The 65,009-nt window shown below is 42.6% G+C and overlaps 1 protein-coding gene across 1 annotated transcript; it reads right to left on the bottom strand.

Annotated features, from left to right (window-relative positions):
* Positions 1-25,610: 25,610 nt before the first annotated feature.
* Positions 25,611-57,731, bottom strand: LOC149279333 (protein-associating with the carboxyl-terminal domain of ezrin-like). The gene is made up of 10 exons (XM_089501301.1): positions 57,567-57,731; positions 54,768-54,953; positions 53,233-53,346; positions 50,186-50,288; positions 41,582-41,687; positions 41,280-41,357; positions 41,035-41,174; positions 40,161-40,348; positions 39,279-39,450; positions 25,611-26,296 (listed from the first exon to the last, which is right to left on the bottom strand). The coding sequence occupies exons 1-10, from the start codon at positions 57,729-57,731 to the stop codon at positions 25,611-25,613; spliced, it is 1,938 nt and encodes a 645-aa protein (XP_089357427.1).
* Between the last annotated feature and the right edge of the window lie 7,278 nt (positions 57,732-65,009).

Below are 65,009 nucleotides of genomic sequence, written 5' to 3'. Positions count from 1 at the left end.
TGACAGGAAACAGAGACTCCAACAAAGGAATCCCAGGACCCCAGCCTAATCGCGGCAGCAAAAGTCTGGTGGAGGGGTCCAGAAAGAACTGAGACCAGTAGAACCAGGTCCGACTATGGCGCTCACCCTGTCCATCAGAACGGGCCACCAGCTCCTCCAAAGCGCGCACCCTTTCCACCCGTAGAATCCATTCCCTAAATGAGGGTGGGGTGACAGAAGCCCAATGGAAGGGAATCAAGGCTTTAGCCTCGCCCAGCAAGTGACGGAGCACTGACTTCTTATACACCGCAACAGGCGTGGTGGTATGATGGAGCAAATAACTGGCAGGATGAAAAGGGGGCGGAGAATCAGTGAAACGCGGGAGGACAGCCTCGATAGCCCTCCAGAAAGGAACAATAAGGGGGCACTCCCACCAGATATGAAGGATCGACCCCACTGACAAGCCACACCTCCAACACAACTCCAAGTGGTCAGGGAACATGCCATGCAGGCGAGAGGGCGTACGGTACCAGCGCGTAAGTAACTTATAGGAGAGCTCCTGAGACCTGGTACTAAGGGAGCAACCATGCGTTAAGGAGAAAATCTTCCCCCACTGCGCCGCTGAGAGGGACACCGCGAGATCCGATTCCCATTTCCCCACATAGGCCGGCAAATCCCCATCCCCCACGCTCGAGAGCAGCCGATAAAGCAGGGAGATCCCACGAGGAGGAAGAGCATCCCTCAAGTGCAGTGATTCAAAAGGCGTGGGGTCCCTAATAAGGTTGGGTTTCTGAGGGATAGACATAACATAAGCCCTGAGTTGCAAATATTGCAGAGTCTGCAGCGCAGTCGGGGCAGCGCCCCCAACAATGGCAGACAGGGAACGGAGTCGCGTCCCTTCCATATAGGACCCCAATGTTGGCGCATCGCCCGGAGCCGATACCAGAAACGAGCCTCCCAACACACCCGGGGGAAAATCAGGATTATATTGCAACGGCGTCTGTGGCGACGGATAGGTAAGTAACCGGGATTTACGGGAAACAGAATGGAGAACCGCCAACAGATGGCAAGCAAAGTAATAATTGCGAACACAGGGAAGGCCCAGACCTCCCGCGGCCTTAGGCTTCTGCAACAAGGCCAGAGCCAACCTCGGAGCCCGCCCCGCCCTGATAAAGGAGAGAAACAGCGCCCGCAAGGAGGAAAAGAAAGCACGCGGCAAAGCAATCGGTAAGGCTTGGAGCAAATACAGCACCCTGGGGAGGATGTTCATCTTAAGAGCGTTCACCCTACCCACCCAGGAAACAAACAGAGAACCCCAAGACCGAAGATCCTTCCGGATCGCATCAAGCAGAGGGGGAAAGTTAAATTTATATAAGAGGGAGACAACCAGACCCCTAAGTGCCGCAATTTACCCACACACCACCGGAAAGGGAAGGAGGAAGCCAACGCCTCCACTTCAGTCACAGGAAGGGAGATATTCAAAATTTCAGATTTGGACAAGTTGACTTTCAAATTAGAAAGACAGCCGTACTTCTTGAACTCATCCATCAGCACAGGTAAGGACACACGCGGGTTCACAAGGGTGAATAACATATCATCCGCAAAAGCCGCCGCCTTATGGTGCACGCCCCCACCCACCACACCGGTAACGTCCGGATTAACTCAAACAGCCTCCAAAAGAGGCTCCAGAGAGAGGACAAAGAGCATAGGGGACAACGGGCAACCCTGCCTAGTGCCATTAGATATAGGGAACTGGTCCGAGAGGGCCCCATTAATACGTAGCCTAGCCGACGGGCAAGTATAGAGCGCGGAAACCCAGCCCAGCATATGCGGGCCAAGGCCCACCGCCCCCAACACCTCAAGCATAAAAGTCCAATCAAGCCGATCGAAGGCCTTCTCGGCATCCGTAGATAATAAAATAGCCTTGGCGTCCGACCGCTTAATCAAGTTGATCAAGTTCACCGCCCTCAAGGTCCCGTCCCTACACTCCCTGCCAGGCACAAACCCCGACTGGTCAGGATGTATCAGACCAGGGAGGAAGCGCCCAAGACGCATAGCGAGAACCTTGGAGAATAGCTTCAGATCCACATTGAGAAGGGAAATAGGCCTATAACTCCCACAAAGCTCCGGGTCCCGACCGTCTTTCGGGATCACAGAGATCGTAGCGGCCAGAGTGTGGGGATGGAAGCCCGCACCGTCCAGAATGGAGTTAAACACAGCTACCAACCGGGGGCCAAGAGCATCAAAAAAAACCTTATAATAACTCAAAGACAAACCATCCGGGCCCGGGCACTTCCCCGGCTTAGAGGACTTGAGCGCGTAAGCCAATTCCTCACTGGAGAGCGGGGCCTCCAGGAGCTCAGAGTCGGCAGGGGACAAATGGCGCGGCAAATAACGCGATAGATACTGGCGAATAGCCAGTCTATGGCTCTCAAGCGCCTCAGGGGCGTCGTGCGTAGGGGAACGATTATACAGGGAGGAATAGAAAGCAACAAATTCCTTCGCTATAGCTGCCGGGAGATAGCGCAGGCGACCACCCGGGGAGCGAATTCTGGGTATATAGGACAGTTGCCTCCTCCGACGCAAGGCGCGAGCCAAGTACTTCCCAGGCTTATCTCCATGCTCGTAAAAGATGGCCTTAAGCCTATCATAATGCCTCTGGGATTGACTATGAAGGATATCGGCGAGTTCCGCCCGAAGCACAAGCAAACGGTTAAAGTCGCTATCACGCAAAGAATCCTTATGAACTGTCTCCAAGGCAGCTATCTGCACAGTAAGATCACTAAGCTTCTGAGCATAGGCCCTCTTCCTCTCAGCACCCATCTGGACAAACCGGCCACGCACCACACATTTATGAGCCTCCCAAACCGTAGGAAGGGGCACATCCGGGGTGACATTGGTCAGAAAATAGTCGCGGAGAGCCGTGGCTATCGAGTCCCGCACCCCCTCATCAGACAGCAAGGACTCATTCAACCGCCACGAAGTCTGAGTAGGACGGGTCAATGGGGATGCAAGGGTCAGCGTCAGAGGGGCATGGTCCGACCATGTAATGGAACCATAGCTGGCCGCCTTCAAAAGGGACAAATGGTAGTGCGAGAGAAAAAGACAATCAATACGGGAGTAACGTTTATGAGGGACGGAGTAAAAACTATAGTCTTTGTCCGTCGGGTGAAGGGCCCTCCAACAGTCAACCAACTGGTCAGCAGTGAGTAAAGCATGAATTCTCCGCAAAACCCCAGGGGGGGTCTGGGACGCACCCGTGGAGGAGTCCAGGTTAGGGTGGAGAGCCACATTGAGGTCGCCGCCAAAAAGCAATAAACCTTCCTGAAAGGTACGGAGCACCCGCAACGTCTTAGAGAGCCACGTATGTTGTTTCACATTAGGGACGTAAACATTAGCGAAGGTATAGGCCTGACCGGCCACCCACCCCTTGACGAAGATAAATCTACCGCCCGGTTCAGCCAGGTGCTCAACATCAGTGAGCGGAAAGTGTCTTGAAAACAAAATCGCCACCCCCTTCGACTTTGACTGAGGGTTATTACTGAGGAAGGACACAGGATAATCCCGTGACATCAAACTAGGGTGGGCCGAGCCCCGAAAATGAGTCTCCTGCACAAAGGCCACCGAGATACGGTGACGCTTCAAATCACGAAGCAGGGCCGACCGCTTCTCCGGCACATTAAGGCCCTTAACATTAAGGGACAGGACAGCGAGATCAGCTGGCCGATAAGCCATGACGGTGTCCACAAAATACAAGGGGGGAAGGGGAGAAACACTAGGAGAGGGAGACAAGGAAGAGGGGAGGGAGCAGGTATAAACCGACCCACAAACGAACAAACAAACAAACAAGAGGAAGGGAAACGAAGGGAGAACAAAACCCTCCCTCCCAAAAAAGTACCAAGAGCGTCAGCTGGAAAAGAAAACACTGTAGGTCCAAAAACAGCAGAACCACAGTGGACTACCAGCACGGCACGACGCCTACGGTCAGAGGCGAAGGAACGGCCGAAAAAGAAGAAGCCGGACAAAATCAAACAAAATAAAAACAGCAAAAGGAACAACAAACATGAGACCACTCCTCGGTCCCCGGCCTGTAAAGTAGCGCGACACAGCAACAGCCCTGCCAGGATAAAGAAACGAGACCAAGTGGAACCACGAAGCAGACAGAAGGGGACCACGCAGCACGCCGCCCTTCACCAGGACTGCAAAACAGAGGACCTCGATAGTGTAGCGCAAAGAAAATAAAAACGAGAAACAAACCCCCCCCCAAAAGTGCCGAACCCCCCCCAACAAAGAACCACTCTCGCGCAGAAAAGGAAGTGTTGCCCGCAAGGAGAAAGGAGCGAGCAGCCGCGGCCCGCAGCACCCCCCCCCACAGGAAACCGAGCAGATGGCAAGTGACAGTAGTGGTACATGAGCGCAACAAAAAAGAAAAAGGAAAACAAACCCCCCGCCAGCCAACCCCCTCCCAAAAGAGCCGAACCCCCCAACCAATACCCAGAAATGCAAGCGGGAGTGTCGTCTAGAAGTAAAAAATAAGAAGTTAGCAAGCGCAGTACGCTTCACTCCCGCTGAGACGGCATATCAAAGGCTAGAGGTAGTATCAAATTATCAGCGCAAAGGAAAACATAAAGGCAAAACATAACCCCCCCGACCCAACCCCCACCCAAAAGAGCCGAACCCCATCTCCTGTCGCAAGAAACCACACCCAGAGCCAGCATAGGAACACTCAAGGCATAAGCCCAGGGCCCCAATCATTGACAGACGTGAGAGCCTGACGGCAGCGGATGCAGCACCGAAAATAAACACTCTAAACCCCCCCACCCACCCCCACGACCCGCACAAAAAGTTAAAGAAAACAAACATAACCCCACAAAACATAAATAAAAATAAAAATAAACTTGCGCGGCGATACGATCATAAACTCTGCACAATGACAGAGGTGTCCAGGATCAGGATAGCGTCCCCGAAAGCGGCAGGAGGGCCCAGGAAGACCCAGCCAGAGCCACCACACAGGTCCCGAGATGGTAAGTCAGGGGCCCAAGGCCAACACGGACGTCCAACAGCGGAGAAACAGCAGGGACGCACCACCCGAAGTTCATTCCTCCGGGTCCGTAGCCTCCGGAAGCCGCGAAGGCAATCTGCCGCGACGGGCCGCGTGGCCCGGCGACCGCTGCCGACGACGAGAAGCTCCTCCAGGGCGAGCCGCACGATCCACCGGTATGGCGGGCAGGTTCCAATCCGGAATCTGAAGAGCAGGTAGGCGGAGGTCCCTTAAGAAAGCAGGCAGCTCCCGGTGACAGCGAAGCGAGAGAACAGATCCCCCCGATCTCACATTAAGGCTAAAGGGGTAGCCCCAGTAATACGGGATTCCACGGCCTGCAGGGTGATATCGGACAGATCCTGGAAGAGGGTGATCGCAGTCCCTTCGAAAGTCCAGGAGCCCACTTCTCTCGCACGTCGCATAAGCTGCTCCTTCAGCTGGTAGTCGGTCACGCAACAAATAACATCTCTCGGGGGCGCCGACGAGGGACCCCGAGGTCTCAGAGCCCTGTGGGCTCGATCCAGGGAGAGCACAGTCTCAGGAGGCCGCCCCAAGAGGCTGTTGAACAGGCAAATCACCAGGCCCCGAACATCCTCAGGGGAGTCAGAAGTGACCTCTGGAAGGCCCCGGATCCTAATGTTGTGCCGTCGGCCTCTGTTATCGAGGTCCTCCAGACGCCTCCTGTAGTCGGCCAGGTAATAGTCGTGGCGAGCGGAGGATAGCACCAGGGCAGATGTCCTCTGGGCCTGCTGAGCCGATTCAGACTCCCGGAGCGTGAGGCGACGGTCCACAGCATCCAAGTCCGCCCGAAGGCCCGCCACGGCCTCGGTCACGGTCTGTTTAAGCTCCGAAAGCAGCGTGCTGAAGTCCTCCCGCCACGGAGCAGAGGAAAAGAGCTGGCGAACCTCCGCGGAACAGGTAGGTAAACCCGGCACTCCGGAATCAGCTCCCTCTCGCCTGTCTCCAGAATCGCGGGAACTCGCGGGCGATGCTACCTCGTGGTCTTCAGGCGCCTGTGAGGCCAGCGCCGCTGGGGTACGGAAGTACTCCCTAAGGGAAGCCACTGATGACCCGGCACCCTCCCCAGGCACCGACGGGGCAGAGGACTGCCGTCTATTACGCACCATGGTGGCTATTGTTGGCTAATAAAAGCTAATATCACCGGGGGACCGACAGAGCTCAGGTCTCAAGCAGCCATCTTCTCCAACGGTCGGCCACGCCCCACCTTTGTTATTTTTTTTACGGAGCTAAGCACTACAACTGTCATTGAGCACTTTAGTTCTGCATCATCCTGCTTGGCCAGTACCTTTAATTTTCTTTGTATGCATTTTTATAACAAGCAATATAACCTACTTTTATGAGATTAACTAAAATCATCATTCCAAGTAGGACATGCGGTATATCATTTTTCCCCCTACTTGCCATAACTTGGGCTTTCCTGATTTGTACAAGCCTGCTGCTTTATACAGAGCATAGCACAGAGTTGGAATTGCACAAACCAGAGTTCTACCTACATACCAACTGTTTTGATCTTTTAGATGCAGTGCATGATATGAACAGCTGTGGCCAATGTAGATAAATCTAAAGCCAGTAAGGTATTGGCATGCATAAAGAGGAGTATTAAATCACAAGATGAAAATATAATTTTACCTCTTTATAAAGCAATGGCGAGACCTCACCCTGAATATGCAGTGCAATTTTGGGGAAAGTGCAGAGGCGCGCTACAAAGTCTAGAAAAACTGAACTTGTTTTCACTTGAAAAGAGATGTCTAAATAGCTCTCTAGTGATCTGTTCACCAGGATGTCTCTATAAAAGACACAGGGTCATCAGTTGAGACTCGAGGAAAGGAGATTTTAACATCAGCATAGGAAAGGGTTCTTCAAGTAAGAGCAATAAGAATATGGATTTCTCTGCCTAAGGATGATGTATAATCTAACTCCGTGGATATTTTTTAAGAAAGGTCTGGATGCTTTTCTGGTTAAGCATAATATAAAGGGCTACAACTGTTAAAAGGGCATTCCTATTAGCAAGTTGATTCAGGCAGTAATCTACACTAAGCAAACCATGTATAATATTTTGTTATCTAGACCACCACGAAATCAGAGACAGAGGATACCAGGGTACAACGTGTTAAAGAAGAAAAAGTTGTCCTAGATGCATTCTTTTCAAATGCTACATCAAAACCTATGGAAGAGCTGTCTCTTGAGGTAAGTTAAGTGGTTCTATCATTCGTTGCCTTCTAGTTTGTTATGCACTCAGGAGATGTTGCTGAACACATTTTGGGGTGTTTGAAATTGAAATATACTAGGAGCTGTAAATTCATGTGTGAAATTTGTGAAAATTACTATTGCAAACTTTGACAAAGGCTGGTGGTAAAATGTGTGCATAGCTCACGTTGTGTTTGTTTTTACACAATCTGTTTATGTACCTGACTTACCCGTGGCGTGGGATTGACCGGTATTCCGGCCAAGACTCCCTCTCCTACTTACGCTGTTCTTTTCCTCCAGGTACTTTTGTTGTTGTTGTTTCAAATGACTTTTTGCCTACAGCCACTGTTTGTCGAATGCGGTTGTTATGTGGCACAGATCTCCTTGCCTTATATGGATATTGTACATCTATGTCCGTGCTGACAGTTTATTGGCTTGCATTCTGTGGGAGGCAACCCCTCCTGACTGTGTATCATGTGTATCCTGATTATACGATACTACTGTTGAGATTTTGTGCTCTGTCATATCAAAAAAATGTGTGCATAGAGTTAAAATACCCTGGGTTGTCTAGTTTTCAAAATATGTGGTTTCATTGGGTAAATTGAATTGGCCAGGTTGAAATACACTCACTGGCCACTTTATTAGAGACACCTTGCTAGTACCAGGGTGGACCCCCTTTTGCCTTCAGAACTGTTAATTCATTGTGACATACTTTCTACAAGGTGCGGGAAACATTCCTCAGAGATTTTGGTCCATATGGACATGATGGCATCACTGCAGATTTGTCAGCTGCATATCCATGATGCAAATCTCCTTTGCAAAGGTGCACTATTGGATTGAGATCTGGTGACTGTGGAGGCCATTGGAGTACAGTGAACTCATTGTCATGTTCAAGAAACCAGATGAGTTTTGTGACATGGTGCATTATCCTGCTGGAAGTAGCCATCAGAAGATGGGTACACTGTGGTCATAAAGGGATGGACATGGTCAGCAACAATACTCAGGCTGTCACGTTTAAACAATGCTCAATTGGCCCCCCAAAGTGTGCCAAGAAAATGTCCCCCACACCATTACACCACCACCACCAGCCTGAACCCGATACATGTTGTTTACGCCAAAGTCTGACCCTGCCATGTTGTTTACATGTTGTTTACATCTTTCATGTTGTTTACGCCAAAGCCTGACCCTGCTATCTGAATGTCATAGCTGGAATCAAGGCAATGTTCTTCCCGTCTTCCATTGTCCAATTGTGGTGAGCCTGTGCCAATTGTAGCCTCAGTTTCCTGTTCTTAGCTGACAGGAGTGGCACCCGGTGCGGTCTTCTGCTGCTGTAGCCCATTTGCTTCAATGTTCAACATGTGTGTTCAGAGATAGTATTCTGCATACCTGTGTTGTACCAAGTGGTTATTTGAGTTACTGTTGCCTTTCTGTCAACTCGAACCAGTCTGCCCATTCTCCTCTGACATCAACGAGGCATTTTCATCCACACAACCGCCACTCACTGGATATTTTCTCTTTTTAGGACCCTTCTCTGTAAACCCTAGAGATGGTTGTACGTGAGTTTCTGAAATACTCAGCCCGTCTGGCACCAACAAACACACTTAGTCACTTGAATCGCCTTTCCTTCCCATTTACCTAATAGAGCCAGTGAGTGTATGCCCCAAATAGCACATGGGCACCAGTTCACCAAATGTCAAAAGTTCAACATTGAAAAATGCACACCTCCCATATGTGGCCCTTTGGCCCCCAAAACAAGCAGGCAAACGCATGGGTGGTATCACTTGGAAAGAGTTAAAATACCCTGGGGTGTCTAGTCTTAAGAAATATATGTTTCAATAGGGGTAAATTAAACTGACCCGATTCAAAGGCATCCCAAACATAATACTTGGGGGCAGAATGACCAGTTTTGAAAAAAAATGTTTTGAAATAGCAATATGCTACTTGTACTTATTACCCTATAACTTACCAAAAAAAAAGCGCAAAACAATATTGGATCTTTCAAGAACTCAGGAACCCAGAAATGTATATAATGTCTTTTTAGGATATTCTGATTGGTCAATTGTAGCTATTGGAAGTTATTTGGCACCTGTATTTAAGGACCTACCTGTAGAGCCAGGGCCTTTTTGCCCTTGGTGCCATAGAAAAATTGTAGCAACTCAGCCAACACCTCCAAAAAAGATTTTCCCAAGTTCGAATCCTTCTTAGCAGCAATTGCTGAACAACTACATGAACCATGATCAACTGTACAAACAATGTTATGCAAATATAAAAATTATGGGACCACACAGATACTTTATTGTCCAGGATGGAGGCACAAATTGATTCACAGGGCTGAATCTGCTTTGGTTCAAGACGTTCAACTGAACCGAAAGACGACAACAGAGCTTGTGCAGGGATTGGAGACATCCGGTACAAAACTATCTCCATCCACTGTTAAGCGAGTCCTACATCGCCATGGCTTTGAAAGTCTGTCATGTTAGAATGAAGCTTGCGGGGGATCACCAGGTCGAAAACCTTTTGGAGGAGTGTTCTCTGGTCAGTTGAAATACAATTTTAACTGTTTGGCCATAATGATCAGCACTGATTATGGAGGGAAAATATGGGTTCACCTGAAGAACGCCACCCCCCCCCCCCTGTAAACATGGAAGGGCATCATTATATGGGGGCATCATGAGGAAAAGAGGATTATCTAGAAATGTGGTTGCAACTGGATCTTCCAGCTGGACAATGATCCTAAACATACCTCCAAAGTTGTAACCCAATGACTTATAGACAGCAAAGCGAAAGTTTTTGAGTGTCCATCACCAAGCCCTGGCCTGAATCCCATAGTAATTGTGTAGATTGAGCTGCAAAAGCGTGTCCGAGCAAAGAGGCACACAAGCCTGACTTGAGTTACACCAAGTGAGAAGCTTGTAGAAGACTACCTCAAGTGTTTGATTCAAGTTAAGGAATGAAAGTCAATGTCTCCAAATACTAACAGAGTGTGTAAACTTCTGAGCCATAGGAATTATGATCTAGTGGGTTGAAGCTGAAATAATTCTGTCTGTAATTGATTGCTTTAAAATCACCTCTGATGTGAACAAAGCAACGATGCCTTCATTGACTTGCCAGTTCAGTTGTAATAATCTTGAGTTTGAGACTTTTTAGACTAGGCGTATGTAAGCTTTCGGCCTCATCTCTGCACATTCTGGAATCAATTTACAATCCAACACGGTTTGGCTAATTCCTACTGCTATTTGTGTTTTATGATTGAACATTTTTGTTTTTTTTGTGTTAAACAGCCTTCAGCAAAAAAATCTCGCCGTTCAGAATCCGATGTGCACGAATTGGAGGTTCATATCCAAGCTGCACATAATGCATTAACAAATGTACAGTTCCTGCTGCAAAGAACACCATCTCCAGATTGGCTTCCAGAGAAACTCCAAAACATTTTAACTCTACTAACCTCAGTGCAAGAGACTTGCAAGCCACGCTGAGTCAATGTCAGTAAACTGATTGATTTATTTTTTCGTCATCGTACTCCTTTACTTTTACTTGACATAATGAAAATAAATGTAAAAAGCAAAATGTGTTGCTCAAAAGTTCTCATACCTCTAAGTCTACTATGTTCCTGAATGGTTTCATATGGTTTAAACACATTTTATATGTTTTATGGGGAATGTTAGCAAATGATATATGAAAATAAAGTTTATGTGGACTTTTACTATTTTACACAGCCAAATAAAATCTTATCTGTTGGAGCAACACGTGACATGCTCTGGGGAATGTATTGGTATATGTTAGGAAAATGCATTGCGCATATTTCCAGAAATGCTGGTGTCTTCCCCTTCAGCAAAAAAGTTTCGAAACAAAACCTGAAAATCACATTTAGCAATGTCAAAAAACATATATTTTTAAGTACTCTGTATTTGAGTTTGTTTAATGTTGTATTACTTATTATATACCGTATTGGCCCGTATATAGGCCGCACCCCTGCTGCCACTGTCCTCCTCCCCCCTTGAGATATGCTGCCACTGTCCTCCTCCTCCCCCCCCCTGACTTACCAGAGGAGACTCCCGGGTGTCTTGCGGGGCCGGCGGGGGACATCTACGCAATACGCGTACACAACTTCCGGTGCCGGCACTCAGCTGATGTGCCGACACCGGAAGTTGTATACGCGTATTGCGTAGATGTCCCCCGCCGGCCCGCAAGACACCCGGGAGTCTCCTCTGGTAAGTCTTGGGGGCAGAGGTAAAACGCATCGTGCGGACGGTCACCGGCTGCAGCGATGCGGGTAAACAACCTCCGCAGCCGGTGACCATCCGCACGATGCGCTTAGACAACCTCCTGTGCCGGCAACCCCTCCCTGTGGAAAGTGCTGGCAGGGGAGGCTGTCTAAGCGTATCGGGGAGTAGGATGCAGGTCCCCTGCACCGCTGGGGGGGATCTGTATCCTAACCCTGCCCGGCGCCCAGGACTGCATGTCCCGGGCGTCAGGCGCTAGACCCCGAATACTTAAAGTGGGGGGAAAAAGTGCGGCCTATATTCGAGCCAGTACGGTAATATTCCATAATGTATAAATGTTTTGAAAAAATTACATTTACTAAAATATTTTTCATTTTGGAAATTGCTGTATTATCCTATAATTTAATATAGATGTTTTATTCTTAATGAAAAACTTCTGTTTTCTGTGTAAATTACTTGATTTTAGTGAATAGAGCCCATAAGATAATGTTTGCAGGAGAGTCATAGTTTCAACTTGGCTTCACTGTACATTAGTAAGGGCCAACCTCAGTTTTGGTACCAAGATGAGCTTCTTTGGGAGCAAAGTCAAAATGCTCAATGCTGTAGACAAATATAGTGTATCCTTTCATGTCATGAAGCACAGCATCTGAAACATCAACAGCTATTGTTTTTTTGAAAAAAGGGTTTTTTCATTAGAAAATTCTATTAATGGGTTTTCCTTCAAAATCTACATTATTTAGTCTTTTATGCCAGAATCTACATGGAATGTCTTCACAATTATATGTATGTCAAAGGTAAGATGTGTGCGCTCCACTTTAACTTGTACAAAGACAAAGCAAGCATGTTAGGGATGTTTTCCATTGTGTGGGTAAAACTGCTAAAATAGTAAAGAACAAAATTTAGAATACGTGTTAAACAGATTATTACTATGTGTGCCATTTTCTTTTGGCCAAAAGAGAGTGGTAAAGCTTATATATATAATTTGTGTTCTTGTACTTGGCCCCTAGAATGTCAGCTACATATGTCTTGTGTATGTGTTACCTTCACAACCACTTTTCTCCCACCCTAATCTCATCAGCGGCTTTTTGCCACTTCAATCTGTTTCATACAGTTAAAAAAAAACAACAACAAAAAACAAACAAAATTCCTTATTAATAATAAAAAAATTATAATTTTGGCATTTTTATTATATATTCTTTAGGTGTATAATCGATCAGTTGCCTAAACTTGTGAATTACATGTGGGACTGAAAACGCATGTCTATGACCCAATTGCTGCCATGAACGCTGATCCCCATAGCAGACAGAAAATATCATAATTGAAGCCTCCTGAAGCTGGTGATGGCATCTGGGCCATGAACGCCGGCAAAGAGTTAATCGTATATGATCGTTCTTTAGGACTTCCAGGCAGACAACAGCAGCCCCCACAACAATCGCAGCTATTTCTCACCACAATCGGAGGGGGCACTGCTGCTGCTGTCTACCCAGAAATCCATGGAGACCTACAGCAGTTCCCCCTCCAATCTAACAGGAGTTTGCCACAGTCGTATTGTTGAAGGTAGTGGACGATCTAATACCAAATTAGGCTAATTCAATAGCAATCGGAGGCAGAAATGCTGCTTCTGGTCCATCTGGACTTATTTGCAGACAGCAGCAGAGGTCCCCCTGCAATCACTGGGAGAATTTGCAGGGATTTAATATTGTATCCAAAAAGGCTTAAGAAAGGACAAAAACATCACAGATTTATTGGCACGCTCCTTTTTGGGCCCAGGACATGATTACCATTTCAGGTGGTCATTATTTCAAATCAACAAAAACATTTTTGCAGTACTTTATTAATTACTCTTTTGAGGTCGTGTGCCTTATTACATGTAATTGCCTTAAACAATATGTTGGCAAAACAATTAGGAATATTGGACCTGAAATAAATATAAATATATCTGAAATAAAACCGAACATTCTAGGGAGAGACAAGTTAAGGGGTTTTATCGCAACAATGCCTCCGTCATCGCATTCACAGGGTTAGAAACTCAACAAATCAGACGTGAAATCAAAGCATTTCTTGTTTTTATTTACTTGTATTTGCCAACCTGCCCCTCTGTTATGCACATCTAACCCCAGGCTTGCCACTCTGCCCCCAAGATATGCCTTATACCCACCTATATGACACTGCCCTCAGATATGCATTGTACCCCCCCAGATATGCCTTATGCCCCCCTATATGACACTGCCCCCAGATATGCCTTATACCCTCTATATGACATTCTGCCCCCCAGATATGCCTTATACCCACCTATATGACACTGCCCTCAGATATGCATTGTACCCCCCCAGATATGCCTTATGCCCCCCTATATGACACTGCCCCCAGATATGCCTTATACCCTCTATATGACATTCTGCCCCCCAGATATGCCTTATACCCCCTATATGACACTCTGCCCCCGAGATATGCCTTATACCCACCTATATGACACAGCCTCCCTGACATACCACTCTGCCCCCAGATATGCCTTATATCCACCTATTTGCCACTCTGCCTCCCTGATATACCTTACCTCCTATATACCACTCTACCCCCCTGATATGCTACTCTGCCCCCAGATTTACCAATGACTTGTCCCTCGGGCTTCAGACTCCCTGGTGTCTAGTGGGGGCATGTCTGCGTAATGGGCATGTCACACGGCACTCCGTCATAGAAGCCCCAGCGGAAGTACCGGGCAGCAACGGATGTTGTCTACACATTGCGCAGAGGTCCACTGGCTGCCAGAGGGGAAAATCCAGGTGCCCTGCAGCGCTGTGGGGATCTGGATCTTAGTCTTATAGTCAGACCTCTATTTGTGGTCTTATTATAAGACAACCTTGAATATAAGACGAGCCCCCAGAGCATTTGCTATGAAAAAACTTGTCTTATATTCAAGCAAATATGGTATATTATATAAGGAATATTGTTACCTTTGCACTTTACTTGAATGTCTATTAAGCACCCTTTTTTTGAGATTGCCCTTTTTAACTTAAATAACTTGTTACTCACCAATGTATTATTAACTTTCACCCTTCCAGGTATTTATATATGCTTATCAAATTTGCACACAATTATTAATTAAGAAATTGTAATAATTTCCTCTGAGATCTTTCCTAGATCTATTGATAAATGGCTAATAATGGAATCAGTGTTATTTTGCATCAGCCACTTTATCTGAACGTTATTATTTGTAGATGCATATGTAACTATGTATACGCATGCATAAGGGGGGGTTGCACACGTGATTTCTGGATTACGTGTGAACTCAAATATCTAAAACACATCCCTGCCGCTGCACGGGAGACCAGGCTGTCGTTTGACAGCCTGGACTCCCCACTGACGGCAAAGCCGGCTTTCTGCTGTCCGATCGCCTGTAACAGCTTCCGGCATGAAAGCCGGTAAGCTGTTACACTGTAAACTGCGCGATCACAGACATAACCCGGAAGGTCATCGGAGGACAGGATATCCCCTGCGGTGCAGTGTGATCGGTGCAGGGGAATCGCGGGGAGGGGAGTGAGAAACCATCTCTCTCACTCCCCCTCCCGTCCTGTAACAGAAAAGCTGAAAAAAAAAAACGGTTAGTGATTTAAAAATAATAATAAATAAATCATTAAAATAATAATATAGATAATACTAAAAAAAATTATAATGTGAGCTGTGATGTCCCTGTGACATCACTGGCATGTTCAGGAGGTCCCTAGGAGGACCTCTTACCATTACTGTGTAAAAAAAAAAAAATATGTAAAAAAAGTAAAATATAAAAAAAGATAAGATTTTTTTAAAAAAAACCTTACATCCCATTGCCCTAGCATAACATCTAGCCAGTATAACCCTCCTGCCCCCGTTCACAACCCCCAAACCCGCTAAGCCATAGGCATAAAAATTATACAAAATTGTACACCTAATAGAACTAGGGCTGAAACAACGAATCGATAAAATCGATAATAATCGATAACGCAAATCTTTGTCGACGATTTCCGTTATCGATTAATCGAGTGATCGATTCGTTGTTGGCTCCTTTTACTTACCTCCGCGAGCGTTCCCTGCTTCCGCTACACGCTCTGCACTGCGTGACGGATGTGACGCGTTCCGGAGGTAAGTATTCTTAATGTCTGTGCGAATCGCTCTGTGCGAGTGGCTCCGTTCGCACAGAGCGATTCGCTCTGTGCGAGTGGCTCCGTTCGCACAGAGCGGTTCGCTCTGTGCGAGTGGCTCCTTTCGCACAGAGCGGTTCGCTCTGTGCGAGTGGCTCCGTTCGCACAGAGCGGTTCGCTCTGTGCGAGTGGCTCCGTTCGCACAGAGCGGTTCGCTCTGTGCGAGTGGCTCCGTTCGCACAGAGCGATTCGCTCTGTGCGAGTGGCTCCGTTCGCACAGAGCGATTCGCGGGGGTGGGGGTGGGGTTTCAGGGGATGCAGGGCAGAGTGGGGGTGGGGGGGCAGGCCAGGGTAGGAGACTGAGTGCAGGGCAGAGTGGGGGTGGGGGTGCAGGGCAGAGTGGGGGTGGGGGTGCAGGGCAGAGTGGGGGTGGGGGTGCAGGGCAGGGTGGGGGTGGGGATGCAGGGCAGGGTTTGAGTGTGGGGGCAGGGCAGGAGACTGGGTGCAGGGCAGAGTGGGGGTGGGGGTGCAGGGCAGAGTGGGAGACTGGGTGCAGGGCAGAGTGGGGGTGTGGATGCAGGGCAGGGTGTGAGTGTGGGTGCAGGGCAGGGTGGGGGCAGGGTGTGAGTGTGGGGGCAGGGCAGAATGTGGGGGCAGGGCAGAATGTGGGGGCAGGGCTGGGTGCAGGGCAGAGTTGGAGACTGGGTGCAGGGGCAAAGTGCTGGGTGCAAAGTGCCAGGGCTGGGTGCAAAGTGCCAGGGCTGAGTGCAAAGTGCCAGGGCTGGGGCAAAGTGCTGAGTGCAAAGTGCCAGGGCTGGGTGCAAAGTGCCGGGTGCAAAGTGCCAGGGGTGGGGCAAAGTGCTGGGTGCAAAGTGCCAGGGCTGGGTGCAAAGTGCTGGGTGCAAAGTACCAGGGCTGGGGCAAAGTTTCTTGAACAGTAATAGTCCACCTCTTTTCAGAATGTTTGGGGTTATTTTGTTTCATAAATATTGTGTTTGGGTTTTTGTACTTTGAAAATATTGTTTTTTTATTACATCATAACAAAATAAGAATGTTAATGTAAATTTTAAGTTGTTTTTTAACATCCAGTTCAAAAAATTTGCATATTTTTTTTTTATCCGATTAATCGATTAATCGAAAAAATAATCGGCCAACTAATCGATTATTAAAATAATCGTTAGTTGCAGCCCTAAATAGAACGCTCCCTGGTGCTGGGAAAGTCTGGAAAATCTATATAAATTAGGTATTTCTGAAATCAGGACACCTGAATTGATAAACTTGGGGGGGATTTTCCATCACTTTAACTAATTTTGTGAGGATTCAGAGGGAAAATGTAAAAAAAAAAAGTTTATTTTTCTAATCTTCGCTAGTTTTTACTAAATTTCTCATTCTAAATTTTCAGCTAATCATCCAACTATGGTATCAAATGAAAGCTCTATCTCTCCTTGAAAAAACAATATATAGTTTACATGGGTACACTATTCACAGGAACAGAGAATAATCGCTAAACCGACATACCCCAAAAATGGCTCTGGGCTTTGAGGTACCAAAAACCCCTGGGATTGAAGGGGTTAATGCATTTAGTTTTTTGTTGTTTTTTTGACATTTGATTTTCACAAATGTAAACACTGAGAAATTTTCATTTCTCGTCTCTTCACGGTCTCTCTCCTTCTCGATAGCGATGCATGCACTCTGTTTTTGTTTTTCCAGAGTTAGTGATGCCTAAAACATTGCATCTCGATAGTATGATTTATGTTTGCTTTGGTTCTCTATCCCAAAACCTGTGCTCCATAGTCATAAAACAAAGGTTGTCAGAGGTATTGATTAAAAAAATAGCCAAAGCTATATTCCTCTAGTTTCGCTGAAAGAGGCATAGCTGTTTTCTCAAAGGATTTGAAATTTAATATATATATACCATGAATCCGACTCAAGCAGCAGATATGTTCTTATTTGTAATTGGAATATTACTTCATATTTTGTTTTAATGTGTATGCCCAAAATGAGTCAATTTCCTTAATACATTAATGGAAAGAATTGATAAGGTAGCTTAGGGAACTTTAATTCTGGGAGGCAATACGAAGGGCATTGCGGATACCAATTTAGATAAATGTTTAAGTAAAATTATTCAACTCCCTTGGCATTTTTCCTATTTTGTTGCATTACAACCTGAAATTGATCTTTGAAGATAGAAAATATTTTCTATTGTGAAATAAGAAATAAGGCAAAAAACAGAGCCACCCTTCCAGAGCCACCTTTTGCAGCAATTATAGCTTCAAGTCGTTTGGGGTATGTCTTTGAAGAATGGGTAAAGATCCCAGTGGCTAGGTGTGCCAAGCTTATAAAAGCAAAACTGCTTCGGTTCCTTAACCCCTTAACGACAATTGCCGGTCCTGGCACGACACGGAAAAGCATGTGCTTTACGACAATTGACGTGCCAGGACCGGCACGTCTTTAAACGGGTGCAGAAAGCGATCTGTTTTCGCTTTCTGCACCCAAAAAAACGTTGCTGAATGCCTCGACCTCGAGGCATTCAGCAACGCCGCTATCGGAACGAAGGGGCCATCTCTGGCCCCTCCACGGGGCGTCAACATCCGCCATACTTTGTATGGCGGCGGACGCCCGTATTAAAAGCGTTTAGGAGGCGATCGACGATCGCCTCCTAAACTTAAATGGTGTCGCTGGAATGCCTCGATCAGGAGGCATCCAGCGACACCAAACACTTACCTTTCGATGGGCTGTGACCGCTCCGGAGAGCGGTCACAGCCGCAGCTGTCGATGATCTTCGCCATCAAGCAAGATGGCCGCTGCCCTGTAACAGGAACAAACAAATTTTAAAAGTTCGCTAGACAGTCCAGACCATCTAGAGAACTTTGGCTCCACTTGCAGGTTGAATACAGGTACTGCATTCACCATGCAAGTCAATGGAAGCCAGCTTTCTAATCACAGTGTGATTAGTAAAAATAAATTAAAAAATAAAATAAAATTTATAATAATTAGAAAAAAAATAGTAAAAAACTAGTAAAATGTAAAAATCATTTCCCACTGATGTCACTATCAGGGGAACCTCCAAGTTGAAAAAAAATGTTAAAAAAATTTTTTTAAAAAGAAAAAAAGAAAAAAAAAAATATAAAAAATATATTTTTGTGAGCAAGTCCTAAAATTAGCATATTAGCTTAAAACAATTCTCGCATGGAAAGAGTTAAAATACTGGCATATTAAATGCCCGTGGGGTGTCTACTTTTAAAAAAGGTATGATTTGATGGGGTAAATTGAATTGGCCGGGTTCAACAACGTCCCAATTAACACCGGGGGAAGGATGGCCACACACCTAATTTCCAATTAGAAAAATGCACACGTACCAAATGTGGCCTTTTAGTTCCCACAAAAATGACACACCCATGCATGTGGGATATCACTGCACTCAGGAGATGTTGCTGAACACATTATGGGGTGTCGTGTGACAGCGGCATATACCAGGAGCTGTAAATTCATACATAAAGTAGGTGTGTGTGGGAAAAATACACACACAAAAATACTACTGCAAACTTTGAAAACATGCTGGTGGTAAAATGTGTGCATGCAAAGAGTTAAAATACCAGCATTTAAAATACCCTGTGGTGTCTAGTTTTGAAAAATATATGGTTTTGTTGGGCACACTGAAATGGCCCGGCTCAAAGATGTACCAAATAGGGGATGGGCAGTGGATCCCCAAATGCCAAAGTTCAACATTGAAAAATGCGCATGCCCCAAATGTGGCCCTTTTGCCCCCAAACAGCCAGGCAAAATCATTCATGTGAGGTATCGCTGTACTCAGTAGATGTTGCTGAACACATATTGGGGTGTTTTGTGATAGTGACATAAACGAGAACCTTTTAATTCATACCTGAAGTAAAATGTGTGTGACAAAACAAATGCAAAAAAATGACTACCACAAAGTTTGACAAAAACTGGTGGTAGATATGGTGCATGGAAAGAGTTAAAATACTAGCATTTGGAATACCCTGGGCTGTCTAGTTTTCAAAAATATATGATTTGATGGGGTAAATTGCATTGGCCGGGTTCAAAGATACCCGAAATGGCACATGAGGGGAAGAATTACCAGATTTGGAAAAAATGGCTTTGAAATAGCAAAACGCTACCTGTACTTATTGCCCCATAATGGGTAGAAAAAAGCAAAAAAACATAAAAACATTGGGTATTTCTAAACTCAGGACAAATAGTAGAATCCATTTAGCAGGTTTTTTCATTACCTTTTATAGATGAGTAAAAGATTTTTCAACTAAAAGTTAGAAACAGTCTTTTTCTAAATTTTTCACCATATTTTATACTTTTTTTAGTAGTAAATAATATGATACAATCAAAACAATGTCATCTAAAGAAAGCCCTTCTTGTCCTGAAAAAAACAATATCTAATGTGTGTGGGTTCAGTAAACGGGAAAGAAGAAAATTACAACTAAACACGAGCAGCGCAGAAATGTTAAAACGGCCATTGTCACGAAGGGTACAAAAAGTAAAATCAGCCTTTGTCACGAAGGGGTTAAAGTAGGATGGGTTCTGCTGGTGTACAGCGATCTTTGTCATACCGCAGATTCTCAATTGGATTGACGTCTGGGCTTTGACAAGGCCATTCCAATACAGTTAAGCGTTTCCCTACTCGTGTTGCTTTAGCAGTATGCTTAGCGTCATTGTCCTTTTTCAGGACAAGATGGGCTTTCTTCAGATACCATTATTTTGATCATATCATCTTATTTACTATAAAAAACACATTTTATGACTTTTATTTGAAAAATCTTTTACTCACCTAAAAAAGCAAGTAAAAAAACTAACTAAATAGATTCTACTACTTGTCCTGAGTTTAGAAATACCCAATGTTTTTATGTTTTTTTGCTGTTTTTTGTAAGTTATAGGGCAATAAGTACTTTTTTAAAAAAATCTTGTCAGTCTGCCTCCATCTCCTCTTTGGAACATCTTTGAAGATGCTGTTATTTTAACCCTTTCCATGCACCAATTATACAACTACACTTTGTCAAACTATTTTTTTCACACAAATTGTACTTTATTTATAGATATACAGGTTCTGGTATATGTCACTGTCACACAACGCCCCAATGTGTGTTCAGGAACATCTCCTGAGTGCAGTGATACCCGACATACATGGGTTTGTCGTGTTGTTTGAGATTTAAAATGCCACATTTGGGTAGTGCGCTTTTTTTCTCCATTTTGGTCAGTCTGTACCTATGCCCTATCTTTGAGCTCTGCCACTCCAATTTACCCCATCAGCCATTTTTTTTTATATTAGACACCCCTTGGGTATTTGAAGTGCTTTTATTTTAACTCTTTGTTGAGATTTTTGAGAAATTTTAGCACTTGCTCAAAATAAAACTTTATTTTTTTATTTTATTTTTTTAATACTTTTTTTATATTTTTTTTTACACATTTTGCTGGTACTGGATGGTTCATCTAGTGACATCACTGCATAATTTTTAAATGTTAGCACTTTTTTTTTTTCCCATTTTTTTTTTATTATTTTTTGAATATTTTACTAATCACATTGTGATTAGAAAGCTGGGCTCCATTGAGTTGCATGGTTGAGTGCAGTACCTGTATTCAACCTGCAAGTGGAGCCAGAGTTCTCTAGAGGGGCTGGAGACCATCTAGCGAACGCTTTCATCTTTATTGTTTTTTTCCCAGGCCGCCGCCATCTTGCTGATGGCGAAGATCACCGGCAGCTGCGGCTGTGACTGCTCTCCGGAGCGGTCACAGCCCATCCAGAGGTAAGTGTTTGGTGTCGCTGGATGCCTCCTGATCGAGGCATTGCAGCGACACCATTTAAGTTTAGGAGGCGATCGTTGATTGCCTCCTAAACGCTTTTAAAACGGGCGGCTGTTGACGCCCCGGAGAGAGGGGCCAGACATGGCCCCCGATGCCGATCTCGGCCTTGCTGAATGCCTGACATCGAGGCATTACAGTAACGCCGTTTAAGCAAAGATAGTGATCGTTGATCACTTTCTAAGCTTATTTAATTTTTTGACGGTTCAGGACCGTCAAAGGTCGTTAAGCGACCGTTTTTCCATGACGGTCCTGAACCGGCAAAGGTCGTTAAAAAAAGCCATTGCTTAACCCCTTATGGCCACTCTTCCGTTCCACCACATTCGAAAGGTGCGCTATTGGATTGAGATCTGGTGACTGGAGGCCATTGGAAAAACGGTAAACTCACTGTCATGTTCAAGAAACCAAAAAAGGAACCCGTGTCATTTGTTTTTCCACTTTAAAGCACACACATAGAACATTAGAACAAGCCAAATGCAAACAAAAAATTTTTATTAAATATTTTTTATTGGTAGAACATGTTAGAGGCCCTTAAAATGACTATATTCATTAGCAGCAGCTCTTATTTACATTTTAGAAATAAATCTAATGTAAAACCACTAATTTCACAAAACAAAAATACACCAGAGCAAACAACATTTCTCCTAATTAAATCTGATAAACTGCATCTGTTTTTAATGCCACTGGTTATACTTTAAAATATTTCTACATTTGCATACTGTGGCATTACACAGTTTTTATAAAATAAGGTATGCGGCTATTTGCTGAATCATTGTTATTGGCTAACTCAATTGCATTAGATTACAAGCTTTCAAGTCAACTAAGGCATGTTTATTGGATACTTGTAAAGGTAATTATTTTGTTTTGAGACATTTGTGCTAAACATTTTATAAAAATGATCTGCTTCTGCTTACTTTCATGGAGTGCTCCATATTTGTTAAAGTAGAAAATTGTTTGGTTTTTTTCTTATTTATCACACAAGCTTTTCTGCCAAAATTATATAACGAAACAGGGTTTCTGCGCATATTGTATGCATTAAATACATTAACAGCATTTGTACAAGCATCATTTTACGATTAGGATACAAAGTATATTAATATTTGCCACCCATTAAAATTACAAAATTCACTTTTTTTATGGAAAAGGTGTTTTAAATGTGTGCAGGTTATTGATTTAAAAATGGTGTAACATATTTACACATATTAATACCATTCATGCCAACAGGACTATGGCAAAACTTATGAGATAGAAATTATGGCTTTTGCGCCCCCATAACTTTTTTGCTTTAGCATAATAAAGGGTTTGGGAAAGGCCAATATTTAACACATTGACACTGTTCTATCCTTGAAATGTGCCTTCATTGTTAAAATGGGGCAGCTGTGAGCCTTGTTCTACAAAAAAACAAAAAAACCACTGGAATATGTTTAAATCTGTATCTATACAATGACTCATTAGGTTTGGTAGTTCCACCTGCACCGCTGATATGTTTTTGTTTTGCTTGGATCCCAAAGACTACTCATTGTTGTGCCTTACTGCTTGTTACAAAATCATTCAAATCATTGTATATATGTTTACAATTCAATACAAGGGTTTTTAAAAATCTATAATATTGTAGCTTCATCTTATCCACCAGCATGCCACAGTGCACTATAACACAAGGTGATTTGAGGTAGATTATTTATCCATATGGATCACTGGGATATAACACAGTGTTTTAATAATTGTACTGGAACAAAAGAGTCTCCCTGCTAAATGCATGCGGATTCTAGCTTTCAAGAGAGACCTCAAAAGTTAGACATATTCTGGGCAATGGGCAGCTCTTAAGTGTTCCAGATGTACTATAACAATATTTTGACTGAAGAGCGCTCATACAAAAGTAGCTTACAGCTATTGACTTGACATATACATTTTGGACTTTTTCCATACATAGGATGTTTTCTGCAGGCCATTAAATTATTTCTCAGGCAGAAAGAGTTAGGCCAACAATGCAAAATAAATGTTTGCAACTATTGATAGTACATACCTAGCACAGTGTACTGACTTATCTACAAATCTGTTGTCCACATGACTTGGACTAAAGATTGTCTTTACAAAATTATACTCACAATATGTATCCTATAATGCATGCAAATATTCTGCGATTCATTTTTAAACACTCACAGAAATGCGATATAAAGCTTTTCTAACATGGCACAAATATGGAAAATCTGATTTAAAAACAGATCAAAGAAGTCTACCGTTAGCTTGGTGGGACAGCTTTTCTTAAATCATACAGAATCTGGGGATTAAACTAATAGGAAGCTTGAGTAGAACGATGGTTACCACACATACATTTCCCTATATATAAGCACACATTGCAAAGCATAGACCAGGGCTATCTGACAATGTTTCTCTCTCTCTCTGTCAAACCAAATATTAAGTAATAGCCTGCTATTAATTTAGTTGGGGGAGGGGCTCAACCTTAGGCTGTGCACAAGCTTTGAAAAGGGACTCTTCTCCCATGCACTGTACATTGTGTGTGTGTGTGTAGATACATTGTCATTTCATATGGTGCTTTACCTCAGAAAGTTGCGTATCATGGGAAATACTTTGGAGCTTTGTGCTGTCTAAGCACTGATATCTGTACTGTAAATAGGCCAGTTCTCAAATCCCACTTACCAGCTAATTGAGCCGAGGCCCACCAGGGAGCCCGATTACACAATATCGCAAAATGCCCTCTAAAGCCACAAAACGGATATTGCCCCTTGGAACATAAAGCTTGGGGAACGTATGGCCCCTTAAGACGTTGCAGAATTCCAATACCTATGATACTGGGGGCTTGTACTTGGAGGCTCATGGCCATAACGACATTAGCATTCACCATTAATGCCTTTAAAATCCGCATTTCTGTCCAACGATAAACTCTCCAAAGTTTAAAGCAAAGCCACTAGAGGCTTTTGCCTTTACTAGAAATTTAATTGTTTAACAAGATGATTTTCTTCCTATTTCACCCAGATGATGTTTGTTTTCGCTAAAAGGGCACAACATTCATGTGTATGTAAATATATATAAATAAAATTCACTTTTTTCTTTAATCCTGACATATTTTATTTACTATAGATTAGCATAAAATTGTTACACTTAAATACTTTAAAAGGAAACCATGAGGTGATATGAGGCTGTCAGGGACTGTACACTATAGCAAACTTTTTCATACTTCAAATATAAAATCAACCACACAACAAAAACCAAACATTTCCTTAATATAGGGACTTTCAATAAAACTACAGTTCTGATTACAAATGAAACAAATCATGAGAGATTACCAGTTCCAAACCAAAAAGCACCATAAGTATAGAATCACAATTACTGATGAAAATGTTAATTTATTTCTTCATCCGCTGTGTCAATTTATGTAAGCACAGGTCCTTCTAAAATGTCTACTAATAATGTCACTGAGTATATACTCTTGGCCTATACAACAAGTAGTATAACATCTTTGCCCTCAAAAGGTTAATCAGTTATAGGAATCTTCTTCCCAGCTAAAATCATTTTCTTCACCCCAGCCTTCTGCATCCATCTGCCAAGTAAATAAGATAGATAAGTACTGGTTGTTAAGACATTCTATGAACTAACATTTTTACAAACATAGCGTTTGATGTTAAATGGGTAACAGAATACAGTAATAAAAATGAAATGCAACTCACACACTAGAAGTAATGTAAATCCCAGTTTATCTTAACCCATCTAGGACAGAGGATGTAATATTATGTCTCTGCAAAACCATCCTTATTTTGCGTTAAGAACGGTAAAATGTTGGATTTCTGTACAGCTTCAACTATGTATTTTCCGCGTGTAATCTTTGAAACCTAAAACAAAAAAGTGTCTGTTTCCCCATAAAATGTAACTTAATACTTAAAATTGGCCCTAAAATTCCAGTGGAATATAAAGTGAATATAATCCCCCTTCTAAAGCTCCCAATGGGAACTTTATAAACAGGGGATTATATTCATTTTATATTTCACAGGAATTTTAGAGACAATTTTAAGTACTTATTAAAAGTTGCATTTTATGGGGACACATACACACTTTTTAAATTAATCCCTAATGTGTCTTTTTAGCCAACCCTCTTTTTGCACCGGAATCTTTGAAACCTGTTGGTGTACAATAAATATGGGAAAAAATAAATAGTTTAGGTAAAATGGTTACTTGAAGTGTATCTCACAGAGCTATTCACACAATTATATCACTTACATCAGCAGTTTGGTCAGCAGCAGCAAACTTGGATGAAAATCCATTCTTAGAACTATTTGTATCTGATATATTGTGAACTTCATTACCAATTTCTTTATATTGTTCAACAAGGTTCCCGGTTTCAAAATTAGATACATTAAAAAGAACAGAAGATGATTTTATTTCTGGAGTCATGTCAGCAAACCAGTCCAGTTCAGGGTCTCTGGCTTTCTTTGTGACCTTTATTGTGAATTCTTCTCCCAAATCAAATCCAGAACCAAATTTCTTCTCTGCAGGATTTTCCTGTGACGATTTCTGAAATTTTAACACGGTTTTGTTGGTTTCTTTAATTGGTTTCAGAGTGCTGGTTATCCAGCTGCCTACAGTAGAAAAACTGCTGAGATCAGAGTTGGGCTCTTTTTTATCAGTGCCCAGATGGGCAAAGTTTGAACTTTTTGTGGCAGCATTTCCTGAAAGTTCATTTGGTGATCCAAAGTCATCCCATAGCGCGTTATCTGGGTCATTGAAAACCAAGGTGTTTGCTGTATTCTCATGTAAATTTTCTTTCACTTCTGGCTCATTCCAATCTGGCCACTCTTCAGATGATTTATTTACACTGCTAGTACTAAGAGCGTTCTGACAAATAGTTACTTGGTTTATTGAGGTTGCATGTGACAAGTGATCATCTGATAAATAAAAAAAAAAAAGGAATATATTTAAAATACACAGAGATTGTTTTTTCTACAAACAGATTTATATAAAAAAGGCTATAGAATGTGCTTGGTAACAGACAAAAAAAATTGACTTTTAAAATATGGTGGATTACTTGACCTTTATTTGTCAGTTAAACACAAAATTCTCATGGGATAACATGACAAACCATTGAACAAATTCCACACGGCTACATTTGAAATAAAAACATTAAACCTAAAATCCCATATACCGTAATATAAATGAACTACAGAGATCTTTGTAACATAATATAATTCCGTTTACTACATGTTGAAATTGTTGGTTAATTTTTCCCCCCCACAAAATTTATATCATGTATAACCGATGATCTTGCTACTGCAGTGAGGACTGCTCATTTCAGCACTGAAACAGAATATAAGTTCTAGTTAACATCTGCATCATAAGCCATTTTAAAACAAAATTGGTGGACAACAGAAAAATAATTTGGCTTCATCGAAAAGCCAAAAGTTACTCATATAAAGTTTATTGGTGCTTTTAACCCCTTAACGACCTTTGACGGTCCTGAACCGTCAAAAAATTAAATAAGCTTAGAAAGTGATCAACGATCACTATCTTCGCTTAAACGGCGTTACTGTAATGCCTCCATGTCGAGGCTTTCAGCAAAGCCGAGATCGGCATCGGGGGCCATGTCTGTCCCCTCCCCAGGGCGTCAACGCCAGTTTTAAAAGCACCTCCTAAAACGTAAATGGTGTCGCTGGAATGCCTCGATCAGGAGGCATCCAGCGACACCAAACACTTACCTCCGGATGGGCTGTGACCGCTGTCACAGCCACAGCTGCCGGTGATCTTCGCCATCAGCAAGATGGCGGCGGCCCGGGAAAAAAAACAATAAACATGAAATAGTTCGCTAGATGGTCTCCAGACCCTCTAGAGAACTCTGGCTCCACTTGCAGGTTGAATACAGGTACTGCATTCAACCATGCAAGTCAATGGAGCCCAGCTTTCTAATCACAATGTGATTAGTAAAATATTCAAAAAATAAAAAAAAGTGCTAACATTTAAAAATAATTATGCAGTGATGTCACTAGATGAACCATCCAGTACTAGCAAAATGTGTAAAAAAAATATTTAAAAAAGTATTAAAAAATAAAGTTTATTATTTTGAGCAAGTGCTAAAATTTCTCAAAAATCTCAACAAAGAGTTAAAATAAAAGCACTTCAAATACCCAAGGGGTGTCTAATATATATATATATATAAAAAAAAAATGGCTGATGGGGTAAATTGGAGTGGCCGAGCTCAAAGACAGGGCATAGGTACAGACTGACCAAAATGGAGAAAAAAAGCGCACTTCCCAAATGTGGCATTTTAAATCTCAAACAACACGACAAACCCATGCATGTCGGGTATCACTGCACTCAGGAGATGTTCCTGAACACACATTGGGGCGTTGTGTGACAGTGACATATATATCAGAACCTGTATATCTATAACTAAATTACAATTTGTGTGAAAAAAATAAATAAAACAAATTACTATTACAAAGTTTGACAAAGTGTAGTTGTATAATTGGTGCATGGAAAGGGTTAAAATAACAGCATTTGGAATACCCTGGGGTGTCTAGTTTTCAAAAATATATGGTTTGATGGGGTTAAATTGAGTTAACCAGATTCAAAGATATTCCAAAGAGTAGATGGAGGCAGAATGACCAAATGACCACCTGAATTACGCATGCCCAAAAGTAGCCTTTTACCAGCCAAACAATCTGACAAACCCATGCATGTGGGGTATCTCTGTACTCAGGAGATGTTCCTGAACACACATTGGGGTGTTGTTCGACCGTGACATATACCAGGACCTGTATATCGATAACTAAAGTACAATTTGTGTGAAAAAAATAAAAAAATTTACTATTACAAAGTTTGACAAAGTGTAATTGGAAAGGGTTAAAATAACAGCATTTGAAATACCCTGGGGTGTCTAGTTTTCAAAAATATATGGTTTGAATTGGTTAAATTGAGTTAACCGGCTTCAAAGATGTTCCAAAGAGGACATGGAGGCAGACTGACCAGATTTGTTAAAAAAGGTTTGGAAATCATAAAACGCTGCTTGTACTTATTGCCCTATAACTTACAAAAAAACAGCAAAAAAACATAAAAACATTGGGTATTTCTAAACTCAGGACAAGTAGTAGAATCTATTTAGCTAGCTTTTTTACTTGCTTTTTAGGTGAGTAAAAGATTTTTCAAATAAAAGTCATAAAATGTTTTTTTTTTCAATTTTTCACCATGTTTTTTTTATTTTTTTTATAGTAAATAAGATGATACGATCAAAATAGGAGGTGAGGAGAAAATTACAGCTGAACACAAGCACCACAAAAGTATTAAAACAGCCTCGGTCCCACAGGGTACAAAAAGAAAAAACGAGCCCGGTCCTTAAGGGGTTAATATAATTGTTCATGTTTTTACCATTAAAAAAGCAAAGTATTGTGGAAAATATGTTTTTCTTTTGACTAAATACAGTAAGGTTTCTTTTTCATTGAATATATTTTTTTTCATATATCAGTGTTGAATATGATGATCGGGGAGATACACAAATACTTTTAGTAAGGCGGAAGGAAAACAAAACACTTACTTGTATAAAGATCACCCCTTGATATTTCCTTGAAAGTTTTTTTTATATCCAAATCATTTCCTAACAAAGTGTTCTGACTGGCTTGGTCACTTCCTGATAAAGTACGATTGGCAAGAACTGTTGGCAAACTGGTCTTTGTTTCATGGTTCAGAAGCATCTGTTGGTTATTGGCAAAATGCACTGGAGAATCTGTTGTGAATACATGCTTTGGTTACTCAAGTAAACTGACAGGTTATGCACAGTTCTCAAAGTAACAAAAAACTATTACCAACATGATTTTGAATAAACCAATATATAAATGAGCAATCTAATTAGAAACCAAAAACATATTACACTTAATGGTTTGTAACAAGAAAAGCGTTATTAAAAAAAAAAACAAAAAAAAAAAACAACTGATTTTACACTACATATGTCAATCCCATTAAGGCTGCAACTCTTATTTCTATTTGACCTTGGAGTAAAACAAATATCTTTTGATTTGTTTATTAAACATTCCTCAAAATTTCAGGTTTGTCAATTATTATAACAATTTAAACAGGAACTAAAAGTTAAAACAGAAGATCTACAGAAGCTCTACAGTGGACTGCGGCAGAAAAACATTTTTGCAACGTTAAGGCTAAAAGGGAATTTTTAAAACTTGTTGCAAACAAAAAAATGCTAATATGCTATATCAACCAACTGTAAGCACTGAATTTATCATCAGGAAGGTAGGTAAAATTCCATTGAATATTCTTGAATTCGCTTGTTAATATACTCATACTATAATAAACTTACAATATTTAAAGCACACAGACCGACATATCAATAATCAACTCTCAGAACGTTTCTTGTTTTGAGTCATCTCTAACCAAAACTTTTTTCTATGCTATTCTAATGCAGATTGAGAATTAACATTGCCCAGATCAGTAACATTATGAGCAAATCTATGTCTGGAAAACTGCCTTTATGTTTGAGTCCTACAACGTGGGCTGTATAAGAATATAAAGAAATCAGGGTTTCCAGAGATTATTAGGCAATACTTTTGGTACGGCCACAGACATACATGAAGGACCCACACTTTCCACTCAAAATATGCATATTTACATATTTTAATAAACACATTCAAAGATATGCTAAGAAAATAACATGCAAAATCTCATGTTATTGTTCCAAATCTAAAAGTTGTGTATGACATAGAAAAGAAATCCAACACCTCTTCACAAATATTTGAAAGATGTAAAACACAGAAGACTGGAGAGAAGAGTGGTCCTTGGGAAAACTATTACGTAGATGAGCAGAACAAAATGCAAGAATGGATTTTTTTCTAGTCTGGAATACAAAAAGCAACATTCCTCCTCCAATCTGAGACATGTCCAAGAGAAAGGGAATAAAAAAGATGAAAAGAAATGTATGGCATCCTTTATAAAAAGGTATGGGGTGTAGCAGGACAAATTTGTATTCTATTTTTTGTTCTCAACTGAAAACACCAGGAAGCTGATTTTGCAAACTTAATATAGGTGATGAATATTATCTTGGTAATAGGGGCATAGGCTGCGATGTAGAATGTTCTGTTCGTCCATAACTGATGCGTGATGTTGCCATTTACAATGCAAAGTTTTTCATTTTTCTGACATTTATATCCAGTCAGGAGGAGAATGCACAGGTGTATAAGGTAAACCTTGAAAGAGAAATCCAAGATTCATTTTAGTGGAGTCCAAGAATGATGCTGCCATTATGAAAATCTTAACAACATGATCTATAATTTAAAAGGCACTAGAGAACAAGATGTAGTCAGCTGAGGTAAAAGCAGCTCATCTACTAGGAAGACAGACACACATACCACAATGTTATTTGTGTCAATAATGATGAGTCTTTAATAAAAGCATCAACTAAAAACTAATAAGCCACTTCCTACTAGAAATATTTATGTAATGACATGCACAGAAAAATACCAACATATTTTGGGGTCATAGACTGCAATTTAATAATGCTTTATCCTTTTGGAAGCCCAGTTTGCAAGGATAGAATCACCTTTAAAAGGGTAATTTCCCATTTTTGAAGCATGTGTCAGTACAACTATTGGTTTGGTTCAGTAATGCCTGTAACAGCTAATGCTCAGGTACTCACTCAGTGGCAGTCAGTCACACAGCATACCTGCATATCTCTTTATAGGAGATGAGTTTGCCATTTGGTAAGTAGCCGTTTTAATACATCTTTAGCACAACTGAACAAACTGACTATATGATGACTATAAGTAATGGCATAATATATCCATACCTCAACAGCATTGTTCAACAGAACAGCCAACTTAGTAATATGCTGAATAAAACTAACACATAATTAGTCGCGTGAAAAAGAAAGTGCATTCTTTTTGAATTATATGGCTTTACATATCAGGACATAATAAACAATCATCTTTTCCTTACCAGGTCTAAAAATTAGGTAAATACAACCTTAAACTTTGTCATTATTTATTCAACAAAAATAAAGCCAAAACAGAGAAGCCATGTGTTAAAAACAAAGTACTCTTAATGATCCGAATAGCTTGTAGAACCACCTTTAGCAGCAATAACCTGAAGTAATCGTTTTCTGTATGACCTTATCAATTTCTCAAATCGTTGGGTTTACTTTTTTCGCCACACAACTGTACCGTCAGAAAAAAGATCCGTTAAATGTACATTATACAATTTACCTTCGTATGGAGCAATCGAAATCCACTAAAAATGGTCTAAGACTGACATGTTTTATCTACTCGGTAAAAGTATTTCAGGGAACAAAGTAACTTTACTTAATCAGCTCTTCTGGTTTATCACTGGGGTCTATCCTCACATTCAACAATGCCATTTCTTAAGCGCTTATCCCCTTCAGTCCTATGGACGTACGGGTAGGTCCATAAAACGCAAGAAACCCTTATTGACGTACTGGTACATCCTGACCTTCTTGCATGGGAGATCAGGCTGTTTGACAGCCTGAGCTCCCCTCTGTCAGCAAAAGCCAGCATCGCTGGCTTTCTGCTTCGCGATCGCCTGTAACAGCTGCGGACGTGAACGTCGGAAAACCGTTACAGGTTTAAATGCCCGATCGGGCATTCCCTACAGGGTCACGTCACTGCTGACGTCACCTGGAAGGTCATCAGATGACAGGATATCCCCTACAGGGTCTGTCTAGACCCTGCTGGGATATCCGATCGCTGAGATGAGGCACTGATCACAGACACTGTGATCTAACAACAACAACAAAAAAAAAATCACTAAAATACAATAAAAAAAAACAATAAAGTGAGCTAAGTGATGTCATTGTGACATCCCCAGCATTAACAACATGTTTAGGAGGTCCCTAAGAGGACCTCTAACCATACTGCACTGATAAAATAAAATTATTTAGAAAATCCCATTGCCCTAACACAACATCTAAAAGGTATAACCACCCTGCCCCCGTTCACAGCCCCCAAACCCGTTAAGCCATAAGTATGAAAAATACTACCCTATAAGGTACTATACGTAAGGGATGGATATGCCCTCTAGAAAGAAAAAAAAACTAAGGATGTGGGGTATTTCCGTAATCAGGAGATGCAGCTAAACAATTTTGGCTGGGTTTCTCTGCCGTAACACATACCCTGTGCAAAAAAATCTAGGCAACACAGAAGTGTTGGAGGGAAAAGCGCTGGAAATCATTTCTGTGGCCACCTTTGACAGTGATTGGTGGCCAAATAGCTGCATTTATTCTGCTTTACAGAAATATATACTTTTGTGGGTATTTTTGGTTTATTTGTTTAAATCCCATCATACCTAATGTAAAAATTCTACAGCTTTGTAAAGAATAAATGTACGGAAATTATATATACACATGAGGTATTTCTGAAATCAGGACACCTAAATTGATAAACTTGGAGGGGACTTTCCATGACCTAATTTTGTGAGGATTCAGAGTGAAAAATATTTTCTCTATTTTTTACTAAATTTCTCATCCTAAATTTTTAGCAAAACAATATATAGTTTAAATTGCTCCGGGACTTGAGGTACCAAAAACTCCGGGGACTGAAGGGGTTAAGTTAGACTATAAATGAGCAAAGCATCTACAATAAATAATTAGGACAAAAGTCATCCATTACGTAGACAGGTAGCCAAGATATCAAAGTAAAAGGAGTTTGCGCAAAGGTTAAGTGACAGATCTGAAGTAATATTGTTGTTTTCCAAGTCCTAATCAGCCACTAACCATCCCCTGAGACGGCGCTGACGAAATACTTCAATCTCCCCTGCTTCCTAAAGTACTGAATATTGCTAAGCGACAAACTGTACAGGTTCAACATTTCCCACTTGGGAAACATTAACTAGTAATATCATGAGTTTAGAAGCACTGTGGTGTCACCAAACAGGCAGACTGCAGCGTTAGCCATAATCTATTCTGTAAGATGCATTATTCACCTGTCAAAAATGCATAATTGTGACAGATTGTATAGGTGTAAAGTTGTGCATAACCACTGTCAGTAACAGGTTAAAACAGGCCATCAGGTATACATAGTGTTAATCTACCATTCAAGGGAAAGGTGTGGTCAGGGATTTTTAAAAAGAGGAAGCCCTGAAAACATTTTGGTGTTGTTGGCAATAGCGATGGGAAGTTCGGATCATTAAAGTGAATCGGATCATTTCGAGTAATGGAGTATTTAGGGTTAATTTCAGGGGCCGTTATGGTTGATGGGGTCTTTACGGTTAATTTAGGGGCAGTTATGGTTGATGGGGGCTTTAGGGTTAATTTAGGGGCAGTTATGGTTGATGGGGTATAAGGGTTAATTTTATGCTGATGACCGAGGGTTAATTTAATTAATTTAATAAAGTTAACTGAAGGTGCAGTTATAGGTAAAGGGGGGGGCAAACTCAGGGGAATCTAAATCCTGGGGGCAGTGAACATTATTAATGTATTTATTTATAAAAGTATGGTATCAGTAATATTCTCTGAATGATTCAAATCTCTGTAAGATTCGGATCCCTGTAAGATTCGAATCATTGAATCTTCGGATCATTCGAATCTTCGAACGACTCTCTGACTCTATGAGTCATCGTTCCTCTGTAAATTAATGAGCTGTAACCTGACCCCAGAGTCTGTGTCCGAGTGCTCTGCAGATGACTCACTCTAGGATCAGGTTACAGCCACATGATTCACAGACTGAACTGGCACTGCTACAAATGAATCGTTCAGTCTACTGGTTCCGGATCACTAAAAAGAATCGGATCAAATGAACAATTCGTTCATGATTCGGACATCACTAGTTGGTAAGAACAACATGTTGGCATTGCTCTCCAAACAGGACCAAGGCTTCCAAATAGTGTCCCACAAAGAAACACTAACCCGTGTCTGAAACCTGTATTCATGGAATAAATATGGCTCACAGCTTAACAGCCATTGTGTTTGCTATTAATCCAGTAAAGTAGTAAGTAGCATCAAACCTCACATTCATATATCACACTTAAAAATAAAACATTTATCATTCACCTGTTCTTAGCAGAATACAGGGGTGTAGCTAGAAGCCACAGGGCCATGGTGTGAAAATTACCCCGGGGCCCCCGACTTCACAACTTGCCTGTATCTTCTTTGCCCCTTGCAACATACCGCATTTGCTCAAATACAAGACAAGGTTTTCAAAAATACCCCTCGTCTTATAATCGATGTCATCTTATAATCAGACCTCAAATAGAGGTCTGACTATGAGACTAAGATCCAGATCCCCGCAGCTCTGCAAGGGACCTCGATCCTCCTGTCTGGTAACCTCAGCTGCTGACGGCACTTACACCGGGCATCTATCACCAAGCGCCGGCGAAAGTGCGGGCAGCAGCGGAGGTTGTCTACGCTCATCACACATACCTTCCCCGGGCTGCCAGAAAGGAGAATTCCCTGCAGGGAATGAGATTTCTTAAAATTACCGTATTTGCTCGATTATAAGACGACCCCCCAAATCTGAATATTAATTTAGAAAAAAAAGAAAAAGCCTGAATATAAGACGACCCTATAGGAAAAAAGTTTTACCAGTAAATGTTAATTCATCTAAACTATTTTTTTTTTTTTATAAAAGCTATGATGGAGAAAAATATTTTGGTTTTATTTCCTTCTATTTTCCAACCTGCCCCCCAGTTATGCACATCTGCCCCAGAAATGCCTTATACCCCCTATATATGCCACTGTGCCCCATGATATGCCTTTTGACCCCCTATGTGCCACTCTGCCTCCAGAAATGCCTTATACCCCTATATGCCACTTTGGCATTTAGAGGGTTAAAAGGCATATTATGGGGAAGAGTGGCATATAGGGAGGTTTAAGGCATTCAGGAGGCAGAGTGGCGTATAGAGGGTTAAAAAGGCATTTCTGGAGGCAGAGTGGCATTAAGCGTGTTAAAAGGCATTTCACAGAGCACTCTGCCTCCAGAAATGCCTTATGCCCCCCATTTAACACTCCCCCGGCACCCCCCCCCCAAACTTACCGGTGCTTCTGACTTCCCTGTCATGTAGCCGGGGCAGCGTGTAGAACCCACGCTGCAGCCGGAAGGAGGCGTGGCTAGCAGCGGGGGTTGTGCGGCACCGGTGCGGGGAATTCTGATCTCTGACAGCCGGAAAAGGTCTGCGCGATGGATGCAGACAACCTCCGCTGCTAGCCACACCTCCTTCTGGCTGCAGCGGAAGTTGTCTACGCGAATCGTGTAGACATCTACACGCTGCCCCAGCTACACACCGGGGACTCAGAAGTACCGGTAAGTGGGGCGGGGGGGGGAACTGCGGGGGGATCTGGATCTTATTCGTCTCATAGTCAGACCTATTTGAGCATTTGCTCTGAAAAAAACCTCGTCTTATAATCGAGCAAATACGGTAATTTTTTTTTTTTTTTACTTGACTCTAAGGGGTTATTTTTTTTGTTATATTTAGTTAGGGATTTTTGGGGGTTAGTGGGGAACTTGTTAGATAGGGCTAGGATTAGTTTTGGAGTTTATTAGCGGTAAAACTAAATTTTCGTGTTTTGGCTGGTTGAGATACCAGAGGGGATTGCAGCTATTGTGATTAAGGGCGCAGTGCACACATCCAAATTTTCACAAAATATATGTTTTTGATGTTACCCCCCCACCCCATTTATACTACCTATAATCTATATACCTATAAAATACATATATGAATATGGTTTGAAAAGAAAGCCCTACTTGTGCCAAAAAAATAAAAATATACCGTATTGGCTCGGATATAGGCCGCCCCCGTATATAGGCCGCACCCTAAAAGTTTGGTGCTTTTTTAAAGAAAAAAGTTTTTTTCTTTAAAAAAAAAAAAAAAGCACCAAAAAAACATGCTGCCACTCTGTCCCCCTCCCCGAGATATGCTACCACTGTCCTCCCCCCCCCCCCCCGAGATATGCTGCCACTGTCCTCCTCTGCCCCCCCCCCCCAACTTACCAGAGCAGACTCCCGGGTGTCTTGCGAGGCCGGCGGGGGACATCTACGCAATACGCGTATACAACTTCCGGTGCCGGCACTGGCACCGGAAGTTGTATACGCGTATTGCGTAGATGTCCCCCGCCGGCCCCGCAAGACACCCGGGAGTCTGCTCCGGTAAGTCGGGGGGTGGCAGAAGTAAAACGCATCGTGGGAAGTGCTGGCAGGGGAGGCTGTCTGAGCGTATCGGGGAGTAGGATACAGGTCCCCTGCACCACTGCGGGGGATCTGTATCCTAACCCCGCTGCCTGCCCGGCGCCCGGGACTGCAAGACTTAAAGTGGGGGAAAAAAGTGCGGCCTATATTCGAGCCAATACGGTATATACATTTGAGAGTACGGTTACAAGAACATGAAAACTGCTCTGGTTCTGTAGTATTTTATAACCCTGGTCCTTAAGGGTTAAAAGTTCTGTAGATCAACTTCAATTAAAAATACCATAGAAATACAATCATTATCATGTGGAGGCTATTTTTGTCATGTACGCATTAGCTTTGATGGACATTAGCGTAAGAAGGGCTTTTCTCTAGAACACTGAAAATAGTAATATGATAAAGTTGTTGAACTTTGATATTGAGACTTTTGTTAACAAGAGTATTACCGTATTTTTCACTCCATAAGACGCAGTTTTTTTCCTCCCAAAGTAGGATGAAAAATCAGCCGCGTCTTATAGAGCGAAGATGCAGGCAGGGAGGGGGGGGGCAACGATATACCGTATTGGCTCGAATATAGGCCGCACTTTTTTCCCCCACTTTAAGACTTTAAAGTGGGGGTGCGGCCTATATTCGGGGTCTAGCGCCCGACGCCCGGGACATGCAGTCCCGGGCGCCGGGCAGGCAGCGGGGTTAGGATACAGATCCCCCGCAGCGGTGCAGGGGACCTGCATCCTACTCCCCGATACGCTCAGACAGCCTCCCCTGCCAGCACTTCCCACGGGGGGGGGTGCCGGCACGGGAGGTTGTCTAAGCGCATCGTGCGGATGCGTTTTACCTCTGCACCCCCCGCGGACTTACCGGAGCAGACTCCCGGGTGTCTTGCGGGGTCGGCGGGGGACGTCTACGCAATACAACTTCCGGTGCCGGATGTGCCGCACCGGAAGTTGTATTGCGTAGATGTCCCCCGCCGGCCCCGCAAGACACCCGGGAGTCTGCTCCGGTAAGTTGGGGAGGGGGACAGTGGCAGCGTATCTCGGGGAGGGAGGACAGTGGTAGCATATCTCGGGGAGGGAGGACAGTGGCAGCGTATCTCGGGGAGGGAGGACAGTGGCAGCGTATCTCGGGGAGGGAGGACAGTGGTAGCATATCTCGGGGGGCGGGGGGGCAGAGTGGCAGTATGTTTTTTGGTGCTTTTTTAAAGAAAAAAACGTTTTCTTTAAAAAAGCACCAAACTTTTAGGGTGCGGCCTATATACGGGGGCGGCCTATATCCGAGCCAATACGGTACTCACCAAAAGTGTCCCGGACAGTCTCTGTCTCGCTTCGCCGTCCAGGGGAGGTCTTCATCTGGAGACCGCCGCCTCTGTCGCCGCCTCTCCTCTTCTCTGGTCCGTTGCGACGGCTAAGGGCGGACTGGATGGAGAGGACGGGGGGATTTGACGCAAGCGCCGTGTCACGTATGGCGCCGGCGCATGCGCAGTACGGCGCTTGTAGTCCAACTACACTTCCCATCATGTCTGACCAGCTTTTTTCTGTGCAGGCATGACGGGAGGATGATGTCCTTTTTTTATAGCCCATTTTTTAGCTCAAAATATTTTTTCCTTTTTTTTCTCCTCTAAAATCTAGGTGCGTCTTATCAGCAGGTGCGTCTTATAGAGCGAAAAATACGGTATATCTAATTTCCACACTCACCAATCATGTATCCGTACACACAGTTAAGTCTATAAATATTTGGACTGCGACACAATTTCTGCTCAGTATGCTACTACACTGGATTTGAAATTAAGCAATGAAGATGACATTGAAGTTTGGACTTCCAGCTTGTATTTAAGGTTATTTACATGCAAATTTGGATGAATAGTTTAGAAAATAGTTTTGAAGCCCAGACTAGACAACTCTTGATCTGAAGCATACATCTGTGAAAGTTGGAGGAGGCAGTATCATGGGAGTATTTCAGCTCAATGGAAACACAAATAACAATGTTATCTACTGGGATTAGGTACAATAAATTAACTATCTCAAAGAAAGATCCCTGTAAAGCTGTTGATGCTTTGTTGACCGCTACATTATAATTCTTACAAAGAGGACTGCACAACTGATATACATTGACATAACCTGCTTATATCCGCACATCACACATTTTACTGAAGTATACAACCAATGAAGGAATCTCAACCGTTGAGGTGATACTAACATAAAGCCTAAAAAAAAAAAAAGCACATTTTTGATGCTTTTCTGGCAAAGCTCCTGTAAACACAAACAACCCAAGGTTAATATGAGTATTGATTTCAGAACTTTTTTTTCTGTAAATGCTGTAATTTTCTGTCTGAGTTGATGCAACATCAACTACAGTGACTAAACATGTCTTTTACCTTGAGACATAAACAGCGTTCCCCAGTGAACATACAAGAAGATAAACATCCCAGGGGATGAAAGAGCCTCCCGCATGCATGTTTACTAAAAACTCTCCTGTTGTGCAGGTATAAAGACTAGTTTAGCAGATACTTAAACCTGTTTTGAAGGAGCCAGATTAAATGTTAAGGATCCAAGGAACCCATATTTCTTATTGAGCAGAAAGAAAGGTTATTTGTGTCTCTAATCAAGCACTATTCAAACTTTAAAATGTAAACAATGGTTGTTTTTGGCGATATATTCAAGTAAAGTAAACTAAATGTTACAGAAAGTATAAAATAAAGGATACCCATCATTTTTACATTAACACACAACTTCTACTTCAATCCGATTACCTTCTGGAGTAGTATCAGTAGTTTTTGTAAATCCTGGTGTCGTACTTTTAAATATTTTAACCCTTCCTCCTCCAACTACAACCTCTGGTCCAAGCAGACACACTAAAGCAGCAAGGCCACGGAGGGTGACTGCTACCAACATATCACTGGTATCTCTCAAGCCCAGGAGGACCTAAGTGGTAATAACAAACAATCATCATTCTGAACAGCAGTTAAATGGGATCAGCATTATACAATAATGAGTTTCACATTTACCAGCAAACATACTGTGCATTAACAAAACAAAACAAAAAAAAAAAAAATCAGACCAAGGTAACACCTAAGAGGTCTACAACCTATTACTGGAAGTTTTATGTGACTTTATGTGGATTAATAAAAGGTAATAAAATTATAAAATAGTGTGAAGCCAATGTTTATTTTATCGGTCATCCATTCTCCCAGACACACAGTACAACCACCATGTTTTGGTTCACAATTTATGAAGTATCAATTTAAATCAATAGAAATATCTATTTTCCCATATTAAATGAGATATGCTAACTTAATGATCTACTGACGTCACTAAAATAACTCTGGCTTTGTCGAAACAAGTTTTTCTATTGTTTCAAAAACAAGATGTATCAAATTAAAGGGAGTGCTTGGGTGAGGATGGTTTGATATTTTGCTAAGGTGATGTTGAATGGTCAGTGGTGTGGAGATTTTAAAAGTGAACAGTTGGTTCCTTTCAAGATGCAGATTATGTGTATTGGTAGGATAGACTGACTCTCTGAATGGGTGGGTGTTTAGCAAGCATTTAAACAAGTAGGGCAGAGTATGACAGATCAGAGGATGGAATTCTAAAGCATTTTATTACAATGATATTTCCAACCCATGTCATCCAACCTGTGGAAGAATGATGTCCTTCAACTCCTTCAAAGTGAACAATTCCCCATAGGCATCTATGTGAGTCAAAAGCACTACACGAACATGTTCCTCATGGACTTCAAACATTTTCATCAGTACTGGGATAACTTTGGCCTGGAAAAGTGCTGGGGAAAGCAGGCAGTCTTCTCGGTTTCTTCCCATAATGTCTGAACACCACAACACAAAGAAACCAGATTAGTAGAGAATGCAGTTCTGTAAAAAAAATAAAAAAAAATAAAGTGCACCCTCTGAATTCTATGGTTTTACATATCAGGACTTAATCAGTTCTTTAGGAGGTCTAAAAATTACACATGATATTTTATACCGTGTCATGTTATATTCAAGAGAAATAAGGCCAAAATGGAGAAGCCATGTGTGAAAAACCAAGTACATCTTTACTGCTTCCAAAGGAGAGTGTGGGCCAAAATTCCTCCACTAAGATGTGAGAGACTGATAAAGCCACATGTCAAAAAGTAAGTTATTTTTGTTGAATAAATCATAATACGGTACAATATGTTATGTGTTGTTCAACATTAGGTTGTATTTACCTATGTAGGTAACCTATTTATTTTTACCTATGTAGACATGTGAAGGAATAAATGATTATTACATCATGATATGTAAAACCATAGAATTCAAAGAGGGTGTACTTTGTTGCCCGCACTCGGCTGTATGTATAGCATTTATTTAAAAAGGTTTTGTGTTTTCAAATGCTTTGATTTATCCTCAGTATCACATTTACATTTTTCGTCAGATAACCATTCAGCTAAAATTATCAGCAACTCTTGGTGTGTAACTTAGAATTTTAAGTGTGCTACTGCAGCTAGAGCATGGCTATAAATCACAAAATTACCTCTTTTAGGTCTGAGAAGATAAGGCAGAAAACTTTTTACTGCCATGGGCTCAGCAAACACAAGTTGATTAAGTAGAAGAGGCACTAGTCGTGAGGAAATTAGATCTTCCGGCAAATGTGATACTCTATCTAGAAGAAATCTTAAAAACAAAACAAAAAAAGATAATCCTCAATTTGATTTGACAACCTTTATCATTAACCACTTCAAAAGGGAGATGGTGAGAAATAATGAGCTATGTGCTTACTTGAAGAATTCATTCTTCTCTTCCTCGGTTTTCACAGTTAAGCTTTCCAAGAAGTTAACAACTTCCAAGAAATCATTCCTATTAAAAGGGAAGATATTTACAATATTTGAACATCAATGTCTAACCCACTAGTAGATTTGAATAAACTGTCTAATGTCAATAGACTTAAAACAATTTTGATCATTTTTATATATTTTAATAAATAGCATACAAAATAAATATACAAAATTACAGATAATCAACATCCCTGTGAAAGAGAAATCACCTCTGACATGTTTTTTTTAAATTAAATTTGTACTTACCTAAAGTAGGTATGGGAAAGTAAAGCGGACAGCGCTGGTCTGAGCTCTGGTTCTGGATTCAGAAGTGAATTTTTTACTGTATTCTTAAAGCTAGAAACCACCTCACCTAGAAATGGCAAAAACTAGAGGTTATACTCTATAGCTACCCTACATGTAAGAAACCAACTCTAAATTTATACGGTTGCATTTATTACATAGTCAACAAAAGTCTTACTTGCTTGGCTAGGGGGCGGGGTGTTAAACCACGATTCCCCTTTTCAGCATCTAGTGAGCTCACAAATAATTTTAGTCAGGAGTAGGGCCTTCTTTTACGAATCATAAAAATAAAAAACCCAATTATGTGAAAATAGATTTAAAATAAAAAAAAAAAAAAACAAACCACAACCCTATTCTAAAATAGAAAGGGAAAAAAAAAAAAAAGAAAAAAAAAGACATTTCTTCTGTACTGTAGGAGCACTGTTCCCAGTTCTGTCCAAAGGGGGTTGAATGGGTTAATGCACACACACACACAATTAATATATTTTAGGGGTGAGTCACTCGGTTCATATTCATTTACAAAACATTTCATACAAGAAAAACATAAATAAGGCCCAAATAAAAAAAAAAAAAAAATCTGTTTTCCCCAAAAAGATTAACAAACCTGCTCTGATGTGGAAAACACCTCGTCTTACCAAGATCTGCATCTGAAATCAACGCACACCCAATACATACTATTTAAAAGCGCCTAAGGTATAAATATGGCCATATATTGCTTAGCCAGTCACAAGTGTGGTATGTTAGGTGCTTAAATCAGGAAGCTTGGTCAAATCCTGCAAATATGCACACAAGTACTTCATTAATTGTGTCAGTCAAGAGAGGCCTTTAAAAATTGCATGAGAAAATTTAGACTCGACAAAATTAAGGTACATTGACATAGTGGCTGGCTAAGCAATATGGCCATATAGTGTGACAGAATCAAATGTTTATGCAGATAGGTGTTTTTATATAGTTTTTGCTGTGTGTGTATAATATTTGTACTGTACAGCTTGCAAACTGATCTATACACCAACAGTTAACCAAGCCATCACTGGAGCCAACTAGTACCAATTATACCACTTGTCAGGAGGGGCAGGCCAAACACATCTCTTGGACAGAAAATAGCTGGGGCGGGGGCATACGGCAGAATCCCCTCATGCATTTCCAAGAGAAACCAAACCTAACTTTACCCCAAAAACAAATTCTATCCCCGTTATGTTCCTATGGTTTCTGGCAACTGAAACCGTGCTAGCTACTGGTGGTGCCATGTGTCACACTCCTCAAAGTGACAGTTGATTTGGGCAGTTGGTTAAAGTAGTTGGTAAGAAGGCAGTTGGCTGTAACAGTGAGAGAAACTAGTTGTGCAGAAGGTGAGTAGACTCTGCAACCTGAAGATCCTACAACACTGACATTGCATATAAATGTAAGTGCAAGATCACTGTCAGAAAAAAGATGGTCACTAACCGAGAAAAGGTTAATAAGTGAATCTACATTATAAGAACAGTACATCTACCATACATACCAAGCACATTTTCTAAGAATACACTACCATCCCTCAACTAACATTGGCAGCCTTGGTAAATATGAGCAAAGAATGCCGTGAAAAATTGTCTATAGCTTAACACTGATCTTTTCTTACAAAATACACAAGTGCTCTGCTATCACGGGTATGAAAACTATTGCAAATGACACAAAAATAAAAAAATAAAAACAATTGTGAAATACTGTATTGGCCCGATTATAGGCCGCACCCTTATAGTTTGGTGCCATTTTAAAGAACAAATACACATTAGTGGAATGGTGAAACAGTATTTTAGCTAATTAATAGGAATACATGTATTTTATCATTTTTGGTATAAATTATGCCAATAATGGTTCCATACATGCACTCACTGGCCACTTTATTAGGTTCACCTGTTCAATTGCTTGTTAACCCAAATATCTAATCCGCCGATCACATGGCAGCAACTCAATACATTTAGGCATGCAGACATGGTCAAGACAACTTGCTGAATGGGGAACAAAGGGGATTTAAGTGACATTGGACGTGGCATGGTTGTTGGTGACAGATTACCTGACCTGAGTATTTTAGAAACTGCTGATCTATTGGGATTTTCATGCATAAACATCTCTAGGGTTTACAGAGAATGGTCTGAAAGAGAAAATATCCAGTGAACGGCAGTTTTGTAGACAAAAATGCCTTGTTGATGTCAGAGGAGAATGGGCAGACTGGTTTGAAATGACAAAAAGGCAACAGTAACTCAAATGACCACTCGTTACAACCAAGGTATGCAGAATACCATCTCTGAACGCACAACATGTCGAACCTTGAAGCAGATGGGCTACAGCAGCAGACCACTCCTGTCAGCAAAGAACAGGCAAAAGTGGGTCCAATCCGGTACTAGCAATGTGTACCCAATAAAGTTGCCAGTGAGTGTATATTTCATAATTTTTTTTTGGGGGGGGGGGTCAAAACTGTGTTGTGTTTGCAATTGTTTGATATCCATGAGAGCAGATTAATTTTTTGATCTTTTCTTAAATACACGAAAGTAAACAAGACATTTTTATAAAGCATTATCTGCCCATTTACCAAGGGTGCCACTTTTAGTGAAGGGAACTGTAAATGTATATGGCACAAAGCCAATGTAGGCGACATTACACACATACTTCAAAATAACTATAGATCTGTCTCAAAATATTTTACAGATTTTGTATGAATCAAGCCAATGGCACTTCGGCAAGAAAATAGAAACCAGAGATGTTTTGGTTTTCAGTCCAGACACATTTCATGTTTAACTACACATTTCATCACAAGTGAAGTTCATATAAGCACATTTAAAATCACTGTAAAAACAGAAGCAAATTTCAATATAATTTGGATTTTTTCTTAGGTTTTGTGTGGGTTTTCTTAGGTGTGATTAACAAGAAGAAAGGTCTGCTCTTGGCAGACAATAAAGCTATACTACATGATAGTGGAGCTTTCACCTAATATCTTCTTCGCTTATAAATCCAAAGAGGGATCCATCGACTGCACTGGCTCCTGGGAGTGCTTTCCTGTAAGTGATTAACTGCTTCTAGCAGCAGCCAAGTATGTTTTAATTTTATTTGTGGGGGTGGGGTATTCATGGGAATGGCAATTCATATTGAAGTACGTTAACATTAGGGCTGCGACTTACGATTATTTTAATAATCGATTAGTTGGCCGATTATTTTTTCCATTAATCGGATAAAAAATGCAATTTTTTTTAATTTAAAATAATGTAATAAAAAACGTACAATTTACACTTTCATCCCCCAGTTATGCACATCTGACCCCCAGCTTGCCACTCTGCCCCATATATGCCTTATACCTCTTATATGCCAGAGATTCCACTGTGCCCTTGATATGCCACTGTGCCCCCGATATGCCCTATACTCCTTATATGCCAGTGATATCCAACTGAGCCCCCTGATATACCTTTTACCCCCAGATATGTCTTATGCCCCCCTGATATGCCTTATAACTTCCAATATGCCACTCGCCCCCATTTATGCCTTATACCTCCCTATATGCCACTCCGCTCCCCATAAATGCCCTGCCCCACCCTGAAATTCTCCCTGATTCACCACTCTGCCTCCCCAGATATGCCACTCAAATTCATTATACCCCCCATACACCACTCTACCTCCCCTATACACCACTCTGCCTCCTCCCCCCTCCCATACACCACTCTACCTCCCCTATACACCACTCTGCCTCCTCCCCCCCTCCCATACACCACTCTACCTCCCCTATACACCACTCTAACTCCCCCAGATATGCCATTCTGCCTCCCTGAAATTCATTACACCCCCCATACACCACTCTGGCTCCTCCCCCTCCCATACACCACTCTGGCTCCTCCCCCCTCCCATACACCACTCTGGCTCCTCCCCCCTCCCATACACCACTCTGCCTCCTCCCATACTCCACTCTGGCTCCTCCCCCTCCCATACTCCACTCTGCCTCCTCCCCCCTCCCATACTCCACTCTGCCTCCTGTCAGCAACGGAGGTTCACAAGACACAAGGGAGCCGGGTAGAGAGGCAGAGTGGCGTATGGGAGGGGGAGGAGCCAGAGTGGTGTATGGGAGGGTGGCTCCCATACACCACTCTGCCTCCTCCCCCCTCCCATACACCACTCTGCCTCTCTCCCGACTCCCTGGTATTTTTTGAACCTCCGTTGCTGACAGGCAGTTACACTGCAGCTTCATAGAAGCCTCAGCGTAAGTGAAGGGCAGTAACTGAGGCTGTCTGTGCGATGCAGACCCCCACCAGCTGACAGAGAGGATGATCCTCTGCAGGAGACCTCGATTCTCTGTCAGCCGGTGGGGGTCTGCACGATCCGCACAGACAGCCTCCGTTACTGACCTTCACTTACGCTGAGGCTTCTATGAAGCTGCAGTGAAAGTGCCTGTCAGCAACGGAGGTTCACAAAACACCAGGGAGTCGGGAGAGAGGCAGAGCAGTGTATGGGAGGGGGGAGAGAGACGGAAGTGAGACCGGCCAACAGTGAGGGGAATCCAGGTCCCCTGCAGCGTTGCGGGGGATCTGGATTCTAGTGTTATAATCCGATCTCTGTTTGAGGTCGGATTATATAAGGATAATATCGATAAAAATCGATTCGACTAATCAATAATGAAAATCGTTGACAACGATTTTCATTATCGACTTTATCAATTAGTTGTTTCAGCCCTAGTTAACATACATTCACTGTTGGTGAGGTGGTTCGGGAAAGTAGTTTGTTAAACCAATGCCAAGCGATGTGAATTAATATTTAATGGTTATAAAAAATGCTTTTAGGAAGAAAACCAAAAGTTTCAAAATAGAGCACCTGAATTGTTTAAACTTTACATTTTGCAGAAAAAATTTGATTAACCCTTTACTACAAGTGATGTGCCTGGCACATCATGACCTTAAAGGGGTGTAGAAAGCGGTCTACAGTTGCTTCCTTCTCCCAAACAATACTGCTGTAACGCCTCGATGCATTCAGATACACCATAATCTGAAGCAGGGGCCCCATCTGTACATTCCACGGACCATCAATGTGCGCCATATTAAATATGGTGCCGGTTGCCTAGGGCTGCAACTAATCGATAATGAAATTCGTTGCCAACGAAATTCATTATCGATTAGTTGAAACGATTTTTATTGATTATAAAATGAGGGTTTTTTCAGAGCAAATGCACTGAAAAATACCCCTCGTTTTATAATCCATTTCAGTGTGACTCACAGCAGTTACTTACAGTCCCTCCCTGCAGTCGCTGCCGATTGGCCCCTCCCCTTCCTTTCTCCCAGTCACTGCCGATTGGCCCTGCCCATTGTCATCCACACGGCTACTGTGAGTATAAAATTAATTTTTGGGCTGCTGAAAGTTAGGAAAAGTGGGGGTTAATTTAGGTGGCGGTTATGGTTAATGGGGTGTAGGGTTAATTTAGGGGCAGTTATAGTTGATGGGGTGTTTAGGGGCAGTTATGGTTAATGGGGTGTTTAGGGTTAATTTAGAGGCAGTTATGGATGATGGGGTCTTAAGGGTTAATTTAATGCTGAGGACTGATGATTAATTTCATTTACTAAGGTTAATTTAAGGTGCAGTTAGAGGTAAAGGGGGGGGGAAATAAGGGGAATCTAAATCCTGGGGGCAGTGAAGATTATTATAGTATTTATTTATAAGAGTATTGTGTCAGTGTGCTGTGAACGAGTCTGAATCTATAAGGGCACTATGGCATATCTGGGGAGGACGGAGTGACATATGTGGGGGTATTAAGCATATCGGGGGCACAGTGCCATATCAGGGGGTATAAGGCATATAGGGTATATAAGGCATATTTTTTTTTGAGGGGGCGGAGTGGCATATCTGGGGGTATGTGGCATATGTGGGAGGCAGTGTGCCAAGCCTGGGCTCAAATGTGCATAACTGTGGGGGGGGGCAGGTTGGGAAATAAAAACAAAAAAATGCATTTTTATCAAAGTTTTTTTTATTCTGCTGTTTGTTTTTAACATCCTGTTTGTTAATTAAATTATTTTAAATAAATGTACATTTTTCATTAATTTTTTTATCCGATTAATCGATTAACTGAAAAAATAATCGGCCAACTAATCGATTATGAAAATAATCGTAAGCTGCAGCCCTACGGCTGCCCATTTAAAAGAAGTTAGGAAGTAATCGAAGGTAAACTTAAATGGTGTTGCTAAAATGCCTCGATATCCAGAGAGCGGTCACAAGCATTACAGCATTATGCAAGATGGCAAACAAGTTCTCAAGTTAGTCTCTGCATTCAACCATGGAAGTCAATGGAGCCAAGCTTACTAATCACAATGTAATCTGATTTGATGTAAGTATGATTTGATGGGGTAAATCGAATTGGCTGGGTTCACAGATGGTCGAGATTCCAAAAAATGCACACATTCCAAATGTGGTCATTTAGCCCCCAGACAACCCAAAAAAAAAACATGTATGGGTGGTATCCTATACTCAGGAGATGTTACTGAACACACATCGGGCTATTTGGTTGTGGCATATATCGGGAGCAGTAAATTCATATCTGAAATACAATCTGTATGAAGAAGAATAAATGCTACCCAAACCCTTGACAATTGCTAGTAGGAGAATTTCATGGAAAGGGTGAAAATATCAGCATTTAAAATACCGAAAAACCGAATTGTGCATGTCCCTAATAAGGCCTATTACCCCATAATCAACCTGACAAACCCATGCATGGATATGTTGCTGGACACAAACTGGGGTGTTTGGCAGTGACACATACCAGAGTTGTAAAAACAAAAACAAATTACCGCCACAAAGTTTGACAAAGCCTGGTAGTAGAATAAGTGCATGGAAAGTGTAAAAATACCAGCATTTGAAATACCCCTAGAGTGTCTAGTTTTTATATATGATTTGATGGGGTAAATTGAACTGACTGTCTTAAAAGATGTCCCAAATAGGACACTGGGACAGTAATGTCCAGATTTGAAAAAATGTTTTTGATATAACAATATGATTTTCTTTTGCAGTTTATGGGGCAATAAGTAACAAAAATTGGGTATTTCTAAACACAGGACAAATAGAATCTATTTAGCACTTTCATTAGCTTTTGTAGTCAGTACTTTTTCTCTCAATTCTTCACCATATTTTTAAATAAAGTAAATTACCGTATTTTTCGCTCTATAAGACGCACCTGCTGATAAGACGCACCTAGATTTTAGAGGAGAAAAAAAAGGAAAAAATATTTTGAGCTAAAAAATGGGCTATAAAAAAAGGACATCATCCTCCCGTCATGCCTGCACAGAAAAAAGCTGGTCAGACATGATGGGAAGTGTAGTTGGACTACAAGCGCCGTACTGCGCATGCGCCGGCGCCATACGTGACACGGCGCTTGCGTCAAATCCCCCCGTCCTCTCCATCCAGTCCGCCCTTAGCCGTCGCAACGGACCAGAGAAGAGGAGAGGCGGCGACAGAGGCGGCGGTCTCCAGATGAAGACCTCCCCTGGACGGCGAAGCGAGACAGAGACTGTCCGGGACACTTTTGGTGAGTACCGTATTGGCTCGGATATAGGCCGCCCCCGTATATAGGCCGCACCCTAAAAGTTTGGTGCTTTTTTAAAGAAAACGTTTTTTTCTTTAAAAAAGCACCAAAAAACATACTGCCACTCTGCCCCCCCCCGCCCCCCGAGATATGCTACCACTGTCCTCCCTCCCCGAGATACGCTGCCACTGTCCCCCTCTGCCCCCCCCTCCCCAACTTACCGGAGCAGACTCCCGGGTGTCTTGCGGAGCCGGCGGGGGAAACTACGCAATACAACTTCCGGTGCGGCACATCCGGCACCGGAAGTTGTATTGCGTAGACGTCCCCCGCAAGACACCCGGGAGTCTGCTCCGGTAAGTCCGCGGGGGGTGCAGAGGTAAAACGCATCCGCACGATGCGCTTAGACAACCTCCCGTGGGAAGTGCTGGCAGGGGAGGCTGTCTGAGCGTATCGGGGAGTAGGATGCAGGTCCCCTGCACCGCTGCGGGGGATCTGTATCCTAACCCCGCTGCCTGCCCGGCGCCCGGGACTGCATGTCCCGGGCGTCGGGCGCTAGACCCCGAATATAGGCCGCACTTTAAAGTCTTAAAGTGGGGGAAAAAAGTGCGGCCTATATTCGAGCCAATACGGTATATCGTTGCCCCCCCCCCCCCCCCCCTGCCTGCATCTTCGCTCCATAAGACGCGGCTGATTTTTCATCCTACTTTGGGAGGAAAAAAACTGCGTCTTATGGAGCGAAAAATACGGTATATGATCAAAATAACAGTATCTAAACAAAGCCATTCTTGTCCTGAAAAACAGTATATAACTTGTGTGGGTACAGTAAATGAGAAAGAAGAAAATTACAGCTAAATATGAGCACCACAGAAATGTTATAACAGCCATCTTCACGAAGGATACAAAAAACAGCTCTGTCCTTAAAGGGTTAATTCACATTAGATTTGTACATTTTGTTATTCTAGGCAAAAATGACCTGATTCACCATACAGGCGTAAGACACAATGCCAATAACTTTGCTAAATAAGGAACGTAGCATTGTAGCTTACTTTGATCTTTTATGAGTGCCAGGAGACTTTCAACCAGCCGTCCAAACGAGAATGCATCCCGGGCATGACTGAGAGATACTGGAACAATTCCAAATTCTGCAGACTGTAAAAACGACAAAAGAGGTAACCAAGATCATTTTACTGTCTTCTATGTACAGTATGTACACACCAGTGGCGTCGCTACAGGGGGGCAATTGCCCCCCTAGGTTATTCCTTGTCCCCCCTGTTGCCCCCCCCACCGAATTTGTAACCACCCAGGACAGTCCTTGACTGCTAACGAAGGCATGGTGCCGTCGCTAGCAGTCCCAATCAGGTGCTAACGACGGCACCATGCTTACCAGATCGATTTTTTGTACCCGTTTTAACAAATGACGGTCCTGGCACGTCATTTGTCGTTAACGACATGTTTTTCCGTGACGTGCCCGGACCGGCAATTGTCATCAAGGGGTTAATCATATTGGCTGAACAAAGTAAAAGTATATCAATTTAACTCAATACATCCAGCATTACACATGATCCATACAGATACACAAGGAAAGGAAAATTAGACAATGATGAGATTCACTAATTAAGTAAGCAACAGAATCTCAAGAGACTTCTTTCATTTAATGTCTACTTGTACAACTATCTTGAGATATGCAAATCATTAGCAGGTCTGCACAGGGATTCATTACGCAACAGAGCAACAAACTACAGAAATTATACAAATAATACCATTCTACATTAAAGGGACAGTTTAAAAAGTACAAATGGTGGTAGGAATGTCTCTTAAATAAAGAGTCAAACAAAATATTACTACTCTATACAAAGAGTATATGGGGCATGTTTTATAAGAATATTGGTATACCGGAAAATATTTTATTTGAAATAAATATACCATGCAAAAAGATGGATGTTGAAAAGTTGAAACAGTATTGGCACATTAGCTTTAGTCACCTGAATATAAACTACCTCAATAGAGAATGAAGTGTGATGAGTATAAATGTCTTGAGTCCAAAATAAGCCTGTTTTGAGATTATTTCAAAAGCATGTATCTAAACACAGCTTTTTCTTCAGAGTTTCGCAAGTAATAAAAAAAAAAACCCAGAACATTCCACTCAAATAGCACAAATCTGAGGTACTGAAAACAACTAGCAAGAAGCTGGGTTATACAGGATACTCTTACCTCCCATCTTTAAAATGCATATACAGTATCTCACAAACGTGAGTACACCCCTCACATTTTTGTAAATATTTTATTATATATTTTCATATTTCTACTACAAAAATTAGTGAGTGTACAGCCTGTATAACAGTGAAAATTTGCTGTCCCCTTAAAATAACAACGCAAAGCCATTAATGTCTAAACTTTGGCAACAAAAGAGTACACCACTAAGTGGAAATGTCCAAATTGGGCCCAATTAGCCATTTCCCCTGTCCGGTGTCATGTGACTCGTTAGTGTTAGAAGGACTCAGGTGTGAATGGGGAGCAGGTGTTTTAAAGTTGGTGTTATCGCTCTTACACTCTCTCATACTGGTCAATGGAAGTTCAACACGGCACCTCATGGCAAAGAACTCTCTGAGGATCTGAAAAAAAGAATCGTTGCTCTAAATAAAGATGGCCTAGGCTATAAGAAAATTGCCACAACCCAGAAACTGAGCTGCAGCACGGTGGGCAAGACCATACAGAGGTTTCACAGGACAGGTTCCACTCAGAACAGGCCCCACCAACAAAGAAGTTGAGTGCATGTGCTCAGCGTGGTATCCAGAGGTTGTCTTTGGGAAATAGATGTATAAGGGCTGCCAGCATTGCTGCAGAGGTTGAAGGGGTGGGGGGTCAGCCTGCCAGTGCTCAGGCCATACACCGCACACTGCATCAAATTGGTCTGCATTGCTGTCATCACAGAAGGAAGCCTCTTCTAAAGATAATGCACAAGAAAGCCTGCAAGCAGTTTGTTGAACTCAAGCAGACTAAGATAATGGATTACTGGAACCATGTCCTGTGATCCGACGAGACCAAGATAAACGTATTTGGTTCAGATGGTGTCAAGCGTGTGTGGGGGCAGCCAGGTGAGGAGTACAAAGACAAGTGTGTCTTGCCTACAGTCAAGCATTGATGGTGGGAGTGTCATTGTCTGGGCCTGCATGAGTGCTGCCGGCACTGGGGAGCTACAGTTCATTGAGGGAACCATGAATGCCAACATGTACCGTGACATACTGAAGCATTGCATGATCCCCTCCCTTCGGAGACTGGGCTGCAGGGCAGTATTCCAACATGATAACAACCCCAAACACACCTCCAAGATGACCACTGCCTTGCTAAAGAAGCTGAGGGTAAAGGTGATGGACTGGCCAAGCACGTCTCCAGACCTAAGCCCTATTGAACATCTGTGGGGCATCCTGAAACGGAAGGTGGGGGAGCGCAAGGTCTCTAACATCCACCAGCTCTGTGATGTTGTCATGGAGGAGGACTCCAGTGGCAACCTATGAGGCTCCGGTGAACTCCATGCCCAAGAGGGTTAGGGCAGTGCAGGAAAATAATGGCGGCCACACAAAATATTTGGACACTCTGGGCCCAATTTGGACATTTCCACTTAGGGGTGTACTCACTTTTGTTGCCAAGGTTACAAAATGGCTGTGTGTGGAGTTTTTTTGAGGGGACAGCAAATGTACACTTTTATACGGGCTGTACACTCACTACTTTACATTGTAGCAGAGTGCCATTTCTTCAGTGTTGTCACATGAAAAGATAAAATATTTACAAAAATGTGAGGGGGTGTACTCACTTTCGTGAGATACTGTACATGTTATAAACCAGCACTTATTATAACTTCTACATCTATCCCTTAAACGTTTAAACGCAGTCCAACTGATATTCTCCCAACTTCGTATACCTAAAATACGTCCAACAAATGTCAAACAGAACCAAATCTCATGTCAATTTTGAGCATTACTATTTCATTCAAGTGGTGCAGAATGTAGACAAAATGGGATATAAATGCTGAATAGATAACTCCAAAGTCTAAACCTACTTTTCGTGTCTTTTTTTATCTATAGGATGAACTCACCTCTGGAGCCACCTCAGTCAGCTTGCAGACCATTTCCATACCACCCAGTTTCCAGTGGCCATCTTCACTAACAAACACAGATGACAAGCACACGTTGTTATGAGAAACCTTGCCCTGCAAAGAGAATTAACATTGATTACCCATAAGAAGAGAACACTAAACCGCACACTAAAGAAAGAGGAGGAACAAATGGGCACAAGTGAGACACATTGATCCTCATAAATAAATAACTGCAGTTGGAGCGGAAGAAAAACTGGTATGCAAAAGCTGCGGCACAGTTTAAACTTTCACTCTTGATATTTAACAAACACAGCACATGTATCGAAACAGCTCCCTTTGATGCCAATGGATGCTTTTTCCTTTTACCAATTGGCTACTGTAAGCAGTCCTAGTAAGTGGTCGAGAACATTTGGTTTATCCAAAGTACATCTATTCGTATACAATTGATGCACATAACCTACAGCACTATTTGCCGGGTTAACAAGGATAAAATCACTTTTCATACTTTGAACTACAATAGTTTTTTTTTTGCATTTTTTTTTTAATATACCGTATTTGCTCGATTATAAGACGACCCCCCAAAATCTGAATATTAATTTAAAAAAAGAAAAAACCTGATTATAAGATGACCATATAGGAAAAAAGTTTAATTCATGTAAACTTTGTTTGTTTTTATTTTATTTTCTTTTATTTGCCACTCTGTCCCCAGAAATGCCTTATACCCCCTATGTGCCACTTTGCCTCCCTGATATGCCTTTTACCCTCCTATATGCCACTCTGCCCCATGTTATGCCTTTTAACCTCCTATATGCCACTCTGCCTCCAGAACCTCCTATATGCCACTGGCATATAGGGGGTTAAAAGGCATATCATGGGACAGAGTGGCATATAGGGGGTTAAAAGGCATAACATGGGGCAGAGTGGCATATAGGGGGACACTTACACACCCAGACACTAATATACCCACTCTGACACTTACATACTCAGACCCTAATATACACTCAAGCAACTAAGAGACTTCACTCACTATGATGCCTCAGCAGGCACTTACTGCAGCTCCCACGGGATCACACACAATGACGCCGTGTGACCCCGCTAGGCCCCGCCTCCTCCAGAAAATTACCGGATCTGCCGATGACTTTGGGATGGCACAGTGCCGCCGGGGTCCCGGTCTTTCTTCTGATCTCTCCGACCGGCTCTGCTTCCCCGGGAGTGGGCAGGCTATCCCGGCAGTGAGAAGGTACGCACATATGCAACCTCCGCTGCTGTCCGCACTTTCACCGGCGCTCGGTGATAGACGCCGGTGGAAGTGCCAGCAGCAGCTGAGGTTATCAGACAGGAGGATCCAGGTCCCCTGCAGCGCTGCAGGGGATCTGGATCTTAGTCTCATAGTCAGACCTCTATTTGAGGTCTGATTAGAAGACAACCCCGATTATAAGACCTCGTCTTATAATCGAGCAAATACGGTATATATAACCCTGATCATCATAACACAATAGCAGGAAATGGTACAAAGCATAAACGCGGACACCTACCCTGTCATGTAAGAAGACCAATGCTTGCAAGATATCAAAAATACCAGCACAGATTTCATCAGCAGATAGTTTCTGGATTAGCATCTCTAAAGGCTGGACACGCTCAGTGACCAGGTAGATACCATCTTCCTCTACAGTACAGGACAGGAAACGTAGCAGACATGGGTGGCGTAGAGTTTTCAGATGCTGAATAGGGGGAATACAGAGCATAAATAAGAAAATCTGAACGAAGATAAACACTGCACTTAATATTAACCCCTTCAATCCCCTATAGACGTACCGGGACGTCCAAAAAACGCCCACAAAGAAACCCCTATGGACGTCCCGGTACGTCCAGCCCTTCGTGCAGCGTCAGGGACACATCCCTGCCGCTGCACGGGAGACCAGGCTGTCGTTTGACAGCCTGGACTCCCCACTGACAGCAGAAGCCGGCTTTGCCGGCTTTCTGCTGTCCGATCTCCCGCAACAGCTTCCGGCATGAAAGCCGGTAAGCTGTTACCGGTAAACTGCCCGATCGCGCGATCGCGCAGTTGCAAACGCGCGATCGGGCATTCCCTTCCGGGTTACGTCACTGCTGACGTAACCCGGAAGGTCATCGGAGGACAGGATATCCCCTGCGGGGATATCCTGCCCTCCGATGAGGCACAGAGACGCTGCGATCTCTATGCAGGTCTGTGAGGACCTGCATAGAGATCACAGTGTGATCGGTGCAGGGGGATCGCGGGGAGGGGAGTGAGAAACCATCTCTCTCACCCCCCCTCCCGTCCTGAAACAGAAAAGCAGAAAAAAAAAAAACGTTAGTCCATTTAAAAATAATATTAAAAAAATCATTAAAATAATAATATAAATAATACTAAAAAAAATTATAATATGAGCTGTGATGTCACTGTGACATCACTGGTATGTTCAGGAGGTCCCTAGGAGGACCTCTAACCATTACTGTTTAAAAAAAATATAAAAAATAAAAAAAATGTAAAAAAAATTAAAATAAAAAAAAATATATAAAAAAAATAATAAAAAAAATTCTTAAAAAAACCTTACATCCCATTGCCCTAGCATAACATCTAGCCAGTATAACCCTCCTGCCCCCGTTCACAACCCCCAAACCCGTTAAGCCATAGGCATAAAAATTATACAAAATTGTACACCTAATAGTATGCTCCCTGGTGCTGGGAAAGTCTGGAAAATCTATATAAATTAGGTATTTCTGAAATCAGGACACCTGAATTGATAAACTTGGAGGGGATTTTCCATCACTTTACCTAATTTTGTGAGGATTCAGAGGGAAAATGTAAAAAAAAATTAGTTTATTTTTCTAATCTTCGCTAGTTTTTACTAAATTTCTCATTCTAAATTTTCAGCTAATCATCCAACTATGGTATCAAACGAAAGCTCTATCTCTCCTTGAAAAAACAATATATAGTTTACATGGGTAAACTATTCACAGGAAAGGAGAATAATCGCTAAACCGACATACCCCAAAAATGGCAAAATTGCTCTGGGCTTTGAGGTACCAAAAACCCCTGGGATTGAAGGGGTTAAGAGCAAAACATCTGCATCTCATATTATGATTTTGAAAAAACAATTGCATATCAAAAAGCCTTTCTCTGAGCAAGAGAGCTGGAAGCAGCATTTATAATTCTGAAAGATGAGAGAATTTAATAATGGCAGTTGCGTTAAATTGTAATTGTCTGCTAATATTGAATGTAACACCATAGTCCTACACTAGATCTGACACTAGTTAAATTACTGTAACTTTCATTTTGGAAACCTTTACTATTTGTCACCAGTTAAAATTTGATCACTGGCAATACCAAGAACATGGGAAGCACCATTGTGTAAATGAACAACCCCAATAACCTGAAATACCGATCAAGTAATCCCTAGAAGACTTTAAAGTTGGTCAGTTCATGAAGTAAAACATTTATACATAATGTGTATTGTAAATTGGTATAGTACAAGTATATCTAATCTAAACTTCCATATTAAAAACACTCCATTGCACCCATGCACACCAGGGTCCCAGTTGGCCTTATGGGTGCTTGCCAAGCCAGTGCTAGAGCATGTTATGTTCAATGGGACAATGGGTGGTGGGGAAAGGGGCACATGCATATGGAGGACTTTACAGAACCCCCCCCCCCCCCCCATGTATTTGCAAGGAGCACATCACAGACATTTTTTTAATTTCATTAGCTGGCTATGTAGCCAGACACTTTTTTTAAATGTTAAAGCTGGGCAAGCACAATGCCTGGCATGGCTCATTTGGTCAAGGGTGGGCTGCGAAACCTTTTAGTGGACCATGAGAATGAGAGGAACAAACCATTAAGCTTTCAAGATCTTGGAGGTACCCACAATACTGCATCCCTTTGTTTTGGGCAAGAGCGCAGTCCTTTCAACTGCCCTTTATAAAAGAATACTAACTTCGATTTCAAGATTCACCACAATTATACTTAACATGTGAAAAAGACAAAAGCTTTTCTGATTTTGCATTTGCCAGTCCGGTCTATCACACAGTATCCACAACTGACTAGCAACACACCTGCGCAAAGCACCAGACCTAAACCCACTTAAGTAAATTTTACAACTAAGTTTAGCATAAATTGACCGGATTCTTTTAAAATCCAAGGGCATTGTAAGTAATAAGCAAGGTAGTGTAAATTGTACTTCTGAAAGTTAACTTACCGCCAGGTTTGCAAGGGGATTCGGGGATATTTCCAGGGACAGTTAGTTTATGGGGACAGAATTCTCAATCTGGGGGCTGTTCCCTAATATTCAAATTGGGATATGCTTTCACTCTACCTTAGCAGCCTTGTCGACCTTGTCCTGGTTTTCCGGTTGATAAACAAAAACTGAAGCTGGACGTCCATCAGCTAGTAGTGCTGGGTAGATTGTAAGCCCCGAGGGTTGAGTCCAAGGTGGATCCTGGAGCGTAAATCCTCGAAGGGAACTGCTCTCCGAGCCCATAATCCTGCAGCTGTACGCAGGAATGCCTACCTTAAACCCTGCCAGTGGAATTAACAATCACCTTTCCTTAAATAATCAGGTGTACCACAAAAAATTGTAGGAGGCTGTATAATAACAACCTGTCTCAGGCTGAGGGCAAATATAACGACATCCCCTTCGCAAAATCAAGACAGAGCACAGACATTATTTATATATATATATTTATATATACAGAGAAAATACCACAATATGCTTTACATGCTTCGGCCCGGGATATAAAATCAACTAGATCTCTTAAGTTATGGCTGATTCCCCTGATGTACTATAGGTCACCAAAATGGACCAGCTGGGCACCTATACGACAGTTACCGCAATATCCAGTTGTCAGTCAACAAGAACCGAGGCATCAGTTCCGTGGTCCCTCGTTCCACCCCCTCCCTCGATGCGCACCTTAGCAACCACCCAGGCTCCTGTGACTCAACTCGTCCCCACCTTCTTGTAACCCGGAAAAGACCTGTTTACCAGTCCACACGTCCTAACATAACCACGCCCCTTACCGCTTGTTACAGCACTGATTGGCTAAAGCCTTACCGTCTTGCTGACGAAAACATAATTCAAAACACTAGAGACACCATCCATGACCAGTATTTGTTCGTCTCTAGTGATGGGAAGTTCGGATCATTAAAGTGAATAGGATCATTAAAGTGAATCGGATCATTTCGATTCGTTCACTGAAATGATCCGATTCATGATCCGGATCTTCGGATCACTCAGTGTGTCTGCACGGAGTTACTGTTTTCCAGTAACTCCGTGCAGGCACACTAACGATTGGCCCCGCCCCTTTCATTATGAATCCTCCCCCCTGCCTCCAGTGATGTCAATGAAGGCAGAGAGTCGTTCAAAGATTCGGATCTTACAGGGATCCGAATCTTACAGTGATCCGGATCACTGTAAGATCCGGATCACTGTAAGATCCGGATCATTGTAAGATCCGGATCATTGTAAGATCCGGATCTTTGAACGACTCTCTGCCTTCATTGGCATTCTAATCATTCAGAGAATGTCACCATACTGTTATAAATAATACATTAATAATCACTGCCCCCAGGATTTACATTCCCCTTTACCTGCAACTGCACCTTAAGCTAACTTTATTAAATTAATTAAATTAACCCTCACCATTAAATTAACCCTAAACACCCCATCAACCATGACTGCCCTAAAATTAACCCTTAACACCCCATCAACCATGACTGCCCCTAAAATTAACCCTTAACACCCCATTAACCATAACTGCCCCCAAATTAACCCTAAACACCCCATTAAGCATAACTGCCCCCAAATTAACCCTAAACACCCCATTAAGCATAACTGCCCCCAAATTAACACTAAAGACCCCATTAAGCATAACTGCCCCCAAATTAACACTAAAGACCCCATTAAGCATAACTGCCCCCAAATTAACCCTAAACACCCCATTAAGCATAACTGCCCCCAAATTAACCCTAAACACCTCATTAAGCATAACTGCCCCTAAATTAACACTAAAGACCCCATTAAGCATAACCCCAAATTAACCCTAAACACCTCATTAAGCATAACTGCCCCTAAATTAACACTAAAGACCCCATTAAGCATAACTACCCCCAAATTAACCCTAAACACCTCATTAAGCATAACTGCCCCTAAATTAACACTAAAGACCCATTAAGCATAACTGCCCCCAAATTAACCCTAAACACCTCATTAAGCATAACTGCCCCTAAATTAACACTAAAGACCCCATTAAGCATAACTGCCCCTAAATTATCCCTAAACACCCCATTAAGCATAACTGCCCCCAAATTAACACTAAAGACCCCATCAACCATACCAATTTATTAGGTAATTTATCTGGAGTACATGCAATTAATTTAGGGGCAGTTATGGTTAATGGAGTATTTAGGGTTAATTTCAGGGGCAGTTATGGTTGATGGGGTATAAGGGTTAATTTTATGCTGATGACTGAGGGTTAATTTAATTAATTTAATAAAGTTAACTGTAGGTGCAGTTATAGGTAAAGGGGGGCAAACTCAGGGGAATCTAAATCCTGGGGGCAGTGTGAACATTATTAATGTATTTATTTATAAAAGTATGGTATCAGTGATATTCTCTGAATGATTCGAATCTCTGTAAGATTCGGATCCTTGTAAGATCCGGATCCCTGTAAGATTCGAATCATTCGACTCTTCGGATCATTCGACTCTTCGGTTCATTCGACTCTTCGGTTCATTCGACTCTTCGGATCATTCGACTCTTCGGATCATTCGACTCTTTGAACGACTCTCTGACTCTATGAGTCATCGTCCCTTTGTGAATTAATGAGGTGTAACCTGACCCCAGAGTGCTCTGCAGATGACCCACAGCTCTAGGATCAGGTTACAGCTGCATGATTCACAGACTGAACCGCTACAAACGAATCGTTCAGTCTAGTGAACCGACTCATCCGGATCACTAAAAAGAACCGGATCAAATGAACGATTCGTTCATGATCCGGACATCACTATTCGTCTCTAGTGCCGTTGGTATGTACTTGGGTGTTTGGTAGATGATTAACCAACATTTGCGCTGTCGGTTTTTATTTGGATGCTCTGTGTCCAGGGCTTGACAACGCTTTTCTAGACTGGACTCTAGGGAAACCTAGAAGTAATTGCACGTTTTGTGTATCAGTACTAAATGGCATGATTAAATAACTTTGTGAATGCAGTTTACTTACATTTTGTATTGTTAGTAATATGTTCACAAGGATGTTGGGGTTTTTTTGTAGGGAGCTCATTCGTCAAGAAAGTAATTGGTAGATTCGTCTGGCTCAAATTCAGACACGCTCAGCTGCAGTAGTGATGGGAATCTTCGGATCACTCAGTGTGACTCACAGGAGTTACTGTTTTCCAGTAACTCCGTGCAGACACACTAATGATTGGCCCCGCCCCTTTCATTATGAATCCTCCCCCCTGCCTCCAGTGATGTCAATGAAGGCAGAGAGTCGTTCAAAGATTCGGATCTTACATTGTAAGATCCGGATCTTTGAACGACTCTCTGCCTTCATTGGGATTCGAATCAGTCAGATAATATTACCATACTGTTATAACTAATACATTAATAATCACTGCCCCCAGGATTTACATTCCCCTTTACCTGCAACTGCACCTTAAGCTAACTTTATTAAATTAATTAAATTAACCCTCACCATTAAATTAACCCTAAACACCCCATCAACCATGTCTGCCCCTAAAATTAACCCTTAACACCCCATCAACCATGACTGCCCCTAAAATTAACCCTTAACACCCCATTAAGCATAACTGGCCCCAAATTAACCCTAAACACCCCATTAAGCATAACTGCCCCTAAATTAACACTAAAGACCCCATTAAGCACAACTGCCCCTAAATTAACCCTAAACACCCCATTAAGCATAACTGCCCCCAAATTAACCCTAAACACCTCATTAAGCATAACTGCCCCTAAATTAACACTAAAGACCCCATTAAGCATAACTGCCCCCAAATTAACCCTAAACACCTCATTAAGCATAACTGCCCCTAAATTAACACTAAAGACCCCATCAACCATACCAATTTATTAGATAATTTATCTGGAGTACATGCAATTAATTTAGGGGCAGTTATGGTTAATGGAGTATTTAGGGTTAATTTCAGGGGCAGTTATGGTTGATGGGGTATAAGGGTTAATTTTATGCTGATGACTGAGGGTTAATTTAAATAATTTAATAAAGTTAACTGTAGGTGCACTTATAGGTAAAGGGGGGCAAACTTAGGGGAATCTAAATCCTGGGGGCAGTGTGAACATTATTAATGTATTTATTTATAAAAGTATGGTATCAGTAATATTCTCTGTAAGATTCGAATCTCTGTAAGATTCGCATCCTTGTAAGATTCGAATCATTTGAATCATTGAATCATTCGAGTCTTCGGATCATTCGAGTCTTCGGATCATTCGAATCATTGAACGAGTCTCTGTGTCAGGAGCAGGAATCAGGAAGGACCAGTTCAATAGGGAGCAGAGCTCAATATGCAGGCAGAGGCGTTTAGCAGATAAGGCCAACAACGCTGTCAGGAAAAGCCGAGGTACGGTACACAGGCGGGTCACGAGGTACAGAAGGAGCAGACTAGCCAACGTCAGGACACAAGCCGAGGTACGGTACACGAGCGGGCAACGAGGTACAAAAGGGTCAGGCAAAGCCGTAGTCAAAGGAGAGCCAGGAATCACGAACCGTTTAGTAGATAAGGGTCAGGCAGGAGCGAGGTCAAAGGAAAGCCAAGTAGGTACACGGAGAATCACTAGGAAGGCGCACTCAGGATGTAGCAGGGAAGCACAATAACTGAGCACTGAGCAAAGCTCAGTGCTTGGTTTTAAACTTGCCGCTCGGGGGAAGCTCCGCCCCCGAGTGGGAGGCTACAGCAGCGAGTTCCCGCGAACCTTGTCGGGGAACAATAAAGTTAATAGAGGGCGCGCGCCTAGCAAAAGCCGGTCGAGTGGAGAGGCCGGTAGGACACCTGCTGGATCCGATGCCCGCGGGTAGCGGGCATCCAGGTAAGAGACCGCGTCGGGTCGCCGGACCCCGGCGGGTACCGCAACGGGTCGCCGGACCCCGGCGGGTACCGCATCGGGTCGCCGGACCCCGGCAGTTACCGCAACGGGTAGCCGGACCCCGGCGGTTACCGCAACGGGTAGCCGGACCCTGACAGTTCCTCCCCCTAACGGAAGGCCTCCGGCCTGTACGAGGACCAGGGCGATCGGGATGCCGTCGGTGAAAGGAGGAAACTAGAGCGGGAGCATGGACCGAATTGGCAGGTTCCCAAGAGTCCTCGCTGGGATCATAGCCTTTCCATCGGATCAAGTATTGCAAATGGTTGCGAAATAAACGCGAATCCAGGATCTCCTTAACCTCGTATTCAGGGGAATCGTTGACGATGACTGGTGGGGGAGGACTAGCATGTCTCCCGGGAAATGGGTTCATGACCCAAGGTTTAATTAGGGACACATGAAAAACTGGGTGGATGGATAAAGATGATGGTAATTGTAATTTTACTGCCGAGGAGGAGATAAGTCGTACAATAGGGAAAGGACCAATGAACTTGGGACCCAACTTCTGCGTAGGACAAGTCAACTTAAGATGTCTTGTGGACAGCCAGACCTTGTCTCCAAGTTGGTAGGATGGGGCTGCTCTCCGGTGACGATCTGCAAAGTCTTTATAGCGGTGTTGAGCCTCAACCAAAGTCTTGCGTAAATGTACGAAAGTTCTTGACATACGTTTGACATGTTCGGCAACCGAGGGTACTGGGCTGAGGATCGGTGCTCCAGGTAGCATGGAGGGGTGATATCCGTATGAGGCAAAGAAAGGAGATGTCTGAATTGAGCGGTGGATGTGATTATTGTAAGCAAATTCAGCGAGTGGTAGGTATTGGCTCCAATCGTCTTGTAAATACGTAGTATAGCACCTCAGATATTGTTCGAGCGTCTGATTAGTTCGCTCTGTTTGTCCATTACTCTGAGGATGGTAGGCGGAGGATAGGTTACGGCTCATGTGAAGTTAAGTGCAAAATGCCCTCCAAAAATGCGAGGTAAATTGTGATCCTCGGTCAGAGACGATTCTCCCAGGTAAGCCGTGTAGTCGGAAAATCTCCTTAATGAATAAAGCGGCCGTCTCGGTGGCAGAAGGAAGGCGCCTATAGGGAATAAAATGTGACATCTTCGTGAACCGGTCAACAACCACCAGCAAGGTGGTAAAATGATCCGATTGTGGTAGATCTGTAATAAAGTCCATTGAGATGTCTGTCCAAGGATTAGAGGGCACAGGAAGAGGCTGTAAGAGACCTGTCGGACTTTTAGGAGCCTCCTTGGCACGAGCACAGGTGTTGCATGAAGCGACGTATCTTCGAACGTCCTTATGAAGAACCGGCCACCAAAACATCCGCTGGATCAAGTCTATGGTCTGATGAATGCCCCCGTGACCGGCAAATGGGGAGTCATGATGAGCTTGAAGGATCTGTAAACGAGCCTCAGGAGGAACATAGATGCGCCCCCGGTGGTAGTATAATCCTTGGCGTCTTATTAAAGTGGACGTCTCCGAGTTGTGGCCTCTCGAATGTTCACGTACGCAGTTCCAAATGGTATGTGTGAGAGAAATGAAATGAGTGGTTGGTAACACTGTATCCTGTTGCGTTCACAGGTGCCTCAAACATACGAGACAAAGAATCAGCTTTTACATTACGTGAACCAGGCCGATAGGTGATGTGTAGTTGAAAACGAATAAAAAACAGAGCCCATCTAGCCAGGCGAGGTTGTAACCGTTTAGCTGATCGTAGATATCCAAGGTTTGTATGATCTGTATATACAGTCACTGGGTGTAGAGCACCCTCCAGGAGATGTCTCCACTCTTCAAGGGCCAGTTTTATAGCTAATAGTTCCCGTTCCCCAACGCAATAATTCCTCTCGGCGGGGGACAGAGTACGTGAAAAGTAGGCCAGAGGGTGTAATTGTTCATCTTTGGCTTGTCTTTGGGATAAAACCGCTCCTACGGCAGAGTCAGAGGCGTCAACCTCAAGAATGAAAGGAACTTGAGGGTTAGGCATTTGAAGAATTGGAGCGGAGACAAACCTTGTTTTAAGAAAGTCAAACGCTTGTTGAGCGGCCTTTGACCAGATGAATGAAGTGGTCTTGGAGGTCAAAGCTGTGATGGGTTGTATGTGTTTGGAAAAGTCTCTAATGAACTTTCGGTAATAATTAGCGAACCCAATAAATCGTTGCGCTCCTTTACGATCCGTAGGTGGTGGCCAATGGAGGATGGCTTCGACTTTCTTGGGATCCATTTGGATGCTGGTTGGAGAAAGGATGTAGCCCAAAAAGTCCACGCTTTGTACCTCGAACATACATTTGTCTAATTTAGCATATAGGCCATGAGTTCTTAATCTGGTAAGCACCTGACGAACATGCTCTCGGTGAAGTTCCAGGGTGGCAGAAAAGATGAGGATGTCGTCCAGATATATGATAACGAAGTGATCCAGGATATCACGAAAAACATCGTTAACGAAATGCTGAAATGTGGCTGGAGCATTACAAAGTCCAAAGGGCATCACTCGGTATTCGAAGTGGCCATAGCGACACCTGAACGCGGTTTTCCACTCATCTCCCTCCCGAATCCTCACTAGGTTGTAGGCACCCCGCAGGTCAATCTTGGTGAAGATTTTAGCTGAGCGAGCATGCTCAATTAATTCCGGTATAAGTGGTAGAGGATAG

Source organism: Sceloporus occidentalis, unplaced genomic scaffold (genome assembly GCF_023333645.1).
Source record: "Sceloporus occidentalis isolate IW3139 unplaced genomic scaffold, rSceOcc1.0.p SCAF_170, whole genome shotgun sequence".
Classification (NCBI taxonomy): domain Eukaryota; kingdom Metazoa; phylum Chordata; class Lepidosauria; order Squamata; family Phrynosomatidae; genus Sceloporus; species Sceloporus occidentalis.
The sequence above is the reverse complement of the archived record's forward strand: the minus strand, read 5'-3'. Positions and strand labels throughout refer to the sequence as shown.

What these genes read in the sequence shown, in the direction of transcription:
- LOC149279333 (XM_089501301.1), bottom strand. Translation starts at nt 57,731, where the DNA reads ATGGGCTCGGAGAGCAGTTCCCTTCGAGGATTTACGCTCCAGGATCCA. An exon ending in TGACTGAGGTGGCTCCAGAG is followed by an intron (nt 50,289 to 53,232) that starts GTGAGTTCATCC and finishes TCGTTTTTACAG; the next exon opens with TCTGCAGAATTTGGAATTGT. An exon ending in GAGAAGAATGAATTCTTCAA is followed by an intron (nt 41,175 to 41,279) that starts GTAAGCACATAG and finishes TTTGTTTTTAAG; the next exon opens with ATTTCTTCTAGATAGAGTAT.